The 70,880-nt window shown below is 53.6% G+C and overlaps 3 pseudogenes; all 3 read left to right on the forward strand.

The window, feature by feature from the left end:
- Positions 1–4,066: 4,066 nt before the first annotated feature.
- On the forward strand, positions 4,067–5,797 carry LOC138415490 (secreted and transmembrane protein 1-like; annotated as a pseudogene).
- A 27,752-nt stretch (positions 5,798–33,549) lies between these two features.
- LOC138415491 (secreted and transmembrane protein 1A-like) lies at positions 33,550–35,216 on the forward strand (annotated as a pseudogene).
- Positions 35,217–65,380: 30,164 nt separating this feature from the next.
- LOC138415492 (secreted and transmembrane protein 1A-like) lies at positions 65,381–67,076 on the forward strand (annotated as a pseudogene).
- Positions 67,077–70,880: the final 3,804 nt, after the last annotated feature.

A 70,880-nucleotide genomic window follows, 5' to 3' on the forward strand; every position in this document is an offset into this window, starting at 1 on the left:
AAAGGTGATGAGGAAAGGTTTTGAGGGGGTGAGTTTACTTCTGGATACTACAGACCCCTGGCTGTCTCCCTCCCAGAGAGAGCACACCTGCCCTTCCCACTGTCTCCTGGTTGCACTGGGCATTCGGTGATGATGCCAGGTCACCAGCAGGAAGCTCCCCCTCTCACACAGTGAGGCATCACTGCTCTCAGAGCACAGGCTGAGGTGGCATTCCTCCTTTGGTTCCCTGGGGGGTGAGCCCTCCATGTGACCCTGAGGACACCTGCTTGCTCCAGCCTTGGGGTCAGTGGGCAGGCCTCCCTGGAAATGTATTTTTAGCCTGGGGAGACTTGGTCTGCCTCCTTTTCGATGGACACCCAGGCCCACATTCGATGGGGAACAGGGGTACAAAGGCTGTTCCAAGGTCAGTGGAATCAGCAGAGTGGCTGGAGTCCGAGGGGAGACCTTGAGGAGACTGGAAACACTGGGGGTCCTGCCCAAGGCTTTCTCCAGGACGGGTCAGTGGCCCGAGATGAGCACACAAGATCAATCTCCTGCGTGCTCCGGCAGGCTCAGGGTAGGACATCCCTGGGCAAGGGTCTCCCTCCAGGCAGCCCCAAAGGCTCTGGCTAGGAGGCCAAGAGTCACTGTTGACCACCAGCAAGGATGCCTTTGGGCCCTATGGGTCGCTGGGCACCATTCTGTGTATGAGAACCTTCCAATTTAGGAAAAGTTATTTTACAAAAAATACTCAGGAAAAGAATTGAGCAGATCTTATCTGAGGTGCAAGGAAAAGCCTCAGCACAGGAAGTTGCAACCCCTATTTCTAGAACCTTCCATCACATGAGGTTCTCAGCAGCAAGTAATAGTGATGGACTATTTATGCCCCATCCTGGCAATTGCTGAAAGGCAACTACTGGACTGTGTCCACCTGTGAAATCTCAGCCTCTCTTATATTATGCTGAGCAGGTTGCGGCAGGATCAAGGCAGCTGCATCTCTTCACTCAATCACCGATTCTCGGTTGAAAAAAAAAATTGATTAAAACCGAGTTAATGTTCTTGTGAAAAACGAATGTCCAAGGAAAGATAAACAGCCCTAGAGGGAGCCTGCCTTCCCGGGGTGAAAACGCATGATGGACAGCATAGTGGCTTGTGCCCTGCGGCTGGCAGGGCCTGAAGAGCCCCACGTGGGACGGGTGCCTTGGCCAGGGCGACAGGGTGCTTCACTCTTCCATGCCTCAGGCACCACTGGTCCTCCTGGAAAGGAAGCAAAATGAGACCTGTGACATGCCACTTGCAAACACACCTTGAGGAATATTCAAGATATGAGCATAAAAATAGACAAAATTTGACCATGATGGATATTCCACCATCTGAGAAGCCTTTTAAAAAGGATACTCTACACAAACAAACGAAGACTGCTTTAAAACAAAACCCTGAAGCTTTGAAGGAAAGACAGACAGGACGACATAAACACGTGGGGTCTTTATTCCAAAGATCATCTGGGGAGAACTGATGATGGAAAGCTACTCACCCTGGAAGGCAGTTTGTTTCTTTAAGGGGTGAAAGTCTTAGAAAGCTGTAAGGAAAAGACAGACACTCCCAGGAGGAGGAGCAAAGGCTTTGCAAAGGCAGTGACCATGTGGAAATCTGAAGGGCCAGAAACAGGAGGAGCTGGTCAGCCCTCTACAGCAGCGGGCCTCACCAGGAAGAGGCGGAGCTAAAAGCCAAGGGGACCGGGCTGCTCACAAGCTAAGACAAAGGGACTCCTTACAAGCCACTGAAGTCAGGCTTCAGGATCCAGGGAGGCAGACCTCACCAGCAGCACACTCACTACACAGTGAGACCGAGACAGAGAAGTGGACAGAACATGACCAGAATGCTCCCTCCAGTGTCTGTGGTTTGTGCCTGATATTTCCAGTGAGGGGAAAGCTGAGGTCTGGGGAAGGAGGGGGCCAGTGTGAGTGTCCCGGGGCAGCCGTGACCAAGGACCCCAAACAAGGGATCAGAAGAAGCAAGTTTGCCCTCCTCCAGGTTGGAGGCCGGAAGTCCAAAATCAAGGTGTCAGCAGGGCTGCAGGGAAATATCCTTCCTCGTCTCTTCCAGCTTCTGGCGGCCCTGGCGGCCCCTCACTTGTGGCCACATCCCTCCAGTCTGTGCCTCAGTCAGCTCTGGGCTGCTCCCTTGTCTGTTTCTGACAAATTTCTCTCTTCTTACAAGAAACCAGGCACCTTACACAGGGGCCCACTTGGCTCTAACACGACCTCCTCTTTATTTGTGGCTGCAAAGGCTCTATTTCCAAGGAAGGTCACCTTCACGTGTTCCAGGTGGACGTGTATTTTGGGGCCACCTTTCACCCTTCCCTGATGGATCAGTGGGAAAGAAAGTGCCTGCCTATGCAGGAGAGGTGAGTTTGATCCCTGAGTCGGGAAGATCCCCTAGAGAAGGTAATGGCAACCCACTCCAATATTCTTGCAAGGGAAATCCCATGGACAGAAGAGCCTAGTGGGCTGCAGTACATGGGGTTGCAGAATCAGACATGGTTTAGCAACTAAAGAACAACAACATTCACCCCAGTACATACAGTACAGAGGGCGAGGAGAGAGAGACAGGAGTGGGCTCTCTAAGCTGATTCCACGTATGTAAAATCACATCCATGTGTGTGCACAGAACACGCGTCTCTCCAGTGACTTCTTTCTTCCTCAACTACAAATCCTGTACTTATGTGAGAAAAGAAGGCTGTCGTTCTCTTGGTAAATTAGAATAGAAGCAAGTATAGAAAATCAAGGGAAGCGGCAGACAGCAGCACTAGTCACAGGGGTCTAGGCGCTGAGACTGTCCCTTGCCATTTCAATCTCTTGTTTGACCCAGAGTCTCCTGGAGTCAGGACTGGGGCTGGTCACCAATGGCCCCAGCTCCTGGAAGCAATTCCATCCACACTTTCCTTTGCTCCTGGCCCTTCTGCCCAGTACCCTGCAAAATGGAAAAAAAAATCAGAGACTCAGAATTAAAAATCAAAGGTTACCAACTCCTTGGCATTCTGGAAAAGGCAAAACTCAGGACACAGTAAAAAGATCAATGGTTGTCAGGACCTGGGGGGAAGGATGGATGAATGGATGGAACACAGAGGATTTTTCAGGCAGTGAAGCTACTTTTTGTTGTTGTTCAGTTGCTGAGTCACATCCCATTCTTTGTAACTCTATGGATTGTAACCCACCAGGCTCCTCTGTCCTGCACGATTTTCTGTGTTTGCTCAAATTCATGTCCCTTGAGTTGGTGATACTATCTAACCATCTCATCCTCTGTGTAGTACCTATCGGTAGCTACATGTCATTATGAAAAGCGAAAGTGTTAGTCGCTCAGTCATGTCTGAGTCTGTCCATGGAATGTCCCAGGAAAGACTCCTGGAGTTGGTTGCCATTTCCGGCTCCAGAGGATCTCCCTGACCCAGGGACTGAACCCTCCTCTCTTGTGTCTCCTGCAGTGGCAGGCAGATTCTTTACCACTGTGCCATCTGGGAAGCCCAAATGTCAGTTTTACTGGATGCCAATGCCTGAGACGAGCATTTGTCTCAGAGGAAGTGAAAGTTCAGCTTTCCGAACTGTAACTCACGAGTTCCACAGGAAGACTCTTTTTGTTGATAAAAGCCAATCTGGAGAGTGGACCAAGTGTCCCCAAATGCCAATCCTCAGAATGCAAAAGGGGAAAAGGGGCTGGGTGCATCCAAGGTGGTCTCAGGCTGGTGTCAGTTGCAAGTGGCCAGACGAGATTCTGTGTGTCACGGCCCGTCTCTACTGGACACATGGCTCAGGGCGTTTGGGTGTTTTATATAAAATTCAAGAAAATCCAGGCAATATAATTGGACTTGTCTCCCAGGGACCTGTTTCCTGTCTCACCTGTGTTTCTCATCTGTCTGACAGTGGTCCCACTGCAGACATTATAAAGGTGTCAAGAAGGGTCATGACACAGTTGGGTCAGGAAGGAGCTTGAGGTCCCTTGCCCACCCTGGCCAGGGTGCAGCCCCTCTCACAGGCCTCCGAGGGAGCCTAAGGGAACTCTGACTCATCAGCTTTCCTTCCTCCAGGGAGTGTCCCCAAAAGCAGTAAGGAGGACAAGGGACCCCTTAAAACTCATCCACGTCCTGCTGGCCATGCTGACCTCAGCATGCCCTCTCCTCACTCTCAGGATGCTTTGGGTCCTCTTGTTGTTGGCCGCCTTCAGGAGTGCTCAGAGTGGAAGTAAGTTGCATGGTCCCAACTCTGCCGGTGGTGGGGCTCGGGTGGGGTGGGGTGGGGTGGAGTGGGGTGGGAGGGAACGCAGCAGGGGCAAGATGGGTGTGGGAGGAGAGACCTAGAACAGGCCAGGAGGGGCCCAGGCTCCAGGTAGTGCCAGTGACCCCAGGAAGGGCAGTCAGTGGATGTCCTGAGGTCCAGCCATGACCCACAGGTGTGCCCTCCCCCCGCACAGCCTGGGACAACCCCAACTGCACCCAGGGTGTGGTTTCTGTTGTGAGGGGCCATCAGCCTCGCTGAGTTGCAACATCTCCAAGGCTGTCTCCCACATCAACATCTCCCAGAAAGCGAACCCCACAGCACCCTGGAAGCCCATCTGCAGTGTAAAGTGCCCGGGAGACTTCTGCCAGGATGGATGGCAGCTCTGGATTTGGGAAGGTGTGGCGTACCTACTATCTGTTGAAGCCCAGGACACCCAAGCAGGGCAGTACAAGTGGACTCTGATGGGGGGCCAGAGACACATCAGAATCACCACACTGAACGTCTTAGGTGGGCAGGGCTGGGTCGGGAGGAATTGACCCCCAAGAGCTTCTCTTTTTGGTGGGTAGGAGTACGGAGCAACTCGGGAGGAGTTATTCCTGCCCAGCTGAGATGCCCAGAGCCACGGAGATGAGGCCTGAAGAGGACTTCCACCCTGCCACACCCACGCCACATCTGTGCCCTCTCTGAGCTTCTCAGGGCAGCCCCGGCATGTGTGCCTGCTCACTGTCCCTATCTGCTCAGGGAGCTGGTGCCTTCCCTCCCTAAACGCCCCTATCCCCCATCCCCACCCCTTGCTTTGCTGCAAACTCCCCAAGTTACCATCGATTCCTACCCACCACCCTTTGCCTGTCCATACGCAGCCAGAGGCACCCTGAGCCCTGGGGACATGAAGCAGGGGTCCAGTTTTGCCCCGGACCAGGAACAGTGGGAGGGGCAGAGAAGGCACCCTTCAGTCTAGCCGGGCCCTGGACAGGGAACCCAGTGAGGCCTTCATGAACTCCTGTATCCAGGGCTCATCTGATACCTGGGGTGGAGGGGCTGTGTCAGGGCAGGCCCCCACCAACCTGCCCTCTCTCTCTTTGGCAGACCCGCAAGACCTGCTCCTCACACCTTCTGCAGGTAGGTGTTCCTATCTTCATCCTGGGCTACAGGAAGGGAGCCCCCAGAAAGCCCCCTCGGGTCTTCCCTCCGCAGACACCCTCACCCTCTGTGCCGGGAGCCCTGCCCAGTCCATGCACCCATCCCCCTGCCACTCTCCCACCCATGGGCTTCCCTACCACAGGCCATGTCCCCCTCGAGGGTGCCCCCAAGGTGGTGGGCCTCCTGCAAAGGTGAACAAAGGAGGGAGGGCCCGGCCATTTATTGCAGGTCGGCAGATGAGCATAGCCTGTTCCGATCTTAATCCTGAACGCACTGGGCCAGATGCTGGTAATATTCCCCATGCTTTCCCTGGTAGTCCTCCTCAGCCTGCTGATCTGCACACTAGCCTGGTTCCGAAGGCGTGGCTTTCTGAACTTCAAGATCCAGAATGTATTGGCCTCTGAGCCTGGTCTGTGGGTGGGGCAGGGGTGGGGTCGTCTCAGACCCAGCATAGACTCTCTGCCCCATGGTCTTGTACCCACCGAGACTAGTGAGACAATGGGGAGTATGAGGTCCCCGAGAGCCAGAACCCCTGCCCCAGAGGACCCCAGCCAGCAAATGCAGTCCCAGTCCCAGAACACAGACGCCCCACCACAGACAGGCCATGGAGTCCACACCATCCTTAGGACCCCCTGGGGGGATGGCATGGGGGCTTCCTGCTCCTTCCAGGAGACCTAAGATGTGCGGGTGGGGGATGTTCCTACAGGACGCACTTGTAGGCAAAGGTGTCTGCGCATGGCTCTCATCTCTCCCATCCTCCCCACTTCCCCAAGTAAGGAGGCTCTGAGCCTGGGCTGGGGAGCTGTGTGCACTGGACTCTGCAGAGGGGACGTGCAGGGAAGAGCAGGCTGAGCACTAGGAAGCTTGGCAACTTCCTGGCCTCTTCCTGATGCACATGCCAGGGAGGGCTCCTTAGCAGGTTCTGGGGCCCAAAGTGCAAAAATCTCACGTTCCATAGCACTTGACCTAACAGGACCCGCCCCCTCCTCCACCCCACCCAGGCCTGGGCTCCTCCCCAGGACAGGAGGGCCATGCTGCGGTCACCTGGGAGACGCCCCAGTCTGGGGTCCTCAGCTGATCATGGACATTCTCTTGTCTTTAGAACATGAATAAGAACCAGTTTGAGGGACCTTCCAGGAAGCACTTGTGGAACCAAAATGAAGATATCAGTGGCCTGAGATGATGCATGAGGCCTCCTCCACCACCCCCAAAGCATAGAGCAGCCCCTCTGGATGGGAGGCCGGACAGGTGGCTGCTGGTGGAATCTGTGTCCCACCTCCCTGGTCTTCCCCAGCCCTGGGGCTCCCCTCTCTGCCACCTGCCCCACGTGCTGCCCCTTCCTGTTCCCAAACCGCATCCAATCTTATATGCCAGATGTCTTTATAAGCAAAACTGTACAACCCCAATGAATGTATTCTTTGTCGTTGTTGTTTTTTGGAGGTGGGATGGGACGTCTTTTTTTCTTCCTTTTCTCTTTTGTTCTCTTATGATTTGATGACTTTAGTGCTGCACTTGAATTCCTTTTTCTTCTGTGTGTGTGTATCTATGATAACAGACTTTTGGTTTGTTGTGACCACAAGATTCTGATACAGCAGTCTACACATACGTGCATGATTGTTTTAAGTTGCTTATCTCTCCTTTCCAGTGCATTTCAAATATCCTGCCTGCATACTCTCCTCCTCTCATGATTACTGGTCTTGTTATCTTGTCTGTGTGTGTGGATGGTTTCCTTCTTTTATTGTATGTTTGCCTTTATGTGTAAGCCCTCCTATTTCATCCTTTGCCTGTTTCTCGTTGTGGCCTTTTCTTTTCAGCGTAGAGAAGTTCCTTTAAAGATAGAGCTGGTTGGTGGTTCACTGAATATGTTCGTAAAGGTAAATACAATGTGATAAAAGAAGGTTTTTCTAGACGTGCTACCTTCAGTGCTTTGTGAAACGTCCACATTGCTAATCCTCAGGATGAGCACACTAAACCGACTAGCAAATCATCGAGTGAGCTGAGCAATGTATCTTTAAGTGAAGAAAATAAAAATCTGAAGGGAGCTGCTGTGAGTCTTACAAGCTAAAAAGTCCCAACCAGGGCTTCCCTGGTGGTCCAGTGGGTAAGAATTTCCCTTGCAATGCAGGGGATGTGGGTTGGATCCCTGGTGAGAGAATTAAGATCCCAAGTGCTATGAGGCAGCTAAGCTTACATGCCACAACTAGAGAGCCCATGAGAACCGACACAGCCAAATAAATAGATATTAAAAAAAAAAAAAGGAGTCCAAACACGTAGAAGACCAGATATGTGGGAGTCCTCACTCACCATGAAGCATCTCGGATGGGACACGATGCATGGTGCCTGGCGACCGTCCCCAAAGGAGGGTAAGGACCCCGACAGCTTCGCTGCCCCCAGAGTCCAGGTCTAGAACTGACTGTATTTGCATCTCCCAGGTTAAAGAAAGGTTCATGCCAGAAATGCTGGGCTTGCGGCACCCCCTGGGCCAGGCCCTAAGACACATCGGGCATGGAACGTGGGACCACCATGCTTTGGCGGTCGTGGAAATCTGTTCCATTTTGCCTAAAACAGACCAAAGGTGTTTTGAAGTCATTCAAAGTTCATTTTCATATTGCTATTACAGCGGGACAGGCTCACATTAAGTCATTCAGCCCCTGCACACCCAAGGCAGGAAACCTAGAAAGAAATACTGTGTCTGGATCTTTGACTGATTTTAACTTTTAACTTGTTGCTTATCTGGACATTCAAGGATTTTTCTAAAGGAAGTTTAGCTCTGAGTCCTTGCAGTGCCCTAGAGACCCTTCCCCCCAGGCCCATCTTGCCCCTCTTCAGCCACACGGGCCCTCTTGCAGGCCCTCAGAAACCCCAGGCACTCTCTGGCCTTGGGGACCATGCGTGTGCTGATGCCTCTGCTTGCAACCCTGTTCCCAGATTCGCTGCTGACCCTCTCTCCCCTCCTCAGTCCTCTACTCCTGTGGCCCCTGAGGTTCGGCGCCCCTCCCACCAGGTGCTGTGTGTCCTGCCGCAGGTCTGCTAGTCCATCCCTGGAGTCGTCTCCAGGCCACGAGGCTCTCATCCATCTCACCCTCTGCCCTTGGCACTGGCACTGGCACGTGCGGGCGCCCAGGGAGTGCTGGTGATGAACAAAGGCAGGACAAGGTTGGAATGGGGCGTGTTTCACAAGCCCGATGCTTTTATTGCTTCCTGCCTACAATTTTGCTAAGATCCTCTGGGCCTTTGCAAGATTCTGCCCCTGAAATAGATACCCCTTAAGCAAGAAGTGTCTGTAGGGTGGTGGACAGCCCCTGCCAGGAGCGGGCACCCAGCAAACCCAATATGCTCCCACCTCAAACCCCAACCAGAACCCAGAACCATCAGCACAGGAGGGTCCAGCCCGAGGAGGGGTCTCCAGGGAGGAAATTTCTTAGGGCTGTCTGGCCACACGAAAACCACCTGCACTCACTCGGCACATGCACGTGTGGCTTTCGGCCAACACTGGATGCTTGGCTCTCTAGCCCAAGGCTGCCAGGACAGAGAAATGGATGGCTATTCATATATAGCAGGTGCGATGGGGCCCAGATCCTTGCAGGGCAGCACAGATGCCAGGTCAAAGACCCACCTCAGCCCCACATCCTGAAGCTTCCCTGAGAGTCTGCTGCCAGTCTCTCGACATTCAGAGCTGAGCCCACCCCAAATCTCTACCCCACAGTGGAACTTTCCAGCCTTGCCTCATACCACATGGCTGTGGGGTCAGCTCTGGGCTTGACAGGAGGGCACACCCAATTCAAGGTCAGTGGGTGCTCTGCCTGAAGAACACTCTGGGCCGTGCCCTACTGATGCCTGATTGATGTAACCATGTTAAGATCCGAAGACCCACAGACACCCCATACTCTGTCCTGCTTAAGAGGAAATTCACCATCCTCTTTTATTCACCCTGGGCCAAGAGGAAGGCAGAGGAGGGGGACTCAGCCTCTAGGCCACAGTCCTCCACCCAAAGATGGGATGCGGGCACCAGTGGGCCCAGAAGGCCTGGGGAGAACCTGGCTGCTGTGGGAGCCTTGGCCCTGGGAGAGCTGCCACGCTTCCAGCCCCTCAACCCAGGGTCCGAAAACTACGGACTGAGGCCCAGGTGGCCACCATTGTCCTGGCCTCCCTACAACACCAGAGGCTGGGAAGCACTGACTTCTCCACAACAGCCCCGATAGCCATTAACAATGAATGAGGTCTTGGGTCTGGAGAGGAAGAAGGCTGAGTGGCCCAGAGACTGGGAAATGGGGCCCCCTGCAGCATCAGGGGAAAGGGACACAAATACCTATAAGTGGGAGGGAAGTTTCTGTCAGATGGATTCTTTACCATCTGAGCCTCCAGGGGAGCCACAGAGTGACCCTCAAAAAAGCCTTTGCATCTGGCTGATCCTCCTCCAGCGTTTGGGGTTCCCAGCCACATCCCATGGCCACACAGACCAGCTAGCAGCTGAAACCAGATATATCAAAATGTCCATCTCCCCATCATGGCTGAAAGTCACCTATTCTTGCAAAGGGTTCTGGTTTTACAACCTGCCCTCCCAGTTCATGGTGAGCATGCCCATCTCCCCATGTAGGAAGAGAGTGGCTGTGGGTTCACCCTGCTTGTCTCATGGGTGCCTCAGGCAGGCAGGGTCACTGCAGGCTGGGTGTGGGAGGCAAGTGAGGGTGCGGAAGGGACTGGGCGCCTGTCAGCACTGTCAGAGAGTTGTTTGCCATCGATGGCTCCCTGCTCCCACCATCGGCAGAAAGCTCAGTCTTGTATCTTCCAGCAAGAGTCAGGCCGTTACCTCTGCCACCAGCCCAGTGTGCCCCTGGGCGTGGCCCTGTCCGTGCTCCCCGCCCTGCTGCCTAGAGACATGTGGAAGTCAGGGTGTCTTTGGAGTTGGGGCCACAGGCTCCCCTGCTGGAAGGTTCCCAAGGAGGGAAGGCTGCAGCACGCCTCTGCTCAGATTCCCTCTGACTCGCTTCCGCTGCCTCCCCAGTGTGCAGGGGCTGGGGGAGGCGCACCTTCCACCCTGGTTTCAGGTCTCCCGTGTTCCCCTGCCCCCACCTGCAGGAACGGATGCTGCCCTGTGAGCCAGGCTGGGGCTCCCCTGGTTTCCGTGAGGCACAGAGGGGGCCTGAGCCCTGTGACCTGGGCCCAGCTACCCCACCCATGCCTACCAGGCCACCGAGGGGACTTAGGATTCACGCTTCTGGGGTGCACGGATTAAGGAAAGTCTCTGATCCTAAAGGCCTGAGTGATGCTGATTCGGAGAAGCCGCCCACCCTGGCCCCACCTGTGAAATGGAGAGGCGGCCCCGCGGACATGGAGCCCGTCAGCCCCAGACCTTCACTCAAACACGCCAGACACCACAGGCGCAAACCTGGGACGCTGCTGGGAGAATTTCCTTTTTCTCTCACCACCCCGTAAAAATAGCATCTCCTTCAAAACACACCTCCTAGGAGGCTAGGACAAAATGCTGAGGATTAAACGTTCTGGGCAAACCATAGCAATGCGGCCTCAGTGCCTGGCCGCCTGCCCTCGTGGAGACCGGGCTCGTCACCGGCTCTCATCTGAGTGGATGGCTGAGGCGCTCGGTGAATAACACATTTGTCAGTTAATAACCATCTCTAAGATTTATTTCAGTTTAGTTTATTTGTTTTGAGGTCAGAGAAAACCCAAGCTTGTTCGGAGAATGAGCCGGGAGGGCCAGCCCCGGGCCGCAGGCGCAGGTCGCACGCGCTCCGCTTCCGCTCCGTGACGGCCCTGCCCGGGGGCTGCGGACCCGCCTGCGCTGGAGGATCCGCGGGACGCACGAGGGCCGCTCTCGTCACCGCCACCCACCCCGCTGCTGCACACGGCGCGGGACGCCATGAGGGCACGTCCCGAAGGCCATCATGAGGGGACCCAAAGAGGAGACACTCCGAAGGGAGAAGCGTGAGAGGAGGCCGCAAGGGGACACCATGAGGGAAACGTCATCCGGGGATGTCACGAGAGGACACCATGAGGGCAGCCGTGAAGGGAACCTCGTGAGGAGACGCCATGGGGGAAACCACTGGGCACACTACGAGGGGAACAGGCTCAGGGGACGCCACGAGGGGGTAATAAGGAGGAGACCCCGCGAGGAAGGAAACATCATCCGGGAAAGCCAGGAGGGAACCTCCTGAGGAGATGCCATGAGGAGAATATCAAGGGAACAGCCATGCGCGGAACTTGAGGGGAACCGTGAGAGGACTCTGTGAGGGGATATCAGGGGGCTGTGCCCTGAGGGGACATTGACAGGCACACAAACTGCCCAACAGAGGCATAGACACGCCCCCTGCTTTACCTAATGCCTCAGCTCCCAGCTCCATGTGGGAAGAATAGGCCCACCCCTGGCCCAATGAGGACCTCGCCTGGAAGCAGGAGCACAGATATGGCGAGGACCCTGCTCAGGTGCCCAGTTCCTGCTGTGCGTTGCACTTTTGTTTAAAGACCCACAACTAGACAAAACCAGCACGTAAACACAAGACTGAATCACACCCATAAGTCTTTGGGTGGTGAAGGATTATGGAAACTGGGGGCTTCCAGGAGCCCTTGCCCTGCCCCACTGGGCTGTGCAGGCCCCTCAGGTTTCCGGGGATCCCAAGGACACTGGGGCGCAGCCATGGGGCGGCAGCTTCTGCTCCCAGGCCTGCTCCTCTGGTGCTGACTCACTGTTTCCCGATGGCGCCCCCTGGCGGTGACTTCAGGCTGCATGGCCTGTATGTCCCCACCCCAAACCGCAGCCTCCAGAAAGGAGCCCCAGCCCAGTGCTGGCCTGGCTCTCATCAGAACCGAAACTAAGAGCCTGTCCTTGAAAACGTCCGAGCACTCCCGACTCTGAGCTGTCTGGCCTCTGTTCTCTGGTCTGTGGAGTCAGGGGGCTGCACCCTCAGGGTCCTTTGCTCTCTCCCGGCAGAGCCCTGTCTGGGGGGTTGGGGGCATGTGGAAGCCATCCCCGGTCCAGCTCTGCTGCTACCCCAGCCCCACAGAGTGGGGCTGTGAGTGTGAGCTGGTCATGTGTGTGAGTGCGGGTGTGCAGTGTCTGAGTGTGCCTGCATGCGCCCCTGGTGTAGGGTCTGTTCCCAGGGCCTTGGAGCAGGTACCTTGGTTCCTAGATCCCTCCTGCCTCGGGCAGGTCTATTGAATAAAAGTCAATAGGAGACTTGACTAATAACCCCAGGACCCTGAGGTGCAGAGGGCTGGACCCCAAGGCAGGAACCACAAACCTAGAGGACTGAGAACCAGATGTTAGCCAAGGCCATTTTGGGGAAGGATTTTCTGCTTATCTGCGTTTTCCAAGGCTTCTAAAATGAACATGAACTACTGTGCAAATAATAAACACACAGCAGTAACATCATCACCCCGTCTGTAGCCTATGTCCACAGTCTGGGTGAAGCAGAGACACAGAGAAGCATCAAGAAGGGCAAAGGGGTGGCCCATCCAGCCTTCCCCTGCAGATGGAAACCCAGGCCATGCAGAAGCCTGTGAGTGGGGTGCGGGGGTGAGGGTGTTATGTCAGTGAGCTGGGTTTGACAGCAAATGGGCAGGGGGCAGTGTTAGGAAATTAAAATGGAGGAAGTCTTGTTCAGGTTTCATCCGCTGGAGAGAAGGCCTCTGACTGACTTCTGTTCTTGCCGGGACTATGTGCCTACTTGCAAACACACAAATTGTTACCAGCAAGTCAAGTGGCACTTTGGATAAGAAGGGGAATGGGGCTTGGGGTTCCGGAGCCCCTGGAGTTCTGGCTAACTCCCTGGGGTTGGGAGCCAGTCACGGAAAATCTCGTGACTCACAAGGTGAAACAAACAACATTGTAAAAGTTAAAGGAAAACCAGAGCTGCATTTTTGCACACCCACAGATGGTGATATCCGCTGGCGTCCTGGGATTATAAGCGGGAGCCTCCAAAAGTGCAATTTGAAGTCTCACCTGCGTGATGCGGACCTTTTCCCAGTTGGGACTCCATATGGCTGTGGTCGAGGGACTTTCCAGCTCTAAATCTGGATGTTGGTCGGCCCCATGTGATGATGTATGTACTGTTACTTTTCTCTATTGTTTCTATTTCTCTTCTTTTAATGGCTGAATATTGAAATTAAGCCAAATAATCTTCTAGTAAATATTGAAATTTTTTATTGTGTGACAAGTGTTTCTTTTGTTAATGAATCCTTCAAACCAAAAACAAAAGTAAAACTTTCAGCAAAATGGTGAGGGGAGGGGGTGGCTCCGAGGTCACCCTGCCAGATGTGATGCGGCAGCATCCTTGAGGACTGTTCTGCCTCTCTCTGTGACAATTGAGATTCTCTGCAATCTCATCAGACTGTCCTGGCAGCATTGGTGCCCACGAACACTCCCTGCAATGCCAGGAGCAAGTGATACTGTGGCGGGCGGTCGTTTCCAAATTGGTCCTGGAACTCATCTTTGTACTAAGACTCCAGGAACAGTCAAGCTTGTCTGGGGTTCATCCTGCGCCAGGCCGCATATGACACGTGTGTGCTTACCACAGGGCATCCTACCCCGAATCAGTGCGAGGCCAGTGCTGAGAAACTTCAAACCAGCCGAGTTCATGCCAGGCTGGTGGAGCTCAGGGCCCCCACAGCTGGTGTGGCCCCTCAGCTGGGCTCTAGCCTGGTCAGGCCCCCTGAGACCTGGAGAAACAGAAGGTGCCTGTCAGAATCCAAGGCCCTGAATCCTCAGCCAAAGGTCACTGTCTTGTGGAGAAACCTCTGCAGCCTGTTCAGGGTCTGGCGTTGACTGATTCACACCCTGGGCCTCTTGCCCTGAAAATGACACTCTCTGCCATAGCTTTCCGGTCTCCTCCAGACACATCCACGACTGAGCGTCGTTTCCACTTTGGCCCAGTGTCTTCATTCCTTCTGGAGCTCTTAGTAATTGCCCTCTGCTCGTCCTGCTCTCGCCCAGTATCATATTGGACACCTTCTGATCTGGGGGTGGGGTGGGGTGGGGCACTCATTTGGTATCATATCTTTTTGCCTTTGCATACCGTTCATGGGGTCCTCATGGCAAGAATACTGGGAGGAGTTACCATTTCCTCCTCCAGTGGACCAGATTTGTCAGAACCCTTCACTGTGTCCTGTCTCTCTTGGGTGGCCCCCTGTGGCATGACTCACAGCTTCACTGAGTTACACAAGCCCCTTCACCACCACAGGGCTGTGATCCATGAAGGGGCTAAGAAGGTGTATGTGCCCTAATCATGATGCTGGAGATTCTTAAAGGTGGTTTCTCAAACACCTCAGTAGAGGCAGTGGCTGGTGTGTGCTCTTTGGGTGGACTTTGCTTCTTGGGATTTGGTGGCAATTCCTTTTCATTCCTTCCTGATTCTGCAGAAAGAGAAATTGTAGGAGCAAGTCCTCGGAACACTCCAGCTTCTAGAAGCACAGTCTTCAGTACCCCGGCTCGTCTATGCTGCAGTAGAAAGGAGGTCACCATAGCGGTGCCTCGGGAGTGGGCTGGGCAATCGACCTGGTGGGTGGAGGTCACACCCTAAAACAGAATCTCTTCACATCGAAGCCTCTCGAACAGGCAGAGTAATGGGGCAGAATGACACGCTGTCCCTGTGGTGGGATGGGGCCTGCCTGGAGAGGAGGAAACGTGCCTTGTGCCGGCCACCCCACGCACGGCCCTGGGTTAAAGCTGCAAATTCTGCTTCTTTTTGGAAAGCAAGACTCTAGATGTTGGACTCTCAGGACATTTGGGCTAAAATGTACTCACATACTCAGACCCAGACGACGTAGGAATTCTCTGTCAATTTAAATGCCATTCTCTCAGTAATCGAAGTTTTAAAGTCATTTATATCAATGGCTTGGGGATACAGGTTTTGTGGGTCTTAGAAGATGTTTCCCCTTTTGCAACAGTCTTATAATTAGGAAAACCACTAAGAAAGAAGCTATTAAACCATGTACATGGTCTCCAATCTAAGCTGCAGGCAAATGAGACAAGGGAGCACATTGCTCAGGTGTTAGGAAACCAAAACCGAGATGGCCAGGAATGTGGTACAGGAGATTATAGAATCATTCACTAATTAAAGCCATTGCTGCCCCCCCCCCCCTTGCCCCAGGCTTGGCTTCCAAGCCACTGCTGGAGGAAACAGGAGAGACAGGGTGGAAAGGGTAAAAAGGGGCCGGGCTAGCTGCTGGCCTAATTCTGGACACTTGTGTTTGAAGGAGGAGGAGGAACTTGCTGCTTTTGCAATAGGTTGCCAAGCTCCACATTTCTTCCCTGTGATCTTGACTTTCCAATGTATCCTGATCCCAGGGTATCATGATGAATTATAGTGGATTTTTTTAGACCCTCATCCTAAAGCCTCCCTGTCACTGGAAACCCTGCCACACCTGTGCTGTTGGCGCCCTCTGCAGGGCAGCTCAGCGACTTACAGGTCCATCATGCCCTCTCCCATGGGGACAGGTGTGTTTCCAGGCTCCCCTAAAGAAACTGGTCAAAGGAATGTCTCAAAAAAAAAAAAAACCCAAAAAACCTGGCAGGGAAAGCGCATCAGATGTCAGGGGAGGGAGGGATGAGTTGGAGGAGGAGAGAGAGATGAAGAAAGGTTGTGGGGTGATGGCCAGGGCAGCAGGGTGGCAGCAGCCAGCCTGAGGAATCGCAGGAGGACTAACGGAGGGGCCTTGGCCCTGACGACCCCTTTTGCCTGGCCAGCAGGTGGCGGCCCGTTCCTCCAGCTCTGGTTTCCTTTTGTGTGTCCTGAGGCTCCAGTATCTTCCATCCCTCCAACCACTGGGACTCAGAACTGAAATAGAAACCCAAGTCCCACTTTTCCACCATGAGGACAGGTCAATGTGAAGCCTCTCAAAGGAAACAAGAATCAGAAAGTCAGAGGCTTTAGCACTATTGAAAGAAAAGCGCGAGTCTTTGGGCGTCTCTGGCCTTGATCCGCCCAGCGCTGTGCCATGATCTCCCTGACTCGTGTCCTGCAGAGGGACAGAGAGAGCTCTGGCCATGATCAGCCCCTGAAGCTGGGGCCCCTCTCCCTCTGGGCTCCAGCCACAGGGGAAGTTTTGCCCCTGGGCGGGCTGGCCACAGTGCCTGCCTGTGGAGCGGGGTTGACCCACCTGAGACAAATCTGTGGCCACCAGGTTTGTGAGGTGTGGGCCAGTATGTGGCATGGCTCCTGGACACCTCCCCAGTGTGGTCCAGAAGCAGCCGCAGCTGGTAAGCAGCACACAGCATTGCAGCTGGCCAGACCTGCGGAACCAAAGCCACATGTGACCAGGTGCTCCAGAGATGCACAGGCAGGGGACAGGGTCGATCACACCAGCACGGTCCTGAGATCTGATGTGGTCTCTCCTCTTCAGCATGCTTAAATCTAAAATTAAACTCTAAAGTCCTCCTGACAGTCATTAACTCTGAACCTGTCTTGGAGCTTTATTCATTGTCTGACTCCAGGACAGCAGAGATCGCTCCCTGCCCCGTGGCTCCATGTGAGCATACGTGAGCCCGTGTTTGTGAGAGCACCTGGCTGTGGTTAAGTCCGTCATGGCGCAGGTGGGCTATCGGAAGTGCACGGTGAGCCCAGCAGGACCGCACCGGGTGCTTGGGGGCAACTCCTGTGGCTTGAGGGGCTCCAGCCACCTTGAGCTCCAAGGTCAAGTCACTCTGCAGAGTCTCAAAGCTGTCTAAGTAAAGATTAAACAAAAGGCAAAAAGAAAAAGATACGTGCATGCTGTGTCAAAGTCTGTTTTGAGAAAAAGGTATAGATCTGGGTTGGAAGGAGACACGGGGCAAAAGTGACCCAGGGCGCTCCCTGTCCTCCGTGACCTGCCCTGCAACATGACTGCAATACACGCAGCCAGGGAAGGCCCAAGTGCGCTGCTGACTGCGACGGTGTCACCAGGTGGAGGGGCCGCTGGCTGCCTGGAGCCCTGAATGACCGTGGGGCACAGGCCCCCTGCACAGGCTCCCAGGGTATGAGTGGAGGCCCTGTATCCACAGATCCCCCACCGCAGACCATCACCAGGAGGCCACTCTTCCAACAGAGGGCACGGGCAGCCACGGGGAGACCAGGGCAGGTGCATGTGTGCACAGGGGATCACCAGCACACGAGGCTCCCTCACCCTGAGTAGACCCTCAGACCAGGCCCCCAGGCATGCTGACTCAGACCTGCCAACAAAGGGCCCAGTTCAGAATCGGATTCCACCCCCTCTCCGCCCGACAGCAGCTGCCTAGAAGGCCTGTCCAGTTGGAGCCAGACAGGAAACAATGAACGGGTTCCTCATTGGAAAAGGAGTACGTCAAGGCTGTATAGTGTCACCCTGCTTATTTAACTTATATGCAGAGTACATTGTGCAAAATGCTGGGCTGGTTGAAGCACAAGCCAGAATCAAGATTGCCAGGATGAATATCAATAATCTCAGATATGCATAGACAGCACCCTTATGGCAGAAAGCGAACAGGAACTAAAGAGCCTCTTGATGTAAGTGAAAGAAGAGAGTGGAAAAGCTGGCTTAAAACACGACATTCAAAAGACTAAGATCATGGCATCTGGTCCCATCAGTTCAGTTCAGTTCAGTCACTCAGTCGTGGCCGACTCTTTGCAACCCCATGGACTGCAACATTCCAGGACTTCCTGTCCATCAACAACTCCCAGAGTTTACTCAAATTCATGTCATTTGAGTTGGTCATGCCATCCAACCATCTCATCCTCTGTCATCCCCTTCTCCCACCTTCAAATTTTCCCAGCATCAGGGTCTTTTACCCAGCAGGAGAGGCAAGTTTGGTCCCTGGGTGGGGAAGATTCCCTGAAGAAGGGAATGGCAAAACTCCAGTATTCTTGCCTGGGAAATTTCAGGGACAGAGAAGCCTGATGGTCTACAGTCCATGGGATGGTAAAAGAGTTGGCCGCAACTCAGCAAATAAAACAGCAGCAGCCACCTCCAAAGTGAGGAAGGGCTGGGAGGCTGGCTCTGTAAACACGTGTTCCTCCATCCCAGGAACACCCATCGCTGTTGAGCAGCACTCACGGAGAACCTACTGTGTTCCGAATGGCTGTCCTTCATTCCACTGGAAAGCAGGGACCTTGTCAGAACAAAATGCTCTTGATTACTGATCCCTCGAAGAAGGGAACTGCACGCTCTCTCCCTCCCTCACCCCCACGCAAGCGGGCTAGCCTCAGTGTGGACAGTCCCCTGGGGTTCCCATGAAGCCTGAGCAGCTGGCTGGGCTCTGCTCTCAGCTTGTGGACCTCCCCCTCAGGCTGACTCTGGCACATTCCAGAAGGTGGGGACCTGAGCCCTCAGGTGTGTGCTGACCAGCTGAGGCCTGGGCACCTGGACATGTCACCAGGGCACATGCCCTCAGCCTCCCGCGGAAAACCCAATTTTAAACTTTGACCCTCAGTCACTCTCAGACCTGGTGGCCTCTGGCCCGTATATTTTAGCCCTGGGTCAGGACGCTCTACCAGGAGGGAAGGTCAGAGTTCAAATGAGGATGCAGAGGAAGAAAGAACGGCCCCAGGGTTGGGGTGAGGAGTGGGAGGACAGGAGGGGCATCTTTGCTCTTGGAGTGTCCTGGAGCTGAGGGCCAATCTTCTCAGGCCAGGAGGGTGGGAAGACCCTTGAACCTTCTGACACCTACTCAAGGGTGAGGGAGCCTCTGAACAGGATGGCGTTGGGGGAGGTTTTGGGGGGATGCAGTTGACTAAAGGAAAACCACACAGTGAGAGAGCTATGATGGAGTGAGAGAATGCGTCCCAAGAGAGGGGAGAGGCCAGTTCGTGGGGCTTCTGGCCAGGAGAGCAGGTGGACTCTCCTGGTGGCAGTAGAGGTAGAGACACGCCCCCCAATGCAGGAGCCGCAAGAGACCTGGGTTCCACCTCTGGGTTAGCAAGATCCCCTGGAGGAGGGCAAGGCAACCCACCCCAGTATTCTTGCCTGGGGAATCCCATGGACAGAGGAGCCTGGAGGGATACAGGCCGTAGGGTTGCAGAGTTGGACACGACTGAAATGACTTGGCACACATGCACAGATGGTGAAGGATACATCTGGGCTAAGGTGGTTCTACTGCTTGCCACAAAGAACAGATACAGCTCAAGTTAAGGGTGACGATGCTTTTCTTTGTGTGGGAAAACACAAGCAGCTGGGGTCACTGAAATTCTTCCTGAGTCACCCATCTAATCATCTGAGGGTCTGCTTGTCCAGATACACAGAGTCCGTTAACATCGCTAATTCCTGTCTGAGCACAGAAGTGCACTTGGGTCATTGGCCGAAGAGCATCAACCTTTGCAGAGTGAGCAAGACACTCTTTGCTGCTCTTTGTGTGCAGGGTCAAGCCCAGCAGGCTGCAACCCTCAGCTGAGTCACTCAGGGATGGCCCCTCGGCCTTGGTGACCATCCAGGAGCCCCTGGGAGCTCCCTCTCTTCTCCAGATAGTCTTGGGTTGACCTTCCACCCAGGAAAGGCAGCATGGTGGTACCAGGGTCCCATAGCCCTCCCCTGGGAAAGGCCAGGGATGGGTCCGAAGGGGGAGGTTATGGCCTTCAAAGGACCCGTGGTTTTGCACTTAGAGCCCGTGGGCATTTCAGCCTGGCCCCAGCCCTTCCACCCACTGCCCCGGGACCTTGGGGAAGCCCGAGATAGTCAAGGGGGATCATTCTACTGTCCCTTCTCGATCAACCTTGCTCTCTCTAACCTAATAAAAATTGTTGTTTTTTCTTAAAGAACACAGTATTCTCTGATTACTTGAGCACAGGATTGTTGTAGAAATTCTGGAGGAAAACAGGATGAAGAAACTGTAAAAAAAAACAACTGTATTTCCCAGACTCAGACTTACTTCCTGATGACATTTTATGTTCGTCTAGCTTTTCCGGAAGTATATGTTTCTATGGATTCAAAAGGAAGGGGCTTCCCAGGTTGCACTAGAACGTGCCAGCCAATTCAGGAGCTATAAGCACATGCAGGCTCGATCCCCAGATTGGATCAGGAAGATCTCCTGGAGGATCGCATGGCAACCCACTTCAGAATTCTTGCCTGGGAAATCCCATGGACAGAGGAGCCTGGCGGGCTGCACTCCAGTGGGTCGCAAAGAGTCAGACGCCACTGAAATGCCTTAGCATGCAGGCAGGTCAAAGGGAAGTTGCGAGGATGCTGTCTGCACAGTTGGGGGTTTAAGCTGCCTGGTTCTGCTGATGCCCCGACAGTACTCTCAGACGTGCCAGGCTTCACCACAGCCCCTCAGTCCACACCAGACACGTCCACACACAGGAGCTGTGTATGGAGCCTGTAACTGGTGCAGCTACTGTCACAGGAGGGCCCCAACCAGATCCTCTGCTTCCCCGCAGACCCTCACGTGGTCCCAGGAGCACTGGCTCCTCCAGCTCAGCGGCACTTCCAAGAGCAGGGCCCCTCTCTGCCACAGGAGAGACCCCAGAGGCCCACCTCCTCGACGACCATTTCAAGCAGCCCCTGAAGAAGGGCTTTCCCAGCTCCTGCCTCCCCCAGGAACAGATGAGGAGTCTCCCTCTGTCCGCAGCGCTCTTCCTGAGAAGCCTCTCCGAAACTCCCACGGAGGGAGGGCGTCTACCGGGATCAGAATAGCCACGTCCTGGGCTCTCGTTGGTCTGGGGTTAGAGTGTTCCCAGAGAAGGGTCCTGATTCTCGGGGAATTCTGGGAATGGAGGCAGAAAGTTGAAAGGAGAGAGCAGACTGTGTGTGAAGGTTCCTCCACCACCTTCACTGGGGGTCACACAGGGTGACTGGGGCAAGAGAGATCCAGAAGCCAGGACATCTGGCCACTTTCACGCTCAGTGGGATGAAGGGAAGCCTCTTTGAAGGGCTCTAACTTTTATGTATGTTTCCTAACTGCATGTCCCTCCAGGGCCTGCTGGTCCAGGGATTTCTCAGGATTGGGGCGAAAGGAGAGAGCAGACTCTGTGTGTGAAAGATATTCCACCACCTTCTCTGGGGGTCACATGGGGTGACTGGGGCAAGAGAGATCCAGAAGCCGGGACATGTGGACCACTCTCAGGCTCAGTGGGATGAAGGGAAGCCTCTTTGAAGGACTCTAACTTTTATGTATGTTTTTGTAACTGCTTGTCCCTCCTGGGCCTGCTAGCCCAGGGATTTCCCGGGATTGGGGCATAAGCCTCACCCTTCCTGGCACTGGTTCCCACTCAGCCCTGCAGAAACGTTTGTTGAATAAACAAGAGTTGATTTGGGAAAGAATTCACATTGTTAGAACAGAGTACTTTAAACAAATTAATAAAGAACAACACAAAATCAACCAATCAACACAAAAGTGGACTTATCCTGCCCCCAAAGTTCCCATGCCAGGGATGCCTCTCACCTTCCAGGTGAGGAATCTGTGGGGAGCAGGTTTGAACACCCCAGTCATCTGGCACCCTGGCAGTTTCTGAGGGTGCTCCCCCAGGGCCCAGAATAGCCAGGCCAGTCCCTGAGGAAGGTCTGAGTGGGCTCAGGGACTCACGTCTGGGATCCCCAGCTCCTGCGCCTGCAGCCCCACCGGTGACTTGCCTGCCACGCCCCAGCAGAAGCCTGGGAGCTCGTCACGCTTGCACAGGACTTGCCTTCCAAGGTGAACACCCGACTGGGCCCCACCGGGGGCAGGACACCTACTCTCAGCTCAGAGGCACTAGAACAAGGGGGAACTTGCTGTTTGGGGACCAGCGGGAAGCGCAGGTGGTAAGCCTGTGCGGGGGCAGGGAGACAGTAGCAGGATGGTGTTTAACTGAGGAAAGCGGGCAGGCGGTGCCTCACTCAGGGCCATGGAGGGATGGGGCCCCCAACCCCCTCGCTGCACTGTGCATCCTGTACGTAAGCCGCAGCGCTTGTGAGCACACCACGGGATCCCTCTAGGGACACCATCCCAGCAGACTTACTTTCCATTTACCGCTTACTTCACTTCTATGCAGAGTACATCATGCGAATTGCAGGGCTGGATGAACCACAAGCTGGACTCAAGACCGCTGGGAGAAATACCAACAACCTCATAGATGCAGGTGATACCACTCTAAATGGCAGAAAGTGAAGAGGAACTAAAGAGCCTCCTGATGAGGCTGAAAGAGGAGAGTGGAAAAGCTGGCTTAAAACTCAACATTCATAAAACTAAGATCGTAGCATCTGAACCCATCTCTTCATGGCAAAGAAAGGGGAAAAATGGAAGCAATGGCAGATTTTCTGATCTTGGGCTCCAGAATCACTGTGGATGGTGACTGCAGCCATGAAATTAAAAGACACTTGCTTCTTTCCAAAGGAAGGACAGCTGTGCCCAACCTAGACAGCATGTTAAAAAGCAGAGACATCACTTGCTGACAAAGTTCCATATAGTCAAAGCTATGGTGTTTTCAGTAGTCATGGACAAATGTGAGAATTGGACCATAAAAAGGCTGAGTGCAGAAGAATTGATGATTTTGAACGGTGGTACTGAGAAGACTCTTGAGAGTCCCTTGGACAGCAAGGAGATCAAACCAGCCAATCCTAAAGGAAATCAACCCTGAATATTCACTGGAAGGACTAATGCTGAGCTGAAGCTCCAATACATTGGCCACCTGATGGGAAGAGCTGACTCACTGGAAAAGACCCTGATGCTTGGAAAGATGGAAGTCAAAAGGAGGAGGCAGCAGAGGATGCGCTGGTTGGACGGCATCACTGACTCAATGGACACAAATCTCAGCAAACCCTGGGAGACAGTGAAGGACGGGGAGCCTGGCATGCTGCTGCCCATGGGGTCACAGAGTCAGACACGACTTAACAACCCAACAACAACAGCTTTTGTAAAGCTGGGCAATGAGCACATTGTCATGATCAGGGGGAAATAGTGTTCTCATGTTTAAATCACCTAGTGAGCCCTTCCCCTTCCAGGCAGAGCTGCCTCCCCCTGGCTTCTGTGACCACTGAATCTCTATTCCTGTTGCCCCATCAGCAAGGTGACCTCAAGGTACACTGACAGGGCTCCTCCCCAGAGAGGAGAGGAGAGCGTCCAATCGGCGGTGGGCTGCGCACCAGGGTCTGGGCAGCCCGGAAGCATAAGAGACCCTGCAGGGGCCTGTGGTGGCCACGTGGCTCAGCCAGCCTGGCGGAGCCCACGTCCTCCCTGTCTCTGAGGGACCACTGCAGGAATTACACCCTCAGGACTGAGTTACTCAATGAATGTCGGTGGCGGGGCCAGAGCCAGACCTACCTCACCTTCCCTGAAGCAGCAACAAGCACCCCAGTTCATAAGCACTTCCATAAGTAAAATGTTATACTATTTTGAAGAAAATAAAAGAACGTTCAGATGAAGGGAAAGGCATATCTGGGTGTTGGTTGAGGAAGGATTAATACTGGTAATGTGATTCTTTCAAAAAATAAAGTGTGAAGACAAATAATTCCCAGGAGCACTGAAGGCTGGGGCAGCTTGGGGCAAAATAACCAGATGTTTGAAAAATGCAGCCATTCCCGAAAGCTGACATCATGCTTCTGGATGACTCCATCATAAAGAGAAATATTAATGGGTCAAGAATTTTAGTCTTACATTTGGAAACTTAAAAATTTCTAAAGCACAGTCATTCCCTGGTATTCTAATGGTATGGATTTTGCACTTTCACTGCTGTGGCCTGGGTCCAATCGTTAGTTGACGAATTGAGATCACACAATTCAATCCGATTATTCAATCCTGAACAATCCGATTGTTCAGATGGAGCTTGAAAGTGGAGAACTCCAGGAACTGGCTCTCCTGAGAAACTGCCACCTGCAGTTTTCTTTAGAATGATCATCGAATGCCCTGTGTCTAATAAAAATAGAATAAGGAATTCACTATCAAGAAACTCGTCTTTTCCCCTGAACTCAGGGCAGTTCCTGAAATTCGAGTTCAGTTCAGTTCAGTTCAGTTCAGTCGCTCAGCCGTGTCCGACTCTTTGTGACCCCCTGAACCACAGTACGCCAGGCCTACCTGTCCATCACCAAGTCCAGGACTCCACCCAAACCCATGTCCACTGTGTCGGTGATGCCATCCAAGCATCTCATCCTCTGTCGTCCCCTTCTCCTCTTGCCCTCAACATTTCCCAGCATCAAGGTCTTTTAAAGGAGTCAGCTCTCCAAATCAGGTGGCCAAAGTATTGGAGTTTCAGCTTCCGCATCAGTCCCTCCAATGAACACCCAGGACTGATCTCCTTTAGGATGGACTGGTTGGATCTCCTTGCAGTCCAAGGGACTTTCAAGAGTCTTCTCCAACACCACAGTTCAAAAGCATCAATTCTTCTGCACTCAGCTTTCTTTATAGTCCAACTCTCACATCCATACATGACTACTGGAAAAACCATAGCCTTGACTAGGCGGACCTTTCTTGGCAAAGTAATGTCTCTGCATTTATGGGAAACTCGAGTGACTTCCCATAACTTGAGGTTTCCTTCCTGAATACAGGACCTGAGTATCAGACCTCAGGTGCACGTATTCTGAATCCTTCCCGCCTCCTCCTTTCCTGGCTCCGCCCTGGAATCATCATTCGGGTTTAATACAGCCACTCAGACCTGCGCACAGACAGGCTGCAGCTGCAGGCGTGGAGGAGCCGGTTACCGGGTCACAGGTGAGAGCTGGAGGGGTGGTGGTTGGGGCTCCTGGTGCAGGATCGCCCTCAAATAGGGGCTGGGTTGATGGAGATGGAGCACTGAGCCCCCAACTCTGCGCTCTGACTCCGCTGAATGAGGGGAAAAGACAAAGGCTTCCCGACCTGGTAGGGAACTGCGTCTCTGTGGGGCAGCTCCAGGCTTGACTCTGCCCCTGTCTGGAGGGATAGAGAGTTGGCATCTCAAGCTCTCGGATGTCCACCCATATGCACGAAACCCCTGCTGCCCTGGACCATGTCTGGCGTGAAACAGTTTCACGTCCAGGCCAGCACTGTGGCTCTCATACTTGTGCACACACACTCACTTTCATGCACATACGCACTTGTGTGCACTCCTAAGGGGCACACGTGCACACTCAGCCCAACCACTCACAAACACTCATTAAAAGAGAAAGAAACCTGGAGAGGGGCAGTCCACTGCCTCTTTCTATGCTCTCCATTCATTTTTGGTTAAGCTGTAGCCGCAATCTCTAAATTCAATTCACCACCCCCTACTGGTGAATGATCTGCAATTTGAAAGCCAATTTCCATTCCCAGTGCCTAGGGAGCCAGAGCCCCTGGGAGGCCCTCATCCCCTGGGACTAAATAGTGAAGGTGGTGGAGAGGAATAGGCCCCCACCCGCCCCCGAGGGTGCAAGCAGCAGGTGCAAGAAGGGGGAGGGTTCTCAGAGGAAGTGCCTTGTGAAAGAGAGTGAGAAGTAGCCCAGCTGATGGGATGGTAGGTACTGATGGCCAGTGTGAGCCACAATGGTTTACAGACTCAACCCCCAGGCCTGGAGGAACTTATGACTGCCCAGTAGGGATCCCTCCAGAGAAGGCAATGGCAACCCACTCCAGTAATCTTGCCTGGAAAATCCCATGGACGGAGGAGGCTGGTGGGCTGCAGTCCATGGAATCGCACAGAATCGGACATACTGAGAGACTTCACTTTCACTTTTCACTTTCACACATTGGAGAAGGAAATGGCAACCCAGTCCAGTGTTCTTGCTTGGAGAATCCCAGGCACAGGGGAGCCTAGTGGGCTGCTGTCTATGGGGTCGCACAGAGTCGGTCACGACTGAAGCAACTTGGCAGCAGCAGGGACCCTCCATCCTGGCCATAGCAGCAGGGACAGGACACAGCAAAGGCTCCCCGGACTGGGGCATCTCTTCCCTCTGAGCCAGGGCTGGGGCTCTGTTTCAGCTGTCTTCTGAAGGTGGTTGGTCGCCTCCCTCCACACTATTGGTGAAAGGCCTGCCTGGACAGCAGGGTGCTCACCTTCCCATGTAAATATCCAGGTACATACAAGTTACCACTGAGCCTTTGCGTGGGAAACCTTGTCCAGGTTCTCCTAGGTGCTGCAGGAATGGAGATCCCTGCTGACCGAGAATCCCTGAGCCCCTGGTCAGCTGATAAACCTTGAGCTGCATACCTGCTGCCTCACTTTCCCCAAGGTCCTGTGTCAGGACAAAGTGCTGGCAACGGCATGCACTTTCCAAGGTGTTCCACTGACTCCCAAATGCGATCAGGTCCCCAGTGACAGCACAAATCCCAGCTGTGTGCCCCAGCTTAATATATGTAGAGACCAGCAGCTGTGACAGTGATCTGAGAGAAGGATTAATTGTTGCCTCACTTTTCCCAACTCCAGAAGCTTCAGGGCCCCTCCAGGTCTTGCCCCATGCAGCAGTCTTCCTATACCACCCCCGACCCTCTGCCTTCTCACCAGCCTCTTCCCCTGTTGTGCCCTGGCCTCTCTCTCTCCCATTTTTCTGTCCTTTGCAGCGTCAGAGACAAGAGGAGAGACTCAGGAAGAGGGGAGGAAATGCCAAACTTAAAAACCCATCTGAATTTCAGATAATGAATCACTTTGAAATGTAAATATGTGGCAAATATTACATAAAATATACCTATATTTATAAATAAGACAACAGTGGAACCCCAGACTGATAAGGGCGGCAAAGGTGCCTAAGGACACAGGAAGCACCTCCCATCCCTAGTCCAGCTCCTCCATCCCCAGTCCAGCTCCTCCACCCTCAGTCCAGCTCCTCTATCCCAGACCAGCTCCTCCACCCTCAGTCCAGCTCCTCTATCCCAGACCAGCTCCTCCACCCTCAGTCCAGCTCTCCTTCCCAGTCCAGCCCCTCCATCCCAGTCTAGCTCCTCCATCCCAGACCAACTCCCCCCATCCCCATTCCAGCTCCTCCATCCTCAGACCAGCCGCTCCATCCCAGTCCAGCTCCTCCATCCCCAGTCCAGCTCCTTGTAGACAGCCCTTCTGCACTCTATAGGGTGGAAAAGTGTGTGTCTCCATTGTACAGATTTGGTTTAGTTGAGACTGGTCTATGGTTTTGAGGATCAGCCGCAACCTGGAGTTCTTCCCAGTGCCTAGGCTGTATCGTCTGACGATTAGGAGCCAGGCCCAAGGTGGTTGGAGTTTGGGGGCAGAGCCTGGTGGGAAGGGACCCTGGCATTTCCTTGTCCAGATTCTGGAACCCTCCAGAGCCTTTCCCAGTGAGGAGAACCTCAGGGACCATATAAAATTGGACTAAGAGGCTTGTGTGCGTGAGCTCAGAGATCCGCCATGGCCTGGGGAAGGCTCAGGGAAGACTGGAGGTAGGGGGCAGCAGGAAGAGCGGCAGGAAGTCCTAACCAGGGCCCGTCTGGGAGCCCACAGCTTCAGCAGCCTTGGACAACATGACAGAAGATGGCCAGGGGTCCCCTGTGCACAGGCCACACTCCCCCAGGAGGACTCATGTGGTGGTAGAGAGTCTGTGACACTTCCTGCTTTCATAGTCTTCTGGTCATTTCAGTATCTGTGAGAACATTCCTATAAATAGCACATCTAGTGACTACAAATGGGCATTTAAGGTGAAGCTAAAACAGATACTACTGTTTAAAAAATGAGTCAGTGTCAAATAATTTCTAGGACACAGGGATATGTGAAAAGTGAAAGTGTTAGTCGCTCCGTCGTGTCTGACTCTTTGTGACCCCATGGACTGTAACCCACCAGGCTCTTGCATCCATGGGATTCTCCAGGCAAGAATACTGAAGTGGGTTGCCATGTCCTCCTCCAGGCGATCAGCCCAACCCAGGGATCAAACCCAGGTCTCCCGCACTGCAGGCAGATTCTTTACTGTCTGAGCCACCAGAGGAGCCCAAGAATACGGGGAGCCCATCCCTTCTCCAGGGGATCTTCCCAACCCAGGAATCGAATGGGGGTCTCCTGCATTGCAGGCGAATTCTTTACCAGCTGAGCTACCAGGGAAGAACTAATTTTTAGGACACAGGGATATGTAGTGTTGTGAAAAGCACAGAGGTTAGGCTGGGGAGGCTGGCGAGACAGGCTTTCTGGGGTGTTCCCTGGCAAGTAGAAAAAATATGAGAGATTGAGAGCAGAGGGTGGTTTGGTGGGCCTGACGTAGGCTCAAGGGACCTCATACACCTTTCTCAGGGGGCCATGCCCACCAGCTGCCCTCCCACCCGACCTTTGGACGTTAACCTGCTGATATTTTGCTTTCCTTTTACTTGTCAACACACACGCTCCCTCCCAGAGTCCAGTCGGATAGATCAGCGTGTGTTACAAAAACACCGTTTTGCTGAGGTCACCCCCTCTCCATGTCACCTGGTCCAGGGGCAGAGCAAGGTTGACCTTTGACTCATTCAGCTCTGCTGGGCACTTTCCCAGAGCTCATTGCAGGGCACTGACCACACCCTTCATGTGGCATCAGCCCTGCAGGGACTTCTGAGCAGGTCTGCAGGGATAGAGCACCTATTGTAGGCAGAGCATGTGGGGGCGCTAGGGGCCCTCCCCCCAGCACTGTGTGTGCGTGTGTGTGTCTGTGTGTGTGTGTGTGTGTGCTGTGTGTGTGTGTGTCTGTGTCTCTATGTGTGTGTTTGTGTGTGTGTGTGTCTGTGTGTGTGTGTGTGTCTGTGTCTCTATGTGTGTGTTTGTGTGTGTGTGTGCTGTGTGTGCCCATGTGCACGTGACAGGGTGTTCTCCCAGGGAGTGGGTGTCGGATTCTGGAAGCTTCTAAAGAGTGGTTGGCTTCGCCAGGCTAGCTTGTCCTGTCTCCCCATGGAGTGAGACCCTGTGTGGTTTAGGATTGTCAATGAACCCACCCATTCATTTATTTTCAGTCAACATCCTGGTGGCTCAGAGAATCTGCCTCCGAGGCACGAGACTCAGGTTCGATCTCTGGGTCGGGAAAATCCCTGGAGAAGGGAAGGGCAACTTAATCCAGTATTCTTGCCTGAAAAATCCCGTGGACAGAGGATCCTGGCAGACTACAGTCATTGGGGTCACAAACAGTCGAACAGGACTGAGTGACTTTCATTTTCACTTTTCACTCAACATCCCAGACAGTGTTCTAGGAACTTGAAACATGACTTCTAAATTTATGGAAAGGATGAAAGCTGGACAATGGTCAGGAAAAGGTGATGAGGAAAGGTTTTGAGGGGGTGAGTTTCCTTCTGGATACTATAGACCCCTGGCTGTCTCCCTCCCAGAGAGAACACACTGCCCTTCCCACCAAGTCTCCTGGTTGCACTGGGCATTCGGTGATGATGCCAGGTCTCCAGCAGGAGGCTCCCCCTCTCACCCAGTGAGGCATCACTGCTCTCAGAGCACAGGCTGAGGTGGCATTCTTCCTTTGGTTCCCTGGGGGGTGAGCCCTCCATGTGACCCTGAGGACACCTGCTTGCTCCAGCCTTGGGGCCAGTGGGCAGGCCTCCCTGGGAACGTATTTTCAGCCTGGGGAGACTTGGCCTGCCTCCCTGTCGATGGGACACCCAGGCCCACGTTCGATGGGGAACAGCGGGGCAAAGGCTGTTCCGAGGTCAGTGGAAGCAGCAGAGTGGCTGGAGTCCAAGGGGAGACCTTGAGGAGACTGGAAACGCTGGGGGTCCTGCCCAAGGCTTCTTCCAGAACGGGTCAGTGGCCAGAGATGAGCACACAAGATCAATCTCCTGCGTGCTCTGGCAGGCTCAGGGTAGGACATCCCTGGGCAAGGGTCTCCCTCCAGGCAGCCCCGAGGGCTGTGGCTAGGAGGCCAGGAGTCACTGTCGACCACTAGCAAGGATGCCTTGGGGCCCTATGGGTGGCTGAGCACCATTCTGTGCATGAGAACTTTCCAATTTAAGAAAAGTTATTTTGTAAAAAATACTCAGGAAAAGAATTGAGCAGATCTTATCTGAGGTGCAAGGAAAAGCCTCAGCACAGGAAGCTGCAACCCCTATTTCTAGAACCTTCCATCACATGAGGTTCTCAGCAGCAAGTAATAATGATAAGCTATTTATGCCCCATCCTGGAAAAGGCTGAAAAGCAGCTACTGGATTGTGTCCACCTGTGAAATCTCAGCCTCTCTTGTATTATGCTGAGCAGGTTGGGGCAGGATCAGGGCAGCTCTCTCTCTTCACTTAATCACCAGATTCTTGGTTCTTTAAAAAAAAAAAAAAATTAAAGCCAAGTTAATATTCTTGTGAAAAACGAATGTCCAAGGAAAGATAAACAGCCCTAGAGGGAGCCTGCCTTCCCGGGGTGAAAACGCATGATGGACAGCATAGTGGCTTGTGCCCCGCGGCTGACAGGGCCTCAAGAGCCCACGTGGGATGGGTGCCTTGGCCAGGGCGACAGGGTGCTTCACTCTTCCGTGCCTCAGGCACCACTGGTCCTCCTGGAAAGGAAGCAAGATTAGACCTGTGACATGCCACTTGCAAACACACCTTGAGGAATATTCAAGATCTGAGCGTAAAAATAGACAAAATTTGACCGTGATGGATATTCCACCATCTGGGAAGCCTTTTAAAAAGGATACTCTACACAAACAAACGAAGACTACTTTAAAACAAAACCCTGAAGCTTTGAAGGAAAGACAGACAGGACGACATAAACACGTGGGGTCTTTATTCCAAAGATCATCTGGGGAGAACTGATGATGGAAAGCTACTCACCCTGGAAGGCAGTTTGTTTCTTTAAGGGGTGAAAGTCTTAGAAAGCTGTAAGGAGAAGACAGACACTCCCAGTAGGAGGAGCAAAGGCTTTGCAAAGGCAGTGACCATGTGGAAATCTGAAGGGCCAGAAACAGGAGGAGCTGGTCAGCCCTCCACAGCAGCAGGCCTCGCCAGGAAGAGGCGGAGCTAGAAGCCAAGGGGACCAGGCTGCTCACAAGCTAAGACAAAGGGACTCCTTGCAGCCACTGAAGTCAGGCTTCAGGATCTAGGGAGGTAGACCTCACCAGCAGCACACTCACTACACAGTGAGACCGAGACAGAGAAGTGGACAGAACATGACCAGAATGCTCCCTCCAGTGTCTGTGGTTTGTGCCTGATATTTCCAGTGAGGGGAAAGCTGAGGTCTGGGGAAGGAGGGGGCCAGTGTGAGTGTCCTGGGGCAGCCGTGACCAAGGACCCCAAACAAGGGATCAAAAAAACCAAGTTTGCCCTCCTCCAGTTTGGAGGCTGGAAGTCCACATCAAGGTGTCAGCAGGGCTGCAGGGAAATATCCTTCCTTACCTCTTCCAGCTTCTGGCGGCCCTGGCGGCCCCTCACTTGTGGCCACATCCCTCCAGTCTGTGCCTCAGTCAGCTCTGGGCCGCTCCCTTGTCTGTTTCTGACAAATTTCTCTCTTCTTACAAGAAACCAGGCACCTTACACAGGGGCCCACGCGGCTCTAACACGACCTCCTCTTTATTTGTGGCTGCAAGGCTCTATTTCCAAGGAAGGTCACCTTCACATGTTCCAGGTGGACGTGTATTTTGGGGCCACCTTTCACCCTTCCCTGATGGATCAGTGGGAAAGAAAGTGCCTGCCGATGCAGGAGAGGCGAGTTTGATCCCTGAGTCGGGAAGATCCCCTAGAGAAGGCAATGGCAACCCACTCCAATATTTTTGTAAGGGAAACCCCATGGACAGAAGAGCCTGGTGGGCTGCAGTACATGGGGTTGCAGAGAATCAGACATGGTTTAGCGACTAAAGAACAACAACATTCACCCCAGTACATACAGTACAGAGGGCGAGAAGAGAGAGACAGGAGTGGGCTCTCTAAGCTGATTCCACGTATGCAAAATCACATCCATGTGTGTGCACAGAACACGCGTCTCTCCAGTGACTTCTTTCTTCCTCAACTACAAATACTGTACTTATGTGAGAAAAGAAGGCTGTCGTTCTCTTGGTAAATTAGAATAGAAGCAAGTTCAGAAAATCAAGGGAAGCGGGAGACAGCAGCACCAATCACAGGGGTCTGGGGGCTGAGACTGTCCCTTGCTATTTCAATCTCTTGTTTGACCCAGAGTCTCCTGGAGTCAGGACTGGGGCTGGTCACCAATGGCCCCAGCTCCTGGAAGCGATTCCATCCACACTTTCCTTTGCTCCTGGCCCTTCTGCCCAGCACCCTGCAAAGTGAAAAAAAGAATCAGAGACAAGGAATTCAAAACCAAAGGGTACCAACTCCATGGCATTCTGGAAAAGGCAAAATTCTGGACACAGTAAAAAGATCAATGGTTGTCAGGACCTGGGGGGAAGGATGGATGAATGGATGGAACACAGAGGATTTTTCAGGCAGTGAAGCTACTTTTTGTTGTTGTTCAGTTGCTGAGTCACATCTCATTCTTTGTAACTCTATGGATTGTAACCCACCAGGCTCCTCTGTCCTGCACGATTTTCTGTGTTTGCTCACATTCATGTCCCTTGAGTTGGTGATACTATCTAACCATCTCATCCTCTGTGTAGTACCTATCGGTAGCTACATGTCATTATGAAAAGCGAAAGTGTTAGTTGCTCAGTCATGTCTGAGTCTGTCCATGGAATGTCCCAGGAAAGACTCCTGGCGTTGGTTGCCATTTCCAGCTCCAGAGGATCTCCCTGACCCAGGAACTGAACCCTCCTCTCTTGTGTCTCCTGCAGTGGCCGGCAGATTCTTTACCACTGTGCCATCTGGGAAGCCCAAATGTCAGGTTTACTGGGTGCCAAAGCCTGAGACGAGCATTTGTCTCAGAGGAAGTGAAAGTTCAGCTCTCTGGACTGTAAATCTCGAGTTCCACAGGAAGATGCTTTTGTTGATAAAAGCCAATCTGGAGAGTGGACCAAGTGTCCCAAATGCCTTCCTCAGAATGCAAAAGCGGAAGAGGGGCAGGGGGCATCCAAGGTGGTCTCAGGCTGGTGTCAGGTTCAAGTGGCCACACGAGAATCTGTGTGTCACGACCCATCTCTACAGGACATATGGCTCAGGGCGTTTTGCATGTTTTATATAAAATTCAAGATAACCCCAGCAATATAACTGGACTTGTCTCCGAGGGACCCGTTTCCTGTCTCATCTGTGTTTCTCATCTGTCTGACAGTGGTCCCACTGCAGACATTATAAAGGTGTCGAGAAGGGTCATGACACAGTTGGGTCAGGAAGGAGCTTGGGGACCCTCGCCCACCCTGGCCAGGGTGCAGCCCCTCTCACAGGCTTCTGAAGGAGCCAGGGGAACTCTGACTCATCAGCTTTCCTGCCCTCCAGGGAGTGTGCCCGAAACCAGTAAGGAGGACAAGGGACCCCTTAAAACTCATCCACATCCTGCTGGCCATGCTGACCTCAGCATCCCCTCTCCTCGCTCCCAGGATACTCTGGGTCCTCTCGTTGTTGGCCGCCTTCAGGAGTGCTCAGAGTGGAGGTTAAGTTGCATGGTCTCAACTCTGCCGGCGGCGGGGCTCGGGTGGGGTGGAGTAGTGTGGGAGGGAATGCAGCAGGGGCAAGATGGGTGTGGGAGGAGAGACCTAGAACAGGCCAGGAGGGGCCCAGGCTCCAGGTAGTGCCAGTGACCCCAGGAAGGGCAGTCAGTGGATGTCCTGAGGTCTTGTCATAACCCACATGTGTGACTGTCCCCCCACAGTCTGGGACAACCCCAACTGCACCAAGGGTGTGGTTGTTGTGTTGAAGGGCCAGCCAGCCACGATGGGCTGCAGCATCTCCAATGCCTTCTCCCATATCGACATCTCCCTGAAAGCGAACCCCACGGCACCCTGGGAGCTCATCTTCAGTGTAAAGGCCCCAGGAAACTACTGCCAGGATGGATGGCAGCTCTGGATTCAAGACGGTGAGGCGCAATTGATGATTCAAGAAGCCCAGGGCAGCCAGGCAGGGCGGTACAAGTGGAGTCTGAATGGGCGCCAGAGAAACATCAGAATCACCACCCTGGCCGTCTTCGGTGAGCAGGGCGGGGTGGGGGGGAATGACCCCCAAGCTTCTCTTTTTGGCGGGCAGGAGTGGGGAGCAACTCAGGAGGAGTGATTCCTGCCCACTTGAGGTGCCCAGAGTCACGGAGATGAGGCCTGAAGGGAATTTCCACTATGCCCCACCCTCGCCGCATCTGTGCCCTCTCTGAGATTCTCAGGGCAGTCCCTGCACGAGTGCTGCTCACTGTCCCTATCTGCTCAGGGAGCTGGCGCCTTCCCGCCCTAAACACCACCTATTCTCCCACCCCCACGCCTTGATTGGCTGGAGGCTCCCCAAGTCACCATCGTTCTCTCCCTTGCACCCTTCGCCTGTTCATATGCAGTCAGTGTCACCCTGAGCGCCGGGGACAAGAAGCAGGGGTCCTGCTTTGCCCCAGACCAGGAACAGTGGGAGGGGCTGAGAAGGCACCCCTCAGCCTAGCCGGTCTCTGGGCGGGGAACCCAGTGAGGCCTTCATGAACTCCTGTATCCAGGGCTCATCTGATACCTGGGGTGGAGGGGCTGTGTCAGGGCAGGCCCTGGGCAGGCCCCCGCCAAACTGCCCTGTGTCTCTTTGGCAGACCCGTAAGACCTGCTCCTCACACCTTCCGCAGTTGGGTGTTCCTGTCTTCATCCTGGGCTAAAGGAGGGGAGCCCCCAGAAAGCCCCCCCGGGTCTTCCCTCCGCAGACACCCTCACCCTCTGTGCCAGGAGCCCTGCCCAGCCCATGCACCCATCCCCCTGCCACTCTCCCAGCCATGGGATTCCCTACCACAGGCCATGTCCCCCTCGAGGGAGCCCCCTAGGTGGTGGGGCTCCTGCAAAGGTGAACAAAGGAGGGAGGGCCCGGACATTTATGCAGGTCAGCAGATGAGCATACCCCGTTCTGATCTTAATCCTGAACACACTGGGCCAGATGCTGGTGATATTCCCCATCCTTTCTCTGGTAGTCCTCCTCAGCCTGCTGATCTGCACACTAGCCTGGTTCCGAAGGTGTGGCTCTCTAAACTTCAAGCTCCAGAACCTATTGGCCTCTGAGCCTGGTCTGTGGGCGGGGGAGGGGTGGGGTCGTCTCAGGCCCGGCATAGACTCTCTGCCCCATGGTCTTGTACCCACCGAGACTAGTGAGAGAGTGGGGAGCATTTGAGGTCCCCGAGAGCCAGAACCCCTGCCCCAGAGGACCCCAGCCAGCAAATGCAGTCCCAGTCCCAGAATACAGATGCCCCACCACAGACAGGCCACGGAGTCCACACCATCCCTAGGACCCACTGGGGGATGGCATGGGGGCTTCCTGCTCCTTCCAGGAGACCTAAGATGTGCGGGTGGGGGATGTTCCTACAGGACGCACTTGTAGGTAAAGGTGTCTGCACATGGCTCTCATCCCTCCCATCCTCCCCACTTCCCCAAGTAAGGAGGCTCTGAGCCTGGGCTGGAGAGCTGTGTGCACTGGACTCTGCAGAGGGGACGTGCAGGGAAGAGCAGGCTGAGCGCTAGGAAGCTTGGCAACTTCCTGGCCTCTTCCTGATGCACATGCCAGGGAGGGCTCCTTAGCAGGTTCTGGGGCCCAAAGTGCAAAAATCTCACGTTCCATAGCACTTGACCTAACAGGACCCGCCCCCTCCTCCACCCCACCCAGGCCTGGGCTCCTCCCCAGGGCAGGAGGGCCATGCTGCGGTCACCTGGGAGACGCCCCAGTCTGGGGTCCTCAGCTGATCATGGACACTCTCTTGTCTTTAGAACATGAATAAGAACCAGTTTGAGGGACCTTCCAGGAAGCACTTGTGGAACCAAAATGAAGATATCAGTGACCTGAGATGATGCATGAGGCCTCCTCCACCACCTCCAAAGGGTAGAGCAGCTCCTCTGGATGGGAGGCCGGACAGGTGGCTGCTGGTGGAATCTGTGTCCAACCTCCCTGGTCTTCCCCAACCCTGGGGCTCCCCTCTCTGCCACCTGCCCCACATGCTGCCCCTTCCTGTTCCCAAACCGCATACCAAATCATATATACCAGATGTCTCTATAAGCAAAACTGCACAACCACACTGAGTGTATTCTTTGTTGCTGTTTTTTTGGAGGTGGGGTGGGACGCCTTTCTTTCTTCCTTTTCTCTTTTGTTCTCTTATGATTTGATGACTTTAGTGCTGCACTTGAATTTCTTTTTCTTCTGTGTGTGTGTATCTATGATAACAGACTTTTGGTTTGTTGTGACCATGAGACTCTGATACAGCAGTCTACACTTACGTGCCTGATTGTTTTAAGTTGCTGATCTCTCCTTTCCAGTGCATTTCAAATATCCTGCCTGTGTACTCTCCTCCTCTCGTGATTACTGCTTTTGCTGTCTTGTCTGTGTGTGTGGATGGTTTCCTACTTTTACTCTATGTTTGCATTTACGGGTGAGCCCCCTTATTTCATCCTTTGCCAGTTTCTCACTGTGGCCTTTTCTTTTCAGCGTAGACAAGTTCCTTAAAGATAGAGCTGGTTGGTGGTTCATTGCATATGTTTGTAAAAGGTACTTATAATGTGATAAAAGAAGGATTTTCTAGAAGTGCTACCTTCAGTGCGTTGCAAAACGTCCACATTGCTAATCCTCAGGATGAGTACACTAAACTGACCAGCAAACCATCGAGTGAGCTGAGAAATGTATCTTTAAGTGAAGAAAATAAAAATCTGAAAGGAGCTGCTGTGAGTCTTGCAAACTAAAAAGTCCCAACCAGGGCTTCCCTGGTGGTCCAGTGGTTGAGAATTTGCCTTGCACTTGCCAAGCGCTATGGGGCAGCTAAGCCTACATGCCACAACTAGAGAGCCCATGAGACCCGACACAGCCAAATAAATACATATTAAAAAAAAAAAGGAGTCCAAATGCACGCAGAAAGCCAGATATCTGGGAGTCCTCACTCACCGTGAAGCATCTCAGATGGGACATGGTGCACGGTGCCTGGCGACCGTCCCCACAGGAGGGTAACCACCCCAAACAGCTTCGCTGGCCCCCAGAGTCCAGGTCTAGAACTGACTGTGTTTGCATCTCCCAGGTTAAAGAAAGGTTCATGCCAGAAATGCTGGGTTTGTTCCACCCCCATGGGCCTGGCCCCTAAGCCACAGTGGGCATAGCACGTGGGACTGCCATGCTTAAGGGGCCGTGGAAATCTGTTCCATTTTGCCTAAAACAGACCAAAGGTGTTTTGAAGTCATTCAAAGTTCATTTTCATATTGCTATTACAGTGGGACAGGCTCACATTAAGTCATTCAGCCCCTGCACACCCAAGGCAGGAAACCTAGAAAGAAATACTGTGCCTGGGTCTTTGACTGATTTTAATTTTTAACTTGTTGCTTATCTGTATGTTCGAGGATTTCTCTTAAGGAAGTTTAGCTCTGAGTCCTTGCAGTGCCCTAGAGACCCTTCCCCCCAGGCCCATCTTGCCCCTCTTCAGCCACACGGGCCCTCTTGCAGGCCCTCAGAAACCCCAGGCACTCTCTGGCTTTGGGGACCATGCGTGTGCTGATGCCTCTGCTTGCAACCCTGTTCCCAGATACGCCACCTGACCCTCTCCCCCTCCTCAGTCCTCTACTCCTGTGGCCCCTGAGGTTCGGCGCCCCCTTCCACCAGGTGCTCTGTGTCCTGCCGCAGGTCTGCTCGTCCATCCCTGGAGTCGTCTCCAGGCCACAAGGCTCTCGTCTATCTCACCCTCTGCCCTTGGCACTGGCGCTGGCACATGCGGGCGCCCAGGGAGTGCTGGTGATGAACAAAGGCAGGACAAGGTTGGAATGGGGCGTGTTTGACAAGTCAGACGCTTTTATTGCTTCCTGCCTACAGTTTTGCTAGGATCTCCAGGGAGGACATCTCTTAAGGCTGTCTGGCCACGGGTTAGCCACGCGCACATACCTGGCACAGGCACATGTGGCTTTGAGCGAACACTGGATGCTTGGCCCTTTAGCCCAGGGCTGCCAGGACAGAGAAATATCTTCCTCTTCCTGGTTGCCCAGAGTCTGTCTCCTCTTCAAGGACCTCCAAGCCCTTGGGCTCAGGGTCCAGGCATGGGTCTCCCTCTGCCCTGGGGGCTGCTCACCAGGACCCTGGTGCACCAACATACTGGATGGTAGCCCAGCTGAGTGGTCTCCAGCCCTTGCACCCACAGGAACGAGAATCGTGAGCCACTCGGGCAGCCACAACCTGGGCACATGCCCCGGGCCTTTCCCTATGACCACACCCAGCCCCCAGGCTGCAGTGGTGACTGACTTGATACTCCAAGTTTCTGGACATAAATCAGGTCCCAGCAGAAAGTGAACAAGAAGACTGGGGCATCTGGAAGCTGACCCCCATCCTCACCTGTGACCCCCTTGTCTTTCTCCTGGTCCTGCACCTGCCCATTCTTGCCCTCCTTTCTCCTCTCCCTGGTGTGCAAGTGGGACAGAGGGGCAGGATCACGGGGCTACCGCTGTTATCCTAACTAGACAACTTGTGAGAAAGTCAACGTTGAGCTTCTGAGGGGGCAGGGGCAGCTTGTGGGTTATCCTGGATGATCTGGAGGAGTCTCTGACAGGGACTCGACCTGAAGGCCATGTGGCTGGCCCCCAGCTCCTCCCCAAGCTCGCCCTAGAGTGTGACAGGAAGGCTTGCTCCAACCTGGAGCTCATGCACACCAAGAGGGGCTCTCTAAGGAAATTAACACAAAATCACCAGTACAAGTCCTAGGACAGGACCAAATGCTTATTTGGAACGAGAAAAGAAATCACAAATATTATAAAGCATCCAAAATATCCAGGAAGTAACAATATTTTAAAGTTAACTGACACTGCAGACCATTGTTAGTTTTTTTCCTTTTTTGGCTGCATAATTTCACTGCTTCCGTTTTGGTGGCCTATTCAGTTCAATTCAGTTCAGTCGCTCAGTCGTGTCTGACTCTTTGCGACCCCGTGCATCACAGCATGCCAGGCCTCCCTGTTCATCACCAACACCCGGAGCTCACTCAGATTCACGTCGATCGAGTCAGTGATGCCATCCAGCCATCTCATCCTCTGTCGTCCCCTTCTCCTCCTTCCCCCAATCCCTCCCAGCATCAAAGTCTTTTCCAATGAGTCAACTCTTCACATGAGGTCAGATGACCACAAAAGAGCACAGAGAAATGTCATTCTTATGAAAGCACAAGCCTGGCTGGAACAAGACGTTTGTGATGGACCAGGATGTGCTTGGCCTGCTGGGGATGTGAAACAATGCCTTGGCTCCCTACAAACACAGGAATTTCAGAAAATTCTTTTTCACGTCTCAAAGAAAACGAAAGATGGGTAGCAAGGGGGTTGGTACAGTTATAATTGTGTCTGACTGCATCGTGGAGAGCAGTCCTGGAAGTGAAATGTGTGTGACCAGCATGGACGAGTGCCACAGCCTCTGCCAACAATCTCACAGTTTATACACCTCACCTGACACTGCCAGGCACTGAAGGACACGGGTCCCTTTCGTCCACCCCTTTATCCGCACACCTCACAGCTTCCTGTCATGAAGCCAGAGAGCCTGCCCAAAGCAGGGGGCGTGCAGGGATGAAATCTGTACCTGGAGGCCAGAATGAATTGCAAATTTAGTGGGTTAAAACAACACCAATTAATCTTTTCACCGTTCTGGAGGCCAGAAGTTCAAAACCGAGGTAGGGCTGGTTCCTCCTGGAGGCTCCGGGGGAGAATCTGCCCCAGGCTTCTTCCGGCTCCTGGTGGCGCCGGTGATGAGTGCTTCTTGGGCTTGAGGCTGCATCCCTACACCCTCTGCCCCTGTCACCACACGGCCTCCTCCCAGCATCCAAAATCGTCTCTCCTTATGAGGACATCAGTCATATCGGGATTAAGGCCAGACAGGATGGTTTCGTCTTGACTACATCTGCAAAGACCCTGTGTCCCAATAAGGTTCCACCCACAGGTCCGGGTGGATAGGAATTTGGGGGAGTACCATTCACCCTTGAGCTTCCCTGGTGGCTCAGCTCTAAAGAACCTGCCTGCAACGCAGGAGCCACAGGAGACGTGCGTTCGATCCCTGGGTCAGGAAAATCCCCTGGAGGAGAGCATGGCAACCCACTCTAGGATTCTTGCCTGAAGAATGCCATGGACAGAGGAACATGGTGGACTACAGTCCATGGGGTCACAAAGAGTCAGACACGACTGAAGTGACTAAACACATATGTTTTCAACCTCAGCTCACCATTCCTCTCCCAGATAGATAGCAAAAACTTCACTGATCTCAGAGCCACTGGCATACCCATCAATAGACCTATTACATCAATAAATGTAGCGTCAGGTCAATTTCCTCTTAGCCAGGCCTCAGAGACGCTCTGGGCCAGACTGAGGCCAGACTGGAGGGAGGCGGGGTCTGGATCACTGCGGTCACACATCTGCACCCAGCTTCACATCACACATGACACTCCAGGCCTCGGGAACATTGAGGCCTGATTGTCAGACCACATAGGAAAACCACCAGGGCCCAGTGGATAGGATGTTTCCAGGAGATGGTGTCCACCCTGTGTTCCAGCTCAAACCACCTACACACAACTTCTAGACACCAAGAGTAGATGGTTGTCCTATACAGAAGGTGCGAGGGGGCCCAGGTCCTTGCAGGGCAGCACAGATCCCAGGTCAAAGACCCACCTCAGCCCCACATCCTGAAGCTTCCCCGAGAGTCTGCAGCAGGTCTCTCAACCATCAGAGCTGAGACCACCCCAAGCCTCTACCCCGCAGTGGAACGTTCCAGCCCTGTCTCATACCACATGGCTGTGAGGTCAGCTCTGGGCTCTACAAGGAAGGCAGACCCAATTCAGAGTCAGTGGGTGCTCAGCCTGAAGAACACTCTGGGCCGTGCCCTGCAGATGCCTGATTCATGGAAACTCTTTAAGATCAAAAAACCCACGGACACTCCAGACTCAGTCCTGCTTAGGAGGAGATTCACCATCCTCTTTTATTCACCCTGGGCCAAGAGGAAGGCAGAGGAGGGGGACTCAGCCTCTAGGCCACAGTCCTCCACCCAAGGATGGGATGCGGGCACCAGTGGGCCCAGAACGCCTGGGGAGATCCTGGCTGCTATGGGAGCCTCGGCCCTGGGATAGCTGCCACGCTTCCAGGCCTTCAACCCAGGGTCCCAAAACTACAGACTGAGGCCCAGGTGGTCACCATTGTCCTGGCCTCCCTACAACACCAGAGGCTGGGAGGGACTGACCTCTCCACAACAGCCCCGGTAGCCAGTAGCAATAAATGAGATCTTGGGCCTGGAGAGGAAGAATGCTGAGTGGCCCAGAGACTAAGAAATGGGGCCCCCTGCAGCATCAGGAGAAAGGGACACAAATACCTATAAGTGGGAGGGAAGTTTTTGTCTGATGGATTCTTTACCATCTGAGCCTCCAGGGGAGCCACAGAGTGACCCTAGAAAATGCCTTTGCATCTGGCTGATATTCCTCCAGCGTTTGGGGTTCCCAGCCACATCCCATGGCCACACAGACCAGCTGGGTTTAACGCATTCAATTCCCTGGAATGTACCAATATTGTTCTTTTTTTTTCTTTCATAAAGTTTATGTGGGCAGCTAGCAGCTGAAACCAGATATATCAAAATGTCCATCTCCCCATCATGCCTGAAAGCCACCTATTCTTGCAAAGAGTTCTGCTGCCCTCCCAGTTCATGGTGAGCGTGCCCATCTCCCCATATAGGAAGAGAGTGGCTGTGGGTTCACGCCCCTTGTCTCATGGGTGCCTCAGGCAGGCAGGGTCACTGCAGGCTGGGTGTGGGAGGCAAGTGAGGGTGCGGAAGGGACTGGGCGCCTGTCAGCACTCTCACTGAGAGTTGTTTGCCCTCGATGGCTCCCTGCTCCCACCATCAGCAGAAAGCTCAGTCTTGTCCCTTCCAGCAAGAGTCAGGCCGTTACCTCTGGACCAAGCCAGTGTGCCCCTGGGCGTGGCCCTGTCCGTGCTCCCCGCCCTGCTGCCTAGAGACATGTGGAAGTCTGGGTGCCTTTGGAGTTGGGGCCACAGGCTCCCCTGCTGGAAGGTTCCCAAGGAGGGAAGGCTGCAGCACGCCTCTGCTCAGATTCCCTCTGACTGGTGCCTGCTGCCTCCCCAGTGTGCAGGGGCTGGGGGAGGCGCACCTTCCACCCTGGTTTCAGGTCTCCCGTGTCCCCCTGCCCCCACCTGCAGGAACGGATGCTGCCCTGTGAGCCAGGCTGGGGCTCCCCTGGTTCCCGTGAGGCACAGAGGGGGCCTGAGCCCTGTGACCTGGGCCCAGCTACCCCACCCATGCCTACCAGGCCACCGAGGGGACTTAGGATTCACGCTTCTGGGGTGCACGGATTAAGGAAAGTCTCTGATCCTAAAGGCCTGAGTGATGCTGATCCGGAGAAGCCGCCCACCCTGGCCCCACCTGTGAAACGGAGAGGCCGCCCCGCGGACACGGAGCCCTCAGCCCCAGACCTTCACTCAAACACGCCAGACACCACAGGCGCAAACCTGGGACGCTGCAGGGAGAATTTCCTTTTTTCTCTCACCACCCCGTAAAAATAGCATCTCCTTCAAAACACACCTCCTAGGAGGCTAGGACAAAATGTTGAGGATTAAACTTTCTGGGCAAACCATAGCAATGTGGCCTCAGTGCCTGGCCGCCTGCCCTCGTGGAGACCGGGCTCGTCACCGGCTCTCATCTGAGTGGATGGCTGAGGCGCTCCACGAATAACACATTTGTCAGTTAATAACCATCTCTAAGATTTATTTCAGTTTAGTTTATTTGTTTTGAGGTCAGAGAAAACCCAAGCTTGTTCGGAGAATGAGCCGGGAGGGCCAGCCCCGGGCCGCAGGCGCAGGTCGCACGCGCTCCGCTTCCGCTCCGTGACGGCCCTGCCCGGGGGCTGCGGACCCGCCTGCGCTGGAGGATCCGCGGGACGCACGAGGGCCGCTCTCGTCACCGCCACCCACCCCGCTGCTGCACACGGCGCGGGACGCCATGAGGGCACGTCCCGAAGGCCATCATGAGGGGACCCAAAGAGGAGACACTCCGAAGGGAGAAGCGTGAGAGGAGGCCGCAAGGGGACACCATGAGGGAAACGTCATCCGGGGATGTCACGAGAGGACACCATGAGGGCAGCGGTGAAGGGAACCTCGTGAGGAGACGCCATGGGGGAAACCACTGGGCACACTACGAGGGGAACAGGCTCAGGGGACGCCACGAGGGGTAATAAGGAGGAGACCCCGCGAGGAAGGAAACATCATCCGGGAAAGCCAGGAGGGAACCTCCTGAGGAGATGCCATGAGGAGAATATCAAGGGAACAGCCATGCGCGGAACTTGAGGGGAACCGTGAGAGGACTCTGTGAGGGGATATCAGGGGGCTGTGCCCTGAGGGGACATTGACAGGCACACAAACTGCCCAACAGAGGCATAGACACGCCCCCTGCCTTACCTAATGCCTCAGCTCCCAGCTCCATGTGGGAAGAATAGGCCCACCCCTGGCCCAATGAGGACCTCGCCTGGAAGCAGGAGCACAGATATGGCGAGGCCCCTGCTCAGGTGCCCAGTTCCTGCTGTGCGTTGCACTTTTGTTTAAAGACCCACAACTAGACAAAACCAGCACGTAAACACAAGACTGAATCACACCCATAAGTCTTTGGGTGGTGAAGGATTATGGAAACTGGGGGCTTCCAGGAGCCCTTGCCCTGCCCCACTGGGCTGTGCAGGCCCCTCAGGTTTCCGGGGATCCCAAGGACACTGGGGCGCAGCCATGGGGCGGCAGCTTCTGCTCCCAGGCCTGCTCCTCTGGTGCTGACTCACTGTTTCCCGATGGCGCCCCCTGGCGGTGACTTCAGGCTGCATGGCCTGTATGTCCCCACCCCAAACCGCAGCCTCCAGAAAGGAGCCCCAGCCCAGTGCTGGCCTGGCTCTCATCAGAACCGAAACTAAGAGCCTGTCCTTGAAAACGTCCGAGCACTCCCGACTCTGAGCTGTCTGGCCTCTGTTCTCTGGTCTGTGGAGTCAGGGGGCTGCACCCTCAGGGTCCTTTGCTCTCTCCCGGCAGAGCCCTGTCTGGGGGGTTGGGGGCATGTGGAAGCCATCCCCGGTCCAGCTCTGCTGCTACCCCAGCCCCACAGAGTGGGGCTGTGAGTGTGAGCTGGTCATGTGTGTGAGTGCGGGTGTGCAGTGTCTGAGTGTGCCTGCATGCGCCCCTGGTGTAGGGTCTGTTCCCAGGGCCTTGGAGCAGGTACCTTGGTTCCTAGATCCCTCCTGCCTCGGGCAGGTCTATTGAATAAAAGTCAATAGGAGACTTGACTAATAACCCCAGGACCCTGAGGTGCAGAGGGCTGGACCCCAAGGCAGGAACCACAAACCTAGAGGACTGAGAACCAGATGTTAGCCAAGGCCATTTTGGGGAAGGATTTTCTGCTTATCTGCGTTTTCCAAGGCTTCTAAAATGAACATGAACTACTGTGCAAATAATAAACACACAGCAGTAACATCATCACCCCGTCTGTAGCCTATGTCCACAGTCTGGGTGAAGCAGAGACACAGAGAAGCATCAAGAAGGGCAAAGGGGTGGCCCATCCAGCCTTCCCCTGCAGATGGAAACCCAGGCCATGCAGAAGCCTGTGAGTGGGGTGCGGGGGTGAGGGTGTTATGTCAGTGAGCTGGGTTTGACAGCAAATGGGCAGGGGGCAGTGTTAGGAAATTAAAATGGAGGAAGTCTTGTTCAGGTTTCATCCGCTGGAGAGAAGGCCTCTGACTGACTTCTGTTCTTGCCGGGACTATGTGCCTACTTGCAAACACACAAATTGTTACCAGCAAGTCAAGTGGCACTTTGGATAAGAAGGGGAATGGGGCTTGGGGTTCCGGAGCCCCTGGAGTTCTGGCTAACTCCCTGGGGTTGGGAGCCAGTCACGGAAAATCTCGTGACTCACAAGGTGAAACAAACAACATTGTAAAAGTTAAAGGAAAACCAGAGCTGCATTTTTGCACACCCACAGATGGTGATATCCGCTGGCGTCCTGGGATTATAAGCGGGAGCCTCCAAAAGTGCAATTTGAAGTCTCACCTGCGTGATGCGGACCTTTTCCCAGTTGGGACTCCATATGGCTGTGGTCGAGGGACTTTCCAGCTCTAAATCTGGATGTTGGTCGGCCCCATGTGATGATGTATGTACTGTTACTTTTCTCTATTGTTTCTATTTCTCTTCTTTTAATGGCTGAATATTGAAATTAAGCCAAATAATCTTCTAGTAAATATTGAAATTTTTTATTGTGTGACAAGTGTTTCTTTTGTTAATGAATCCTTCAAACCAAAAACAAAAGTAAAACTTTCAGCAAAATGGTGAGGGGAGGGGGTGGCTCCGAGGTCACCCTGCCAGATGTGATGCGGCAGCATCCTTGAGGACTGTTCTGCCTCTCTCTGTGACAATTGAGATTCTCTGCAATCTCATCAGACTGTCCTGGCAGCATTGGTGCCCACGAACACTCCCTGCAATGCCAGGAGCAAGTGATACTGTGGCGGGCGGTCGTTTCCAAATTGGTCCTGGAACTCATCTTTGTACTAAGACTCCAGGAACAGTCAAGCTTGTCTGGGGTTCATCCTGCGCCAGGCCGCATATGACACGTGTGTGCTTACCACAGGGCATCCTACCCCGAATCAGTGCGAGGCCAGTGCTGAGAAACTTCAAACCAGCCGAGTTCATGCCAGGCTGGTGGAGCTCAGGGCCCCCACAGCTGGTGTGGCCCCTCAGCTGGGCTCTAGCCTGGTCAGGCCCCCTGAGACCTGGAGAAACAGAAGGTGCCTGTCAGAATCCAAGGCCCTGAATCCTCAGCCAAAGGTCACTGTCTTGTGGAGAAACCTCTGCAGCCTGTTCAGGGTCTGGCGTTGACTGATTCACACCCTGGGCCTCTTGCCCTGAAAATGACACTCTCTGCCATAGCTTTCCGGTCTCCTCCAGACACATCCACGACTGAGCGTCGTTTCCACTTTGGCCCAGTGTCTTCATTCCTTCTGGAGCTCTTAGTAATTGCCCTCTGCTCGTCCTGCTCTCGCCCAGTATCATATTGGACACCTTCTGATCTGGGGGTGGGGTGGGGTGGGGCACTCATTTGGTATCATATCTTTTTGCCTTTGCATACCGTTCATGGGGTCCTCATGGCAAGAATACTGGGAGGAGTTACCATTTCCTCCTCCAGTGGACCAGATTTGTCAGAACCCTTCACTGTGTCCTGTCTCTCTTGGGTGGCCCCCTGTGGCATGACTCACAGCTTCACTGAGTTACACAAGCCCCTTCACCACCACAAGGCTGTGATCCATGAAGGGGCTAAGAAGGTGTATGTGCCCTAATCATGATGCTGGAGATTCTTAAAGGTGGTTTCTCAAACACCTCAGTAGAGGCAGTGGCTGGTGTGTGCTCTTTGGGTGGACTTTGCTTCTTGGGATTTGGTGGCAATTCCTTTTCATTCCTTCCTGATTCTGCAGAAAGAGAAATTGTAGGAGCAAGTCCTCGGAACACTCCAGCTTCTAGAAGCACAGTCTTCAGTACCCCGGCTCGTCTATGCTGCAGTAGAAAGGAGGTCACTATAGCGGTGCCTCGGGAGTGGGCTGGGCAATCGACCTGGTGGGTGGAGGTCACACCCTAAAACAGAATCTCTTCACATCGAAGCCTCTCGAACAGGCAGAGTAATGGGGCAGAATGACACGCTGTCCCTGTGGTGGGATGGGGCCTGCCTGGAGAGGAGGAAACGTGCCTTGTGCCGGCCACCCCACGCACGGCCCTGGGTTAAAGCTGCAAATTCTGCTTCTTTTTGGAAAGCAAGACTCTAGATGTTGGACTCTCAGGACATTTGGGCTAAAATGTACTCACATACTCAGACCCAGACGACGTAGGAATTCTCTGTCAATTTAAATGCCATTCTCTCAGTAATCGAAGTTTTAAAGTCATTTATATCAATGGCTTGGGGATACAGGTTTTGTGGGTCTTAGAAGATGTTTCCCCTTTTGCAACAGTCTTATAATTAGGAAAACCACTAAGAAAGAAGCTATTAAACCATGTACATGGTCTCCAATCTAAGCTGCAGGCAAATGAGACAAGGGAGCACATTGCTCAGGTGTTAGGAAACCAAAACCGAGATGGCCAGGAATGTGGTACAGGAGATAATAGAATCATTCACTAATTAAAGCCATTGCTGCCCCCCCCCCCCCTTGCCCCAGGCTTGGCTTCCAAGCCACTGCTGGAGGAAACAGGAGAGACAGGGTGGAAAGGGTAAAAAGGGGCCGGGCTAGCTGCTGGCCTAATTCTGGACACTTGTGTTTGAAGGAGGAGGAGGAACTTGCTGCTTTTGCAATAGGTTGCCAAGCTCCACATTTCTTCCCTGTGATCTTGACTTTCCAATGTATCCTGATCCCAGGGTATCATGATGAATTATAGTGGATTTTTTTAGACCCTCATCCTAAAGCCTCCCTGTCACTGGAAACCCTGCCACACCTGTGCTGTTGGCGCCCTCTGCAGGGCAGCTCAGCGACTTACAGGTCCATCATGCCCTCTCCCATGGGGACAGGTGTGTTTCCAGGCTCCCCTAAAGAAACTGGTCAAAGGAATGTCTCAAAAAAAAAAAACCCAAAAAACCTGGCAGGGAAAGCGCATCAGATGTCAGGGGAGGGAGGGATGAGTTGGAGGAGGAGAGAGAGATGAAGAAAGGTTGTGGGGTGATGGCCAGGGCAGCAGGGTGGCAGCAGCCAGCCTGAGGAATCGCAGGAGGACTAACGGAGGGGCCTTGGCCCTGACGACCCCTTTTGCCTGGCCAGCAGGTGGCGGCCCGTTCCTCCAGCTCTGGTTTCCTTTTGTGTGTCCTGAGGCTCCAGTATCTTCCATCCCTCCAACCACTGGGACTCAGAACTGAAATAGAAACCCAAGTCCCACTTTTCCACCATGAGGACAGGTCAATGTGAAGCCTCTCAAAGGAAACAAGAATCAGAAAGTCAGAGGCTTTAGCACTATTGAAAGAAAAGCGCGAGTCTTTGGGCGTCTCTGGCCTTGATCCGCCCAGCGCTGTGCCATGATCTCCCTGACTCGTGTCCTGCAGAGGGACAGAGAGAGCTCTGGCCATGATCAGCCCCTGAAGCTGGGGCCCCTCTCCCTCTGGGCTCCAGCCACAGGGGAAGTTTTGCCCCTGGGCGGGCTGGCCACAGTGCCTGCCTGTGGAGCGGGGTTGACCCACCTGAGACAAATCTGTGGCCACCAGGTTTGTGAGGTGTGGGCCAGTATGTGGCATGGCTCCTGGACACCTCCCCAGTGTGGTCCAGAAGCAGCCGCAGCTGGTAAGCAGCACACAGCATTGCAGCTGGCCAGACCTGCGGAACCAAAGCCACATGTGACCAGGTGCTCCAGAGATGCACAGGCAGGGGACAGGGTCGATCACACCAGCACGGTCCTGAGATCTGATGTGGTCTCTCCTCTTCAGCATGCTTAAATCTAAAATTAAACTCTAAAGTCCTCCTGACAGTCATTAACTCTGAACCTGTCTCGGAGCTTTATTCATTGTCTGACTCCAGGACAGCAGAGATCGCTCCCTGCCCCGTGGCTCCATGTGAGCATACGTGAGCCCGTGTTTGTGAGAGCACCTGGCTGTGGTTAAGTCCGTCATGGCGCAGGTGGGCTATCGGAAGTGCACGGTGAGCCCAGCAGGACCGCACCGGGTGCTTGGGGGCAACTCCTGTGGCTTGAGGGGCTCCAGCCACCTTGAGCTCCAAGGTCAAGTCACTCTGCAGAGTCTCAAAGCTGTCTAAGTAAAGATTAAACAAAAGGCAAAAAGAAAAAGATACGTGCATGCTGTGTCAAAGTCTGTTTTGAGAAAAAGGTATAGATCTGGGTTGGAAGGAGACACGGGGCAAAAGTGACCCAGGGAGCTCCCTGTCCTCCGTGACCTGCCCTGCAACATGACTGCAATACACGCAGCCAGGGAAGGCCCAAGTGCGCTGCTGACTGCGACGGTGTCACCAGGTGGAGGGGCCGCTGGCTGCCTGGAGCCCTGAATGACCGTTGGGCACAGGCCCCCTGCACAGGCTCCCAGGGTATGAGTGGAGGCCCTGTATCCACAGATCCCCCACCGCAGACCATCACCAGGAGGCCACTCTTCCAACAGAGGGCACGGGCAGCCACGGGGAGACCAGGGCAGGTGCATGTGTGCACAGGGGATCACCAGCACACGAGGCTCCCTCACCCTGAGTAGACCCTCAGACCAGGCCCCCAGGCATGCTGACTCAGACCTGCCAACAAAGGGCCCAGTTCAGAATCGGATTCCACCCCCTCTCCGCCCGACAGCAGCTGCCTAGAAGGCCTGTCCAGTTGGAGCCAGACAGGAAACAATGAACGGGTTCCTCATTGGAAAAGGAGTACGTCAAGGCTGTATAGTGTCACCCTGCTTATTTAACTTATATGCAGAGTACATTGTGCAAAATGCTGGGCTGGTTGAAGCACAAGCCAGAATCAAGATTGCCAGGATGAATATCAATAATCTCAGATATGCATAGACAGCACCCTTATGGCAGAAAGCGAACAGGAACTAAAGAGCCTCTTGATGTAAGTGAAAGAAGAGAGTGGAAAAGCTGGCTTAAAACACGACATTCAAAAGACTAAGATCATGGCATCTGGTCCCATCAGTTCAGTTCAGTTCAGTCACTCAGTCGTGGCCGACTCTTTGCAACCCCATGGACTGCAACATTCCAGGACTTCCTGTCCATCAACAACTCCCAGAGTTTACTCAAATTCATGTCATTTGAGTTGGTCATGCCATCCAACCATCTCATCCTCTGTCATCCCCTTCTCCCACCTTCAAATTTTCCCAGCATCAGGGTCTTTTACCCAGCAGGAGAGGCAAGTTTGGTCCCTGGGTGGGGAAGATTCCCTGAAGAAGGGAATGGCAAAACTCCAGTATTCTTGCCTGGGAAATTTCAGGGACAGAGAAGCCTGATGGTCTACAGTCCATGGGATGGTAAAAGAGTTGGCCGCAACTCAGCAAATAAAACAGCAGCAGCCACCTCCAAAGTGAGGAAGGGCTGGGAGGCTGGCTCTGTAAACACGTGTTCCTCCATCCCAGGAACACCCATCGCTGTTGAGCAGCACTCACGGAGAACCTACTGTGTTCCGAATGGCTGTCCTTCATTCCACTGGAAAGCAGGGACCTTGTCAGAACAAAATGCTCTTGATTACTGATCCCTCGAAGAAGGGAACTGCACGCTCTCTCCCTCCCTCACCCCCACGCAAGCGGGCTAGCCTCAGTGTGGACAGTCCCCTGGGGTTCCCATGAAGCCTGAGCAGCTGGCTGGGCTCTGCTCTCAGCTTGTGGACCTCCCCCTCAGGCTGACTCTGGCACATTCCAGAAGGTGGGGACCTGAGCCCTCAGGTGTGTGCTGACCAGCTGAGGCCTGGGCACCTGGACATGTCACCAGGGCACATGCCCTCAGCCTCCCGCGGAAAACCCAATTTTAAACTTTGACCCTCAGTCACTCTCAGACCTGGTGGCCTCTGGCCCGTATATTTTAGCCCTGGGTCAGGACGCTCTACCAGGAGGGAAGGTCAGAGTTCAAATGAGGATGCAGAGGAAGAAAGAACGGCCCCAGGGTTGGGGTGAGGAGTGGGAGGACAGGAGGGGCATCTTTGCTCTTGGAGTGTCCTGGAGCTGAGGGCCAATCTTCTCAGGCCAGGAGGGTGGGAAGACCCTTGAACCTTCTGACACCTACTCAAGGGTGAGGGAGCCTCTGAACAGGATGGCGTTGGGGGAGGTTTTGGGGGGATGCAGTTGACTAAAGGAAAACCACACAGTGAGAGAGCTATGATGGAGTGAGAGAATGCGTCCCAAGAGAGGGGAGAGGCCAGTTCGTGGGGCTTCTGGCCAGGAGAGCAGGTGGACTCTCCTGGTGGCAGTAGAGGTAGAGACACGCCCCCCAATGCAGGAGCCGCAAGAGACCTGGGTTCCACCTCTGGGTTAGCAAGATCCCCTGGAGGAGGGCAAGGCAACCCACCCCAGTATTCTTGCCTGGGGAATCCCATGGACAGAGGAGCCTGGAGGGATACAGGCCATAGGGTTGCAGAGTTGGACACGACTGAAATGACTTGGCACACATGCACAGATGGTGAAGGATACATCTGGGCTAAGGTGGTTCTACTGCTTGCCACAAAGAACAGATACAGCTCAAGTTAAGGGTGACGATGCTTTTCTTTGTGTGGGAAAACACAAGCAGCTGGGGTCACTGAAATTCTTCCTGAGTCACCCATCTAATCATCTGAGGGTCTGCTTGTCCAGATACACAGAGTCCGTTAACATCGCTAATTCCTGTCTGAGCACAGAAGTGCACTTGGGTCATTGGCCGAAGAGCATCAACCTTTGCAGAGTGAGCAAGACACTCTTTGCTGCTCTTTGTGTGCAGGGTCAAGCCCAGCAGGCTGCAACCCTCAGCTGAGTCACTCAGGGATGGCCCCTCGGCCTTGGTGACCATCCAGGAGCCCCTGGGAGCTCCCTCTCTTCTCCAGATAGTCTTGGGTTGACCTTCCACCCAGGAAAGGCAGCATGGTGGTACCAGGGTCCCATAGCCCTCCCCTGGGAAAGGCCAGGGATGGGTCCGAAGGGGGAGGTTATGGCCTTCAAAGGACCCGTGGTTTTGCACTTAGAGCCCGTGGGCATTTCAGCCTGGCCCCAGCCCTTCCACCCACTGCCCCGGGACCTTGGGGAAGCCCGAGATAGTCAAGGGGGATCATTCTACTGTCCCTTCTCGATCAACCTTGCTCTCTCTAACCTAATAAAAATTGTTGTTTTTTCTTAAAGAACACAGTATTCTCTGATTACTTGAGCACAGGATCGTTGTAGAAATTCTGGAGGAAAACAGGATGAAGAAACTGTAAAAAAAAACAACTGTATTTCCCAGACTCAGACTTACTTCCTGATGACATTTTATGTTCGTCTAGCTTTTCCGGAAGTATATGTTTCTATGGATTCAAAAGGAAGGGGCTTCCCAGGTTGCACTAGAACGTGCCAGCCAATTCAGGAGCTATAAGCACATGCAGGCTCGATCCCCAGATTGGATCAGGAAGATCTCCTGGAGGATCGCATGGCAACCCACTTCAGAATTCTTGCCTGGGAAATCCCATGGACAGAGGAGCCTGGCGGGCTGCACTCCAGTGGGTCGCAAAGAGTCAGACGCCACTGAAATGCCTTAGCATGCAGGCAGGTCAAAGGGAAGTTGCGAGGATGCTGTCTGCACAGTTGGGGGTTTAAGCTGCCTGGTTCTGCTGATGCCCCGACAGTACTCTCAGACGTGCCAGGCTTCACCACAGCCCCTCAGTCCACACCAGACACGTCCACACACAGGAGCTGTGTATGGAGCCTGTAACTGGTGCAGCTACTGTCACAGGAGGGCCCCAACCAGATCCTCTGCTTCCCCGCAGACCCTCACGTGGTCCCAGGAGCACTGGCTCCTCCAGCTCAGCGGCACTTCCAGGAGCAGGGCCCCTCTCTGCCACAGGAGAGACCCCAGAGGCCCACCTCCTCGACGACCATTTCAAGCAGCCCCTGAAGAAGGGCTTTCCCAGCTCCTGCCTCCCCCAGGAACAGATGAGGAGTCTCCCTCTGTCCGCAGCGCTCTTCCTGAGAAGCCTCTCCGAAACTCCCACGGAGGGAGGGCGTCTACCGGGATCAGAATAGCCACGTCCTGGGCTCTCGTTGGTCTGGGGTTAGAGTGTTCCCAGAGAAGGGTCCTGATTCTCGGGGAATTCTGGGAATGGAGGCGGAAAGTTGAAAGGAGAGAGCAGACTGTGTGTGAAGGTTCCTCCACCACCTTCACTGGGGGTCACACAGGGTGACTGGGGCAAGAGAGATCCAGAAGCCAGGACATCTGGCCACTTTCACGCTCAGTGGGATGAAGGGAAGCCTCTTTGAAGGGCTCTAACTTTTATGTATGTTTCCTAACTGCATGTCCCTCCAGGGCCTGCTGGTCCAGGGATTTCTCAGGATTGGGGCGAAAGGAGAGAGCAGACTCTGTGTGTGAAAGATATTCCACCACCTTCTCTGGGGGTCACATGGGGTGACTGGGGCAAGAGAGATCCAGAAGCCGGGACATGTGGACCACTCTCAGGCTCAGTGGGATGAAGGGAAGCCTCTTTGAAGGACTCTAACTTTTATGTATGTTTTTGTAACTGCTTGTCCCTCCTGGGCCTGCTAGCCCAGGGATTTCCCGGGATTGGGGCATAAGCCTCACCCTTCCTGGCACTGGTTCCCACTCAGCCCTGCAGAAACGTTTGTTGAATAAACAAGAGTTGATTTGGGAAAGAATTCACATTGTTAGAACAGAGTACTTTAAACAAATTAATAAAGAACAACACAAAATCAACCAATCAACACAAAAGTGGACTTATCCTGCCCCCAAAGTTCCCATGCCAGGGATGCCTCTCACCTTCCAGGTGAGGATTCTGTGGGGAGCAGGTTTGAACACCCCAGTCATCTGGCACCCTGGCAGTTTCTGAGGGTGCTCCCCCAGGGCCCAGAATAGCCAGGCCAGTCCCTGAGGAAGGTCTGAGTGGGCTCAGGGACTCACGTCTGGGATCCCCAGCTCCTGCGCCTGCAGCCCCACCGGTGACTTGCCTGCCACGCCCCAGCAGAAGCCTGGGAGCTCGTCACGCTTGCACAGGACTTGCCTTCCAAGGTGAACACCCGACTGGGCCCCACCGGGGGCAGGACACCTACTCTCAGCTCAGAGGCACTAGAACAAGGGGGAACTTGCTGTTTGGGGACCAGCGGGAAGCGCAGGTGGTAAGCCTGTGCGGGGGCAGGGAGACAGTAGCAGGATGGTGTTTAACTGAGGAAAGCGGGCAGGCGGTGCCTCACTCAGGGCCATGGAGGGATGGGGCCCCCAACCCCCTCGCTGCACTGTGCATCCTGTACGTAAGCCGCAGCGCTTGTGAGCACACCACGGGATCCCTCTAGGGACACCATCCCAGCAGACTTACTTTCCATTTACCGCTTACTTCACTTCTATGCAGAGTACATCATGCGAATTGCAGGGCTGGATGAACCACAAGCTGGACTCAAGACCGCTGGGAGAAATACCAACAACCTCATAGATGCAGGTGATACCACTCTAAATGGCAGAAAGTGAAGAGGAACTAAAGAGCCTCCTGATGAGGCTGAAAGAGGAGAGTGGAAAAGCTGGCTTAAAACTCAACATTCATAAAACTAAGATCGTAGCATCTGAACCCATCTCTTCATGGCAAAGAAAGGGGAAAAATGGAAGCAATGGCAGATTTTCTGATCTTGGGCTCCAGAATCACTGTGGACAGTGACTGCAGCCATGAAATTAAAAGACACTTGCTTCTTTCCAAAGGAAGGACAGCTGTGCCCAACCTAGACAGCATGTTAAAAAGCAGAGACATCACTTGCTGACAAAGTTCCATATAGTCAAAGCTATGGTGTTTTCAGTAGTCATGGACAAATGTGAGAATTGGACCATAAAAAGGCTGAGTGCAGAAGAATTGATGATTTTGAACGGTGGTACTGAGAAGACTCTTGAGAGTCCCTTGGACAGCAAGGAGATCAAACCAGCCAATCCTAAAGGAAATCAACCCTGAATATTCACTGGAAGGACTGATGCTGAGCTGAAGCTCCAATACATTGGCCACCTGATGGGAAGAGCTGACTCACTGGAAAAGACCCTGATGCTTGGAAAGATGGAAGTCAAAAGGAGGAGGCAGCAGAGGATGCGCTGGTTGGACGGCATCACTGACTCAATGGACACAAATCTCAGCAAACCCTGGGAGACAGTGAAGGACGGGGAGCCTGGCATGCTGCTGCCCATGGGGTCACAGAGTCAGACACGACTTAACAACCCAACAACAACAGCTTTTGTAAAGCTGGGCAATGAGCACGTTGTCATGATCAGGGGAAATAGTGTTCTCATGTTTAAATCACCTAGTGAGCCCTTCCCCTTCCAGGCAGAGCTGCCTCCCCCTGGCTTCTGTGACCACTGAATCTCTATTCCTGTTGCCCCATCAGCAAGGTGACCTCAAGGTACACTGACAGGGCTCCTCCCCAGAGAGGAGAGGAGAGCGTCCAATCGGCGGTGGGCTGCGCACCAGGGTCTGGGCAGCCCGGAAGCATAAGAGACCCTGCAGGGGCCTGTGGTGGCCACGTGGCTCAGCCAGCCTGGCGGAGCCCACGTCCTCCCTGTCTCTGAGGGACCACTGCAGGAATTACACCCTCAGGACTGAGTTACTCAATGAATGTCGGTGGCGGGGCCAGAGCCAGACCTACCTCACCTTCCCTGAAGCAGCAACAAGCACCCCAGTTCATAAGCACTTCCATAAGTAAAATGTTATACTATTTTGAAGAAAATAAAAGAACGTTCAGATGAAGGGAAAGGCATATCTGGGTGTTGGTTGAGGAAGGATTAATACTGGTAATGTGATTCTTTCAAAAAATAAAGTGTGAAGACAAATAATTCCCAGGAGCACTGAAGGCTGGGGCAGCTTGGGGCAAAATAACCAGATGTTTGAAAAATGCAGCCATTCCCGAAAGCTGACATCATGCTTCTGGATGACTCCATCATAAAGAGAAATATTAATGGGTCAAGAATTTTAGTCTTACATTTGGAAACTTAAAAATTTCTAAAGCACAGTCATTCCCTGGTATTCTAATGGTATGGATTTTGCACTTTCACTGCTGTGGCCTGGGTCCAATCGTTAGTTGACGAATTGAGATCACACAATTCAATCCGATTATTCAATCCTGAACAATCCGATTGTTCAGATGGAGCTTGAAAGTGGAGAACTCCAGGAACTGGCTCTCCTGAGAAACTGCCACCTGCAGTTTTCTTTAGAATGATCATCGAATGCCCTGTGTCTAATAAAAATAGAATAAGGAATTCACTATCAAGAAACTCGTCTTTTCCCCTGAACTCAGGGCAGTTCCTGAAATTCGAGTTCAGTTCAGTTCAGTTCAGTTCAGTCGCTCAGCCGTGTCCGACTCTTTGTGACCCCCTGAACCACAGTACGCCAGGCCTACCTGTCCATCACCAAGTCCAGGACTCCACCCAAACCCATGTCCACTGTGTCGGTGATGCCATCCAAGCATCTCATCCTCTGTCGTCCCCTTCTCCTCTTGCCCTCAACATTTCCCAGCATCAAGGTCTTTTAAAGGAGTCAGCTCTCCAAATCAGGTGGCCAAAGTATTGGAGTTTCAGCTTCCGCATCAGTCCCTCCAATGAACACCCAGGACTGATCTCCTTTAGGATGGACTGGTTGGATCTCCTTGCAGTCCACGGGACTTTCAAGAGTCTTCTCCAACACCACAGTTCAAAAGCATCAATTCTTCTGCACTCAGCTTTCTTTATAGTCCAACTCTCACATCCATACATGACTACTGGAAAAACCATAGCCTTGACTAGGCGGACCTTTCTTGGCAAAGTAATGTCTCTGCATTTATGGGAAACTCGAGTGACTTCCCATAACTTGAGGTTTCCTTCCTGAATACAGGACCTGAGTATCAGACCTCAGGTGCACGTATTCTGAATCCTTCCCGCCTCCTCCTTTCCTGGCTCCGCCCTGGAATCATCATTCGGGTTTAATACAGCCACTCAGACCTGCGCACAGACAGGCTGCAGCTGCAGGCGTGGAGGAGCCGGTTACCGGGTCACAGGTGAGAGCTGGAGGGGTGGTGGTTGGGGCTCCTGGTGCAGGATCGCCCTCAAATAGGGGCTGGGTTGATGGAGATGGAGCACTGAGCCCCCAACTCTGCGCTCTGACTCCGCTGAATGAGGGGAAAAGACAAAGGCTTCCCGACCTGGTAGGGAACTGCGTCTCTGTGGGGCAGCTCCAGGCTTGACTCTGCCCCTGTCTGGAGGGATAGAGAGTTGGCATCTCAAGCTCTCGGATGTCCACCCATATGCACGAAACCCCTGCTGCCCTGGACCATGTCTGGCGTGAAACAGTTTCACGTCCAGGCCAGCACTGTGGCTCTCATACTTGTGCACACACACTCACTTTCATGCACATACGCACTTGTGTGCACTCCTAAGGGGCACACGTGCACACTCAGCCCAACCACTCACAAACACTCATTAAAAGAGAAAGAAACCTGGAGAGGGGCAGTCCACTGCCTCTTTCTATGCTCTCCATTCATTTTTGGTTAAGCTGTAGCCGCAATCTCTAAATTCAATTCACCACCCCCTACTGGTGAATGATCTGCAATTTGAAAGCCAATTTCCATTCCCAGTGCCTAGGGAGCCAGAGCCCCTGGGAGGCCCTCATCCCCTGGGACTAAATAGTGAAGGTGGTGGAGAGGAATAGGCCCCCACCCGCCCCCGAGGGTGCAAGCAGCAGGTGCAAGAAGGGGGAGGGTTCTCAGAGGAAGTGCCTTGTGAAAGAGAGTGAGAAGTAGCCCAGCTGATGGGATGGTAGGTACTGATGGCCAGTGTGAGCCACAATGGTTTACAGACTCAACCCCCAGGCCTGGAGGAACTTATGACTGCCCAGTAGGGATCCCTCCAGAGAAGGCAATGGCAACCCACTCCAGTAATCTTGCCTGGAAAATCCCATGGACGGAGGAGGCTGGTGGGCTGCAGTCCATGGAATCGCACAGAATCGGACATACTGAGAGACTTCACTTTCACTTTTCACTTTCACACATTGGAGAAGGAAATGGCAACCCAGTCCAGTGTTCTTGCTTGGAGAATCCCAGGCACAGGGGAGCCTAGTGGGCTGCTGTCTATGGGGTCGCACAGAGTCGGTCACGACTGAAGCAACTTGGCAGCAGCAGGGACCCTCCATCCTGGCCATAGCAGCAGGGACAGGACACAGCAAAGGCTCCCCGGACTGGGGCATCTCTTCCCTCTGAGCCAGGGCTGGGGCTCTGTTTCAGCTGTCTTCTGAAGGTGGTTGGTCGCCTCCCTCCACACTATTGGTGAAAGGCCTGCCTGGACAGCAGGGTGCTCACCTTCCCATGTAAATATCCAGGTACATACAAGTTACCACTGAGCCTTTGCGTGGGAAACCTTGTCCAGGTTCTCCTAGGTGCTGCAGGAATGGAGATCCCTGCTGACCGAGAATCCCTGAGCCCCTGGTCAGCTGATAAACCTTGAGCCGCATACCTGCTGCCTCACTTTCCCCAAGGTCCTGTGTCAGGACAAAGTGCTGGCAACGGCATGCACTTTCCAAGGTGTTCCACTGACTCCCAAATGCGATCAGGTCCCCAGTGACAGCACAAATCCCAGCTGTGTGCCCCAGCTTAATATATGTAGAGACCAGCAGCTGTGACAGTGATCTGAGAGAAGGATTAATTGTTGCCTCACTTTTCCCAACTCCAGAAGCTTCAGGGCCCCTCCAGGTCTTGCCCCATGCAGCAGTCTTCCTATACCACCCCCGACCCTCTGCCTTCTCACCAGCCTCTTCCCCTGTTGTGCCCTGGCCTCTCTCTCTCCCATTTTTCTGTCCTTTGCAGCGTCAGAGACAAGAGGAGAGACTCAGGAAGAGGGGAGGAAATGCCAAACTTAAAAACCCATCTGAATTTCAGATAATGAATCACTTTGAAATGTAAATATGTGGCAAATATTACATAAAATATACCTATATTTATAAATAAGACAACAGTGGAACCCCAGACTGATAAGGGCGGCAAAGGTGCCTAAGGACACAGGAAGCACCTCCCATCCCTAGTCCAGCTCCTCCATCCCCAGTCCAGCTCCTCCACCCTCAGTCCAGCTCCTCTATCCCAGACCAGCTCCTCCACCCTCAGTCCAGCTCCTCTATCCCAGACCAGCTCCTCCACCCTCAGTCCAGCTCTCCTTCCCAGTCCAGCCCCTCCATCCCAGTCTAGCTCCTCCATCCCAGACCAACTCCCCCCATCCCCATTCCAGCTCCTCCATCCTCAGACCAGCCCCTCCATCCCAGTCCAGCTCCTCCATCCCCAGTCCAGCTCCTTGTAGACAGCCCTTCTGCACTCTATAGGGTGGAAAAGTGTGTGTCTCCATTGTACAGATTTGGTTTAGTTGAGACTGGTCTATGGTTTTGAGGATCAGCCGCAACCTGGAGTTCTTCCCAGTGCCTAGGCTGTATCGTCTGACGATTAGGAGCCAGGCCCAAGGTGGTTGGAGTTTGGGGGCAGAGCCTGGTGGGAAGGGACCCTGGCATTTCCTTGTCCAGATTCTGGAACCCTCCAGAGCCTTTCCCAGTGAGGAGAACCTCAGGGACCATATAAAATTGGACTAAGAGGCTTGTGTGCGTGAGCTCAGAGATCCGCCATGGCCTGGGGAAGGCTCAGGGAAGACTGGAGGTAGGGGGCAGCAGGAAGAGCGGCAGGAAGTCCTAACCAGGGCCCGTCTGGGAGCCCACAGCTTCAGCAGCCTTGGACAACATGACAGAAGATGGCCAGGGGTCCCCTGTGCACAGGCCACACTCCCCCAGGAGGACTCATGTGGTGGTAGAGAGTCTGTGACACTTCCTGCTTTCATAGTCTTCTGGTCATTTCAGTATCTGTGAGAACATTCCTATAAATAGCACATCTAGTGACTACAAATGGGCATTTAAGGTGAAGCTAAAACAGATACTACTGTTTAAAAAATGAGTCAGTGTCAAATAATTTCTAGGACACAGGGATATGTGAAAAGTGAAAGTGTTAGTCGCTCCGTCGTGTCTGACTCTTTGTGACCCCATGGACTGTAACCCACCAGGCTCTTGCATCCATGGGATTCTCCAGGCAAGAATACTGAAGTGGGTTGCCATGTCCTCCTCCAGGCGATCAGCCCAACCCAGGGATCAAACCCAGGTCTCCCGCACTGCAGGCAGATTCTTTACTGTCTGAGCCACCAGAGGAGCCCAAGAATACGGGGAGCCCATCCCTTCTCCAGGGGATCTTCCCAACCCAGGAATCGAATGGGGGTCTCCTGCATTGCAGGCGAATTCTTTACCAGCTGAGCTACCAGGGAAGAACTAATTTTTAGGACACAGGGATATGTAGTGTTGTGAAAAGCACAGAGGTTAGGCTGGGGAGGCTGGCGAGACAGGCTTTCTGGGGTGTTCCCTGGCAAGTAGAAAAAATATGAGAGATTGAGAGCAGAGGGTGGTTTGGTGGGCCTGACGTAGGCTCAAGGGACCTCATACACCTTTCTCAGGGGGCCATGCCCACCAGCTGCCCTCCCACCCGACCTTTGGACGTTAACCTGCTGATATTTTGCTTTCCTTTTACTTGTCAACACACACGCTCCCTCCCAGAGTCCAGTCGGATAGATCAGCGTGTGTTACAAAAACACCGTTTTGCTGAGGTCACCCCCTCTCCATGTCACCTGGTCCAGGGGCAGAGCAAGGTTGACCTTTGACTCATTCAGCTCTGCTGGGCACTTTCCCAGAGCTCATTGCAGGGCACTGACCACACCCTTCATGTGGCATCAGCCCTGCAGGGACTTCTGAGCAGGTCTGCAGGGATAGAGCACCTATTGTAGGCAGAGCATGTGGGGGCGCTAGGGGCCCTCCCCCCAGCACTGTGTGTGCGTGTGTGTGTCTGTGTGTGTGTGTGTGTGTGCTGTGTGTGTGTGTGTCTGTGTCTCTATGTGTGTGTTTGTGTGTGTGTGTGTCTGTGTGTGTGTGTGTGTCTGTGTCTCTATGTATGTGTTTGTGTGTGTGTGTGCTGTGTGTGCCCATGTGCACGTGACAGGGTGTTCTCCCAGGGAGTGGGTGTCGGATTCTGGAAGCTTCTAAAGAGTGGTTGGCTTCGCCAGGCTAGCTTGTCCTGTCTCCCCATGGAGTGAGACCCTGTGTGGTTTAGGATTGTCAATGAACCCACCCATTCATTTATTTTCAGTCAACATCCTGGTGGCTCAGAGAATCTGCCTCCGAGGCACGAGACTCAGGTTCGATCTCTGGGTCGGGAAAATCCCTGGAGAAGGGAAGGGCAACTTAATCCAGTATTCTTGCCTGAAAAATCCCGTGGACAGAGGATCCTGGCAGACTACAGTCATTGGGGTCACAAACAGTCGAACAGGACTGAGTGACTTTCATTTTCACTTTTCACTCAACATCCCAGACAGTGTTCTAGGAACTTGAAACATGACTTCTAAATTTATGGAAAGGACGAAAGCTGGACAATGGTCAGGAAAAGGTGATGAGGAAAGGTTTTGAGGGGGTGAGTTTCCTTCTGGATACTATAGACCCCTGGCTGTCTCCCTCCCAGAGAGAACACACTGCCCTTCCCACCAAGTCTCCTGGTTGCACTGGGCATTCGGTGATGATGCCAGGTCTCCAGCAGGAGGCTCCCCCTCTCACCCAGTGAGGCATCACTGCTCTCAGAGCACAGGCTTAGGTGGCATTCTTCCTTTGGTTCCCTGGGGGGTGAGCCCTCCATGTGACCCTGAGGACACCTGCTTGCTCCAGCCTTGGGGCCAGTGGGCAGGCCTCCCTGGGAACGTATTTTCAGCCTGGGGAGACTTGGCCTGCCTCCCTGTCGATGGGACACCCAGGCCCACGTTCGATGGGGAACAGCGGGGCAAAGGCTGTTCCGAGGTCAGTGGAAGCAGCAGAGTGGCTGGAGTCCAAGGGGAGACCTTGAGGAGACTGGAAACGCTGGGGGTCCTGCCCAAGGCTTCTTCCAGAACGGGTCAGTGGCCAGAGATGAGCACACAAGATCAATCTCCTGCGTGCTCTGGCAGGCTCAGGGTAGGACATCCCTGGGCAAGGGTCTCCCTCCAGGCAGCCCCGAGGGCTGTGGCTAGGAGGCCAGGAGTCACTGTCGACCACTAGCAAGGATGCCTTGGGGCCCTATGGGTGGCTGAGCACCATTCTGTGCATGAGAACTTTCCAATTTAAGAAAAGTTATTTTGTAAAAAATACTCAGGAAAAGAATTGAGCAGATCTTATCTGAGGTGCAAGGAAAAGCCTCAGCACAGGAAGCTGCAACCCCTATTTCTAGAACCTTCCATCACATGAGGTTCTCAGCAGCAAGTAATAATGATAAGCTATTTATGCCCCATCCTGGAAAAGGCTGAAAAGCAGCTACTGGATTGTGTCCACCTGTGAAATCTCAGCCTCTCTTGTATTATGCTGAGCAGGTTGGGGCAGGATCAGGGCAGCTCTCTCTCTTCACTTAATCACCAGATTCTTGGTTCTTTAAAAAAAAAAAAAATTAAAGCCAAGTTAATATTCTTGTGAAAAACGAATGTCCAAGGAAAGATAAACAGCCCTAGAGGGAGCCTGCCTTCCCGGGGTGAAAACGCATGATGGACAGCATAGTGGCTTGTGCCCCGCGGCTGACAGGGCCTCAAGAGCCCACGTGGGATGGGTGCCTTGGCCAGGGCGACAGGGTGCTTCACTCTTCCGTGCCTCAGGCACCACTGGTCCTCCTGGAAAGGAAGCAAGATTAGACCTGTGACATGCCACTTGCAAACACACCTTGAGGAATATTCAAGATCTGAGCGTAAAAATAGACAAAATTTGACCGTGATGGATATTCCACCATCTGGGAAGCCTTTTAAAAAGGATACTCTACACAAACAAACGAAGACTACTTTAAAACAAAACCCTGAAGCTTTGAAGGAAAGACAGACAGGACGACATAAACACGTGGGGTCTTTATTCCAAAGATCATCTGGGGAGAACTGATGATGGAAAGCTACTCACCCTGGAAGGCAGTTTGTTTCTTTAAGGGGTGAAAGTCTTAGAAAGCTGTAAGGAGAAGACAGACACTCCCAGTAGGAGGAGCAAAGGCTTTGCAAAGGCAGTGACCATGTGGAAATCTGAAGGGCCAGAAACAGGAGGAGCTGGTCAGCCCTCTACAGCAGCAGGCCTCGCCAGGAAGAGGCGGAGCTAGAAGCCAAGGGGACCAGGCTGCTCACAAGCTAAGACAAAGGGACTCCTTGCAGCCACTGAAGTCAGGCTTCAGGATCTAGGGAGGTAGACCTCACCAGCAGCACACTCACTACACAGTGAGACCCAGACAGAGAAGTGGACAGAACATGACCAGAATGCTCCCTCCAGTGTCTGTGGTTTGTGCCTGATATTTCCAGTGAGGGGAAAGCTGAGGTCTGGGGAAAGAGGGGGGCCAGTGTGAGTGTCCTGGGGCAGCCGTGACCAAGGACCCCAAACAAGGGATCAAAAGAAGCAAGTTTGCCCTCCTCCAGTTTGGAGGCCGGAAGTCCACATCAAGGTGTCAGCAGGGCTGCAGGGAAATATCCTTCCTTGCCTCTTCCAGCTTCTGGCGGCCCTGGCGGCCCCTCACTTGTGGCCACATCCCTCCAGTCTGTGCCTCAGTCAGCTCTGGGCCGCTCCCTTGTCTGTTTCTGACAAATTTCTCTCTTCTTACAAGAAACCAGGCACCTTACACAGGGGCCCACTTGGCTCTAACACGACCTCCTCTTTATTTGTGGCTGCAAGGCTCTATTTCCAAGGAAGGTCACCTTCACATGTTCCAGGTGGACGTGTATTTTGGGGCCACCTTTCACCCTTCTCTGATGGATCAGTGGGAAAGAAAGTGCCTGCCGATGCAGGAGAGGCGAGTTTGATCCCTGAGTCGGGAAGATCCCCTAGAGAAGGCAATGGCAACCCACTCCAATATTTTTGTAAGGGAAACCCCATGGACAGAAGAGCCTGGTGGGCTGCAGTACATGGGGTTGCAGAGAATCAGACATGGTTTAGCGACTAAAGAACAACAACATTCACCCCAGTACATACAGTACAGAGGGCGAGAAGAGAGAGACAGGAGTGGGCTCTCTAAGCTGATTCCACGTATGCAAAATCACATCCATGTGTGTGCACAGAACACGCGTCTCTCCAGTGACTTCTTTCTTCCTCAACTACAAATACTGTACTTATGTGAGAAAAGAAGGCTGTCGTTCTCTTGGTAAATTAGAATAGAAGCAAGTTCAGAAAATCAAGGGAAGCGGGAGACAGCAGCACCAATCACAGGGGTCTGGGGGCTGAGACTGTCCCTTGCTATTTCAATCTCTTGTTTGACCCAGAGTCTCCTGGAGTCAGGACTGGGGCTGGTCACCAATGGCCCCAGCTCCTGGAAGCGATTCCATCCACACTTTCCTTTGCTCCTGGCCCTTCTGCCCAGCACCCTGCAAAGTGAAAAAAAGAATCAGAGACAAGGAATTCAAAACCAAAGGGTACCAACTCCATGGCATTCTGGAAAAGGCAAAATTCTGGACACAGTAAAAAGATCAATGGTTGTCAGGACCTGGGGGGAAGGATGGATGAATGGATGGAACACAGAGGATTTTTCAGGCAGTGAAGCTACTTTTTGTTGTTGTTCAGTTGCTGAGTCACATCTCATTCTTTGTAACTCTATGGATTGTAACCCACCAGGCTCCTCTGTCCTGCACGATTTTCTGTGTTTGCTCACATTCATGTCCCTTGAGTTGGTGATACTATCTAACCATCTCATCCTCTGTGTAGTACCTATCGGTAGCTACATGTCATTATGAAAAGCGAAAGTGTTAGTTGCTCAGTCATGTCTGAGTCTGTCCATGGAATGTCCCAGGAAAGACTCCTGGCGTTGGTTGCCATTTCCAGCTCCAGAGGATCTCCCTGACCCAGGAACTGAACCCTCCTCTCTTGTGTCTCCTGCAGTGGCCGGCAGATTCTTTACCACTGTGCCATCTGGGAAGCCCAAATGTCAGGTTTACTGGGTGCCAAAGCCTGAGACGAGCATTTGTCTCAGAGGAAGTGAAAGTTCAGCTCTCTGGACTGTAAATCTCGAGTTCCACAGGAAGATGCTTTTGTTGATAAAAGCCAATCTGGAGAGTGGACCAAGTGTCCCAAATGCCTTCCTCAGAATGCAAAAGCGGAAGAGGGGCAGGGGGCATCCAAGGTGGTCTCAGGCTGGTGTCAGGTTCAAGTGGCCACACGAGAATCTGTGTGTCACGACCCATCTCTACAGGACATATGGCTCAGGGCGTTTTGCATGTTTTATATAAAATTCAAGATAACCCCAGCAATATAACTGGACTTGTCTCCGAGGGACCCGTTTCCTGTCTCATCTGTGTTTCTCATCTGTCTGACAGTGGTCCCACTGCAGACATTATAAAGGTGTCGAGAAGGGTCATGACACAGTTGGGTCAGGAAGGAGCTTGGGGACCCTCGCCCACCCTGGCCAGGGTGCAGCCCCTCTCACAGGCTTCTGAAGGAGCCAGGGGAACTCTGACTCATCAGCTTTCCTGCCCTCCAGGGAGTGTGCCCGAAACCAGTAAGGAGGACAAGGGACCCCTTAAAACTCATCCACATCCTGCTGGCCATGCTGACCTCAGCATCCCCTCTCCTCGCTCCCAGGATACTCTGGGTCCTCTCGTTGTTGGCCGCCTTCAGGAGTGCTCAGAGTGGAGGTTAAGTTGCATGGTCTCAACTCTGCCGGCGGCGGGGCTCGGGTGGGGTGGAGTAGTGTGGGAGGGAATGCAGCAGGGGCAAGATGGGTGTGGGAGGAGAGACCTAGAACAGGCCAGGAGGGGCCCAGGCTCCAGGTAGTGCCAGTGACCCCAGGAAGGGCAGTCAGTGGATGTCCTGAGGTCTTGTCATAACCCACATGTGTGACTGTCCCCCCACAGTCTGGGACAACCCCAACTGCACCAAGGGTGTGGTTGTTGTGTTGAAGGGCCAGCCAGCCACGATGGGCTGCAGCATCTCCAATGCCTTCTCCCATATCGACATCTCCCTGAAAGCGAACCCCACGGCACCCTGGGAGCTCATCTTCAGTGTAAAGGCCCCAGGAAACTACTGCCAGGATGGATGGCAGCTCTGGATTCAAGACGGTGAGGCGCAATTGATGATTCAAGAAGCCCAGGGCAGCCAGGCAGGGCGGTACAAGTGGAGTCTGAATGGGCGCCAGAGAAACATCAGAATCACCACCCTGGCCGTCTTCGGTGAGCAGGGCGGGGTGGGGGGGAATGACCCCCAAGCTTCTCTTTTTGGCGGGCAGGAGTGGGGAGCAACTCAGGAGGAGTGATTCCTGCCCACTTGAGGTGCCCAGAGTCACGGAGATGAGGCCTGAAGGGAATTTCCACTATGCCCCACCCTCGCCGCATCTGTGCCCTCTCTGAGATTCTCAGGGCAGTCCCTGCACGAGTGCTGCTCACTGTCCCTATCTGCTCAGGGAGCTGGCGCCTTCCCGCCCTAAACACCACCTATTCTCCCACCCCCACGCCTTGATTGGCTGGAGGCTCCCCAAGTCACCATCGTTCTCTCCCTTGCACCCTTCGCCTGTTCATATGCAGTCAGTGTCACCCTGAGCGCCGGGGACAAGAAGCAGGGGTCCTGCTTTGCCCCAGACCAGGAACAGTGGGAGGGGCTGAGAAGGCACCCCTCAGCCTAGCCGGTCTCTGGGCGGGGAACCCAGTGAGGCCTTCATGAACTCCTGTATCCAGGGCTCATCTGATACCTGGGGTGGAGGGGCTGTGTCAGGGCAGGCCCTGGGCAGGCCCCCGCCAAACTGCCCTGTGTCTCTTTGGCAGACCCGTAAGACCTGCTCCTCACACCTTCCGCAGTTGGGTGTTCCTGTCTTCATCCTGGGCTAAAGGAGGGGAGCCCCCAGAAAGCCCCCCCGGGTCTTCCCTCCGCAGACACCCTCACCCTCTGTGCCAGGAGCCCTGCCCAGCCCATGCACCCATCCCCCTGCCACTCTCCCAGCCATGGGATTCCCTACCACAGGCCATGTCCCCCTCGAGGGAGCCCCCTAGGTGGTGGGGCTCCTGCAAAGGTGAACAAAGGAGGGAGGGCCCGGACATTTATGCAGGTCAGCAGATGAGCATACCCCGTTCTGATCTTAATCCTGAACACACTGGGCCAGATGCTGGTGATATTCCCCATCCTTTCTCTGGTAGTCCTCCTCAGCCTGCTGATCTGCACACTAGCCTGGTTCCAAAGGTGTGGCTCTCTAAACTTCAAGCTCCAGAACCTATTGGCCTCTGAGCCTGGTCTGTGGGCGGGGGAGGGGTGGGGTCGTCTCAGGCCCGGCATAGACTCTCTGCCCCATGGTCTTGTACCCACCAAGACTAGTGAGAGAGTGGGGAGCATTTGAGGTCCCCGAGCCAGAACCCCTGCCCCAGAGGACCCCAGCCAGCAAATGCAGTCCCAGTCCCAGAATACAGACGCCCCACCACAGACAGGCCACGGAGTCCACACCATCCCTAGGACCCACTGGGGGATGGCATGGGGGCTTCCTGCTCCTTCCAGGAGACCTAAGATGTGCGGGTGGGGGATGTTCCTACAGGACGCACTTGTAGGCAAAGGTGTCTGCACATGGCTCTCATCCCTCCCATCCTCCCCACTTCCCCAAGTAAGGAGGCTCTGAGCCTGGGCTGGAGAGCTGTGTGCACTGGACTCTGCAGAGGGGACGTGCAGGGAAGAGCAGGCTGAGCGCTAGGAAGCTTGGCAACTTCCTGGCCTCTTCCTGATGCACATGCCAGGGAGGGCTCCTTAGCAGGTTCTGGGGCCCAAAGTGCAAAAATCTCACGTTCCATAGCACTTGACCTAACAGGACCCGCCCCCTCCTCCACCCCACCCAGGCCTGGGCTCCTCCCCAGGGCAGGAGGGCCATGCTGCGGTCACCTGGGAGACGCCCCAGTCTGGGGTCCTCAGCTGATCATGGACACTCTCTTGTCTTTAGAACATGAATAAGAACCAGTTTGAGGGACCTTCCAGGAAGCACTTGTGGAACCAAAATGAAGATATCAGTGACCTGAGATGATGCATGAGGCCTCCTCCACCACCTCCAAAGGGTAGAGCAGCCCCTCTGGATGGGAGGCCGGACAGGTGGCTGCTGGTGGAATCTGTGTCCCACCTCCCTGGTCTTCCCCAACCCTGGGGCTCCCCTCTCTGCCACCTGCCCCACATGCTGCCCCTTCCTGTTCCCAAACCGCATACCAAATCATATATACCAGATGTCTCTATAAGCAAAACTGCACAACCACACTGAGTGTATTCTTTGTCGTTGTTGTTTTTTGGAGGTGGGGTGGGACGCCTTTCTTTCTTCCTTTTCTCTTTTGTTCTCTTATGATTTGATGACTTTAGTGCTGCACTTGAATTTCTTTTTCTTCTGTGTGTGTGTATCTATGATAACAGACTTTTGGTTTGTTGTGACCATGAGACTCTGATACAGCAGTCTACACTTACGTGCCTGATTGTTTTAAGTTGCTGATCTCTCCTTTCCAGTGCATTTCAAATATCCTGCCTGTGTACTCTCCTCCTCTCGTGATTACTGCTTTTGCTGTCTTGTCTGTGTGTGTGGATGGTTTCCTACTTTTACTCTATGTTTGCATTTACGGGTGAGCCCCCTTATTTCATCCTTTGCCAGTTTCTCACTGTGGCCTTTTCTTTTCAGCGTAGACAAGTTCCTTAAAGATAGAGCTGGTTGGTGGTTCATTGCATATGTTTGTAAAAGGTACTTATAATGTGATAAAAGAAGGATTTTCTAGAAGTGCTACCTTCAGTGCGTTGCAAAACGTCCACATTGCTAATCCTCAGGATGAGTACACTAAACTGACCAGCAAACCATCGAGTGAGCTGAGAAATGTATCTTTAAGTGAAGAAAATAAAAATCTGAAAGGAGCTGCTGTGAGTCTTGCAAACTAAAAAGTCCCAACCAGGGCTTCCCTGGTGGTCCAGTGGTTGAGAATTTGCCTTGCACTTGCCAAGCGCTATGGGGCAGCTAAGCCTACATGCCACAACTAGAGAGCCCATGAGACCCGACACAGCCAAATAAATACATATTAAAAAAAAAAAAAGGAGTCCAAATGCACGCAGAAAGCCAGATATCTGGGAGTCCTCACTCACCGTGAAGCATCTCAGATGGGACATGGTGCACGGTGCCTGGCGACCGTCCCCACAGGAGGGTAACCACCCCAAACAGCTTCGCTGGCCCCCAGAGTCCAGGTCTAGAACTGACTGTGTTTGCATCTCCCAGGTTAAAGAAAGGTTCATGCCAGAAATGCTGGGTTTGTTCCACCCCCATGGGCCTGGCCCCTAAGCCACAGTGGGCATAGCACGTGGGACTGCCATGCTTAAGGGGCCGTGGAAATCTGTTCCATTTTGCCTAAAACAGACCAAAGGTGTTTTGAAGTCATTCAAAGTTCATTTTCATATTGCTATTACAGTGGGACAGGCTCACATTAAGTCATTCAGCCCCTGCACACCCAAGGCAGGAAACCTAGAAAGAAATACTGTGCCTGGGTCTTTGACTGATTTTAATTTTTAACTTGTTGCTTATCTGTATGTTCGAGGATTTCTCTTAAGGAAGTTTAGCTCTGAGTCCTTGCAGTGCCCTAGAGACCCTTCCCCCCAGGCCCATCTTGCCCCTCTTCAGCCACACGGGCCCTCTTGCAGGCCCTCAGAAACCCCAGGCACTCTCTGGCTTTGGGGACCATGCGTGTGCTGATGCCTCTGCTTGCAACCCTGTTCCCAGATACGCCACCTGACCCTCTCCCCCTCCTCAGTCCTCTACTCCTGTGGCCCCTGAGGTTCGGCGCCCCCTTCCACCAGGTGCTCTGTGTCCTGCCGCAGGTCTGCTCGTCCATCCCTGGAGTCGTCTCCAGGCCACAAGGCTCTCGTCTATCTCACCCTCTGCCCTTGGCACTGGCGCTGGCACATGCGGGCGCCCAGGGAGTGCTGGTGATGAACAAAGGCAGGACAAGGTTGGAATGGGGCGTGTTTGACAAGTCAGACGCTTTTATTGCTTCCTGCCTACAGTTTTGCTAGGATCTCCAGGGAGGACATCTCTTAAGGCTGTCTGGCCACGGGTTAGCCACGCGCACATACCTGGCACAGGCACATGTGGCTTTGAGCGAACACTGGATGCTTGGCCCTTTAGCCCAGGGCTGCCAGGACAGAGAAATATCTTCCTCTTCCTGGTTGCCCAGAGTCTGTCTCCTCTTCAAGGACCTCCAAGCCCTTGGGCTCAGGGTCCAGGCATGGGTCTCCCTCTGCCCTGGGGGCTGCTCACCAGGACCCTGGTGCACCAACATACTGGATGGTAGCCCAGCTGAGTGGTCTCCAGCCCTTGCACCCACAGGAACGAGAATCGTGAGCCACTCGGGCAGCCACAACCTGGGCACATGCCCCGGGCCTTTCCCTATGACCACACCCAGCCCCCAGGCTGCAGTGGTGACTGACTTGATACTCCAAGTTTCTGGACATAAATCAGGTCCCAGCAGAAAGTGAACAAGAAGACTGGGGCATCTGGAAGCTGACCCCCATCCTCACCTGTGACCCCCTTGTCTTTCTCCTGGTCCTGCACCTGCCCATTCTTGCCCTCCTTTCTCCTCTCCCTGGTGTGCAAGTGGGACAGAGGGGCAGGATCACGGGGCTACCGCTGTTATCCTAACTAGACAACTTGTGAGAAAGTCAACGTTGAGCTTCTGAGGGGGCAGGGGCAGCTTGTGGGTTATCCTGGATGATCTGGAGGAGTCTCTGACAGGGACTCGACCTGAAGGCCATGTGGCTGGCCCCCAGCTCCTCCCCAAGCTCGCCCTAGAGTGTGACAGGAAGGCTTGCTCCAACCTGGAGCTCATGCACACCAAGAGGGGCTCTCTAAGGAAATTAACACAAAATCACCAGTACAAGTCCTAGGACAGGACCAAATGCTTATTTGGAACGAGAAAAGAAATCACAAATATTATAAAGCATCCAAAATATCCAGGAAGTAACAATATTTTAAAGTTAACTGACACTGCAGACCATTGTTAGTTTTTTTCCTTTTTTGGCTGCATAATTTCACTG

This window comes from Ovis canadensis, chromosome 11 (assembly GCF_042477335.2).
Source record: "Ovis canadensis isolate MfBH-ARS-UI-01 breed Bighorn chromosome 11, ARS-UI_OviCan_v2, whole genome shotgun sequence".
Classification (NCBI taxonomy): Eukaryota; Metazoa; Chordata; class Mammalia; order Artiodactyla; family Bovidae; genus Ovis; species Ovis canadensis.